Raw genomic sequence first — 72089 nt, forward strand, 5'->3', positions numbered from 1 at the left:
CCTATCATTTCCACCTGTTGTCTATTCCATTTGCACAACAGCATGTGAAATTTATTGTCAATCAGTGTTGCTTCCTAAGTGGACAGTTTGATTTCACAGAAGTGTGATTGACTTGGAGTTACATTGTGTTGTTTAAGTGTTCCCTTTATTTTTTTGAGCAGTATATTTTAACTTTCCCCCTCTCACCTGACTGATAAGTTCTCACTCTCAGTTGTTAATATCAGTGTGGCAGTGCGTGTGAGAGAGTAAAAGCACTGTGCAGCACCATCATTACTTGCCTCACCAGGTAAAGTAATTGTTGCTGGCAACAACAAAGTCAGTTAAAGTAAAAAGTGTATGAATGTGAATAAACTTTGATATGTTAGAATGAACCTGGGTAACTATAAGCTTTCTCCTGGCTAGTAGCTAGTTAGTTTTACATTTACAGTTCAGTCATTTTTAGCTGTGTCAGGTTTTATCTAGCTAGCTAATGCTGGGTAATTCTGGCTGTGTGAAAACTTATAGTGAATGTTTTAAAGTCAGGAATACTTGCTAGCTACAAAATTACTTGCACAATCACTGTCTTAGTGTTCATCGTAGGGTCAGCAAGTTAGCAATGGATGTGTCACCAGTCAAGAAGAGAAAAAAGAGGACATACAGTTATTTGCTCTCCTTTGAAAAAAATGAGTAAGTAAGATTCCTGCAACTGCCTGCACACCACCCCTGGCTAACTAGCCGGCAAATTTGAGTGCTTTCAGCTTAGATGTCCTTAACTTCATCACAGTGATTATGGGTCATGAAGGTTTGTCCCATGTGTCAAGACTTTGTTTGGTGCTATCATCATGATTATGGCAGGAGAGTGACAGCCATTAACAGACAGACAGGCAGAAGGAAGAAGAGAGGCCGCAAACCAATAAGTAAGATAGTGATAAGTGCCTCTCCAAGCCCATAGAACTCATAGACTGATGATCTGTCATAGTGTGAAACAATCAGAATTATTATATATGATCTCTGATGAAATAATAGCATCTTAAGTCTACAGGGTGTATTGCATGTGTTCACTTCATGCAGGAGAGAGGCAGCCATGATGCTTGTGGGGAGTCTGGTTAGAGCCTGGTAGACCCCACCTTATGTCAAGTGAGTTATATTATCAGGAATGCCTGCATAGGCCAAGTCCTTTTTAATTTGAACCTTTTCAGTGTTGACAGTCTTTTAGTACATGTTTTGTAAATATTAAAGTTACAATGCAGCTGTTTTTTTTTTATCTCATTCTCAAATTATTTCTGGGTAACAATTAAGTACCTTACTGTGATTGTTTTCTATTAAAATGCTCAAAGATAAGCAAAAATAGCATCTTAGCAAAATGCAATTTTGGCAGAGAGGAGGGCAAACTCTCTTTGTTATTTGTCTACTAAGTTAGAAGCAGAGAAAAAAATGTATCTGATAAAAAAAAACACCCAGCCAAACAAGCTCTTACACTAAAAGTGCATTATCATAATTTCACAGTATTAGTCCAACCTCATAGTGTGGAAATATATATAACACACAGGAAAATCAAGTTGTTGACTGCACTGCCCTTTGAATTTTGTAGTCCGGGAACAAGATGGACAAGTCTGCCAAAAGTCGAGTTCGCTGGAAGGATGTCGTTTGTGGCCTATCCTCCATATGGGGCAATGGGCCCACTTATTTTTGTAGCACCAGTTATTTTGTACCTTTTAACTTTGCCTCCGGCTGAAACGTGCCCATGAGACACGTTATCGTTTTCACAAAGAGACCAGGTAAATAGAGATACACCATTTGAATTTTCTGTGAATCTTATTGTATGTCATATCGATTGTGCTCTATATTGGGAGTTACAAATCTCAGATAAAACATTGTCCGGGAATTTTCCTTCATTCAGCTCCAATGACATACAAACTGTTTCATTTGAATTTCTAGTTGCCTGGATCACTTATTGCATAACTTGAAGTCGAATGACATAAAAATCTGATCCTTGCTCAACTGTCTTGCTGCAGTAGGCAATCTTTCATCCATTTGGGGGCAGTATATCCCAATTTAATCGCATCTCCTTTTGCATTTCTTTTCAACAACACCCTTCAGTGACCCAATCATGTCTAGTTTGGTAGCAGTGAAAACTGACACGCGAGGCTATAAAAGACCATCTCATTGACATTCATTCAAACAATATGTCTCTAGACGATATTTCCCTGAATAACATCCAAATATTTTGTAAACAAATCGGCATAGTAGCACGACCGAAGTGATTCATGTCCCAATAGAAAACTGGGCATAGGCTGTGAGGAGGCCCTCTGCAACACGTTTCCAGGAAAATCTGTTCCAAGCAATCTATTCCCTTTTCAATTGGAAATTGGATGGTGGTAGGCCTACACCTTGAGATTGCCAACTTAATTTTATAAACGAACTGCAAGATTTAAGGTGCTGGCAAGTGAAGGAATTTTCCACCGTTTGTGAAATACAGAGTCCAGTGTTTTGCAATCAAAATAATGTGGGTGCGGCTTTTGCACGTAATGTCTGCCTGCAGAAATGTTACCTTTGTTTAACTAGGCAAGCCAGCTAAGAACAAGTTCTTATTTACAATGACAGCTTAGGAACAGTGGGTTAACTACCTTGCTCAGTTTGAGAATGACCGATTTTTACTTTGTCAGCTCAGGGATTTGGTCTAGGAACCTTTCGATTACTGGCCCAACACGCTAACCACTAGGCTACATGCCATATTGAACTACTCACCCTGGTAACTAACCCCACCTACAGGTTACTGCCAAAATAATGGAAACACTTCAGTAAATGAGGTATACAAAGTATATTGTATGCTTCGACACAGGTTTGGTTCCTGAGTTAATTAAACAATTAACATCCCATCATGCTTAGAGTCATCCATAAAAATGCTGGGCAGGCCAATTTGGCTACCATGGCTATGCCCCCATAGGATGACAATGCTCCCATACACAGGGTACGAGTGGTCACTGAATGCTTGATGAGCATGAAAACAATCTAAACAATATGCATCCCACTGGGCACAGATGTCAGTTCAAAATGTCACCATGTCATTGGATTTAGGTAAAAAATGTGTCCAAAAAAATATGAAATTCCCTAACGTTAATTACTTTTTTCAAATCCAATCATTTTTCCACTTTGTTTCGACATCATCAAATTTGACTTTTTTGGTCGAAATAACGCGGAAACAACTTTAATTCAAACAGTTTTTGCCCACTGGGATGGCCATCTCCAGATTTCAACCCAATTGAAAACTTCAACCCAATTGACAGCATTTTCAACCACAATAAAAACCACAAAATTATGGAATTTCTCGTGGAAGAATTGTAGGCCCAAGTGGGGGAAAATTTTTGGGAAATGGTGCCGCACTGTTTCCAGAAAACAGTCGCTTTCAAACTAGGGATTTCTTGGCTGATTGGGGTAAAACAGTCATTCTGCTCATAGATTAGGCATGTATGAACTACACATTGACACATCCAGCCCGAGCGGTAGGTTTAAAAAATACTTACTTGTCACCAAAGTTACAGAGCATGTCTTTTAAGACACTTTATGTTGGTGTTTCCTTTATTTTGGCAGTTACCTGTACCCTGGCAAGAACTGTTCACAAAAACTAGTCGAGTCTCCAGACTTGTTGCAACTGAAAGCCACAACAAAGAGGTTGCCGTGGCAGCTGCTTTATGGTCTCTAGACAAATGTTTATCGTTTGGCATCAAATTACTCTATGTATAATCAGTAATGTTCCTGCTGCTGGTGAAATGCTATTATCATCATTCTCAAATATCATTGAATCATTTTTCAGTATTTTCAAGGTAGTCACATACTGTATGTGCACTGTAATCAGTTGATGCTGCCAATGTGCAATGTCTAGATAATCCTGAAACAGTGGACCCATAGAAAATTTTTTGCAATGATGTCATTATGAGATTAGTCATTTTACTGATCTCTTACTCTTTGAAATATAGTTTGTGAGGGAAAAGCACAATTCATTATGAGCGCAGCTTTGATTGACTGCCTTTTGATGTAACTCACATATAAATACACGGTTTCACTACACTCTTAGATAACAAAGGGTTCTACATGGAACCCAAAATAGTTCTACCTGCCACCAAAAAGGGTTCTCCTATGGGGACAGCCGCAGAAGCCTTTTGGAACTCTTTTTTCTAAGAGTGTACTGTACTACTTAATTTGTATGAACTAGGCTACAAATGATTAATATATATATTAAAGGCTTTGGTCTTAACCCTTGCATTATAACTCTAATGCAATATATACTATAAATACAAAAGTATGTGGACACCCTGTCACACTCTGACCTAGGAGAGCTGTGTTTTCTCTATTTAGCTTGGCCAGGGTGTGATAGGTGGGTGGGCATTCTATGTTTTGTGTTCTATGTTTTGGCTGGGTATGGTTTCCAATCAGAGGCAGGTGTCTATCTGCAGGTGTCTATCTGGCTCTGGGAGCAGGCACAGGATTCACCAGGCTGGAGAGACATGCAGGAGACCTGGCTCTGGGTGCAGGCACAGGACGCACCAGGCTGGGGAGACATGCAGAAGGCCTGGCTCTGGGAGCAGGCACAGGATTCACCAGACTGGGGAGACATGCAGGAGGCCTGGCTCTGGGAGCAGGCAAAGGATTCACCAGGCTGGAGAGACATGCAGGAGGCCTGGCTCTGGGCGCAGGCACAGGACTCATCAGACTGGGGAGACTTGCAGGAGGCCTGGCTCTGGGAGCAGGCACAGGACTCACCAGGCTGGGGAGACATGCAGGAGGCCTGGCTCTGGGCGCAGGCACAGGATAGACCGGGTCTTGAAGACGCATTGGATGTCTGAAGCGCACGGCCTGCACAACCCGTCCTGGCTGAGTTGTTACTGTAGCCCGGCACGGGTGGAGTGCTGGCACAGGGCGAACTGGGCTGTGCTGAGGAATGATGGCTGCCGTGCGTAGAGCAGGCGCAGGGTAGCCTGGGCCTAGGAGACACATTGGCGGTCTGGAGCGCACGGCCTGCACAACCCGTCCTGGCTGAGTTGTTACTGTAGCCCGGCACGGGCAGAGTGCTGGCACAGGGCGAACTGGGCTGTGCTGAGGAATGATGGCTGCCGTGCATAGAGCAGGCGCAGGGTAGCCTGGGCCTAGGAGACGCACTGGTGGCCAGATGTGCTGCGCCGGCGCACTTCTCCCTGGCTGGATGCCCACTCTAGCACGGCACTTGCGGGGGGCTGGTATCGACCGCACCGGACTGTGCGTGCGGATGGGCGAGACCGTGCGCACTTCCACATAGTACGGTACTCTCCACACCAAACGCTCCCCATAATAAGCACGAGCAGTTGGCTCAGGTCTATTGCCTGACTTACCCCAACTCCCCAGTGCCCCCCCCCCCCCCAAAAAAAAACATTCTGGGGCTGCCTCTCAGGCTTCCTTGCCAGCCGTGTTCCCTCATAACATTGCCGGTGGGCCTTCCTTCCTGCTGCCTCCACTCTCCTGGCTGCCTCCACCTGTTCCCATGGGAGGCGATCCCTTCCGGCCAGGATATCTTCCCACGTGTAGGATCCCTTGCCATCCAGGATGTCCTCCCAAGTCCAGTCCTCTTTTCCACACTGCTTGGTCTTCTTGTGGTGGGTGGTTCTGTAATGGCCGTCTGAAGGAGTAGACCAAGGCGCAGCGTGGTTAGTGCTCATCATGTATTTATTTTGATCTGAACACTGAAACAAAGAAACCAATAACGGCAGCCAAACAGATCTGTCAGGTAAGTAATACAAAACAGAAATTAACCACCCACAAAACACAATGAGAAAACCCTTACATAAATATGGTCTCTAATCAGAGGCAATGAGATTCAGCTGCCTCCAATTAGAGACCAACCCCAAACAATTCCAACATAGAAACAGAAAAACTAGATATTTACACATAGAAATAGAATAACATAGATCAAACCAAAAACCCCAAAACACACAAAACAAACACCCCCTGCCACGCCCTGACCAAACTATCATAACAAAATGACCCCTTACTGGTCAGGACGTGACACTATCGTTGTCTCTGATTGGAAGCCATACTTAGTCAGCCTGTTTTTCCGTAGTTTTTTGTGGGTAGTTGTTTTCCGTTTAGTTGTAAGTACCTGACGGAACTGTCGGCTGTCATTTTTGTTTAATTTGTAAAGTGTTCATTTTTCATTAAACCACAAGATGAACATATTCCATGCTGCACCTTGGTCTACTCATTTTGACACCTGTGACACACCCCTTCAAATGAGTGGATTCAGCTATTTAACATGGCACTGTCATAGGATGCCACCTTTCCAACAAGACAGTTTGTCAAATTTCTGCACTGCTAGAGCTGCCCCGGTCAACTGTAAGTGCTGTTATTGTGAAGTGGAAATGTCTAGGAGCAACAACGGCTCAGCCATGAGGTGGTAGGCCACACAAGCTCACAGAACGGGACCGCCGATTGCTGAAGCGTGTAGCTCATAAAAATCGTCTGTCCTCAGTTGCAACACTCACTACTGAGTTCCAAACTGCCTCTGAAGCAACGTCAGCACAGGAACTGTTCGTCGGAAGCTTCATGAAATGGGTTTCCATGGCCGCACAGCCGCACAGCCGCACAAGCCTAAAATCACCATGAGCAATGCCAAGCGTCGGCTGGAGTTTTGTAAAGCTCGCCGCCATTGAACTCTGGAGCAGTGGAAACACGTTCTCTGAAGTGATGAATTACGCTTCACCATCTGACAGTCCGACAGACGAATCTGGATTTGGCGGATGCCAGGAGAACGCCACCTGCCCCAATGCATTGCGCCAACTGTAAAGTTTGGTAGAGGAGGAATAATGGTTTGGGGCTGTTTTTCATGGTTCGGGCTAGGCCCCTTAGTTCCAGTAAAGGGAAATCTTAATGCTGCAGCATACAATGACATTCTAGACGATTCTGTGCTTCCAACTTTGTGGCAACAGTTTGGGGAAGACCTTTTCCTATTTCAGCATGACAATGCCCCCGTGCAAAAAGCGAAGTCCACACAGAAAGGATTTGTTGAGATCAGTGTGGAAGAACTTGACTGGCCTGCACAGAGCCCTGACCTCAACCCCATCGAACACTTTTGGGATGAATTGGAACGCCGACTGCGAGCCAAGCCTAGTCACCCAACATCAGTGCTTGACCTCACTAATGCTCTTGTGGCTGAATGGAAGCTGCAGCAATGTTCCAGCATCTAGTGGAAAGCATTCCCAGAAGAATGGAAGCTGTTATAACAGCAAAGGGGGACCAACTCCATATTAATGCCCATGATTATGGAATGAGATGTTCAACGAGCGGACCAGGGGGGGCCAGTGCTCCTGTGACAACAATTTTGGACCCCCTTGTGGCCCCCATAAATGTGGAGTATGAAATCATTTTTACGCAACTAATTTTTGCTATCGTTCTTTTTTTTACATCCGTTATTAGACAGTGGCAAAGATGATGATTATGAACATGGTCTTTTGCCTGCTAATGCCTGCAATGCAGTGAAGAAAACAATATGACAACAATAACATCTAACGTAACTGGCCCCTCTAACAGTACAACTGGCCCCTGCTTGGCCCCCCAGTTGAAATGGTCTAGAACCGCCACTGCTCATGAAATGATCCCACTCCTTTTCCACCAGACATCAAGCCACGTGTGGCATGTTACAGGAAAGACTGGAACCTGTCCTCAATGGCAAAAGGGTTTTCATTTGATTTCAGTGTAAACATAATTTAAAAGATGTTCAATAAGTCAGAGGTTGTCATGGGAAGAGTTTCTGATTTCAGAACATGCAGTTCCATGTTTGTTCTGATGTGTTGTCTGTTATCTGACATCATCACCACTGATTAACATGCATTTGACCTGCAAACAGATGCCTCTATTTTTCTTATCCAACTGAAAATCATAGCAACAGGGATAAATAAGTCAGACCTTGCATATAACCAAAAAAGAAACATAATCGGTCTGTTCTAGTTTCTGAATGGCATGATTACCTACTGTGTGCTTGTTTGTTGTGAATAACACTAATCCAGTCCACATACATTTGAGTCAAGGAGTATACTGCTTTTTGCATATTCAGTCTTGCTTAATTTACAGGTCTAATCAATGGGGGAAATTATAATATCCTTTTTTCCTATCAACAGATTACATTACAGTGACACAGTAACACCTGTAACTCACTGGATTCAATGACCATACAATCTTCTCTAATGACTGGCATGAACTCTCCAGGTACTGTGAAATAATATCCATCCCTTTTAGTTGCCCAGAGTGGCCCTTTATTGGGTGGACTTTTAATCCATCGCAAAACTCACACTTAGAAACATATTTTCTTATTGACATAGACAGACACATACCAACACACCAACAAACCCACAACACATACAGCACACAATCACTCACACACTAACTCTACCACAAATTATCCTACTGCAGGGGCACCCATTTTCCCAGCCTGGCAGATGTCACTGATGGCTGTGGCAGTTAATCCAAGATCCTGGGTCCTGAGTTTGATACAAGCAGGATTTAGCTATGGCCATGATACCAACATTTGTCAGGATGCTGCAGTGATCTTCCAAACACACACAGAGACAACAGCACAGGAATACTGTACATTTCTGTTCTGGTAAAAGAGGGTAAAGACCTACCCAGAATCCAGATTTGTGGTAAGTTCATGCAGAATTGATGGGTTTGGATGTTTTATGGACATGAATAAATACTTTATCTAAGGTTGTTGGTGTCTTACAACAAGAAAGGTTTGTTGCCGTAATGTTTGTCAGGAAAAAAGGTCTGTATGGTTATATTTCATAATCTAGAAAAATATATTATATTTTTTATATAAATTGTGTTCATTTATTGGATGTAGTAGATGGATATTTATTCAATGCATATCATATTATGTTTGATACATGTGTACATGATGATAAACAGTACATGATGTAGACTTTGAAAATGTGTTTTTATCTAAAAAACAAAAACACTGTCTTCAGTGTTTAAAAAAATGTACACTATACAGAGAACATTTCAGTCAGTGCAGCAGTTGGAGGTTTATTTACATTTACATTTTAGTAATTTAGCCGATGCTCTTATAATTCAAAGGAGCATGTGGTTATTATTCACATAGTATATTTTTGCTATATGTTTTGATAATCAGTATACTGTCTTGAACATTTAGGTTGGATAATGTGAAAGTGCACACAGACATGAATAGATTTAGATTAAAATGCAAATTAAAGTTAATCAGATAGCCAGTCTGAATAAAACATTGTACATTTAGCATGCTGGTGTACTCATGTTTGCCAAATGAGGAGTGAACATTTCAAGGCATTTATTATAGATTGTCAAAGACATTTTGCCAGGAGAAAATGTAAATCCAACTAAACAAAGATTGAAACTATGTGAGTTGATTAATAATTATACAATAATAAAAAAAAACATGTTTCTAGAAAGTAGAACACCTACTTTTGCCATCACAAATCAGTAAACTTACAGAAGCATGTCTTGTCAGCGACTCAGTGATTGATGGTTAATAAGACATCACTAAAGCATGAATTCATAGTTTCATAGAATTAATTTAATAGTGGGTACATTACTTTATTAATAATGTTTAATGGCATGGACCTCTATCAAAACACTTTGTAGCTAGAAAGAAAATGCATTCCTTTGTAATCATCCCATCACATGGCTTCTGCATGTGCTCCTTAATGGGCTATTCTTCTCAACAGCATGAATAGGATTATGTGAGATGCTGTGCACATGCCCTGTTCATCATATTTCCTTGTAGGAATAGACCTAAGCCTTTCAGTGAGCAGCGCTCTACTTACTTATATTCAATTGGAATGCAAAGCATGATCTGTGAATGACGTCAGTTAAACAAATAACAGTATCTGAAGTGTTACTTTTAAATCTGAACTTTTGTTCAAATTGTTGAACCCGTTATGTTGTCGATGTTACATCAATATGACATCATATACTGTAACTTGGCTGCTGCCAATCCTGCTTGCACGGTAATTGCGTAAACATTATGTATAACTAAATTATTATAGAGGGGCTCACCAAGACTAAATGATTCCTTTGGATATGAGCTTAGAGGCTCAAGTAGAACATCTGTGAGATAAATTATTGAACACCTTAAAACTACAGACTAAAACACACTGGAGAGGAATACATTTCAAGCAATGCCTGGACAGTATAAGTAGTTAAACCAATATCGGCCATCAACAGGATTTCATGCTGAATTGGAGACAAGTCAATATGCAAAAGGTTTCAACTGTTCAGTGCAGTAGGCTATATGTTTTATTGGCAAGCACAAGATGTACCAAAAGCCCTTTCTTTGCGCATGTAACCTAATCTATTCCAATGTGAATCATCCCATCCCAGCCTGTTGATACTGTATGTGTGTGTTGATATATGAGACAAGCAAGAAGTTACCTTGCCGTTGTACCCTTTTTTGTATATGCTTCATGAACAGGTTCACCTGAAGTGTCATTTTGCTGCCTATCGTTTACAGGATTCAACAAATATTAAAGTACAAAATGTTGCAAGCTTGTTTTGCAACTAATTTAGAAACTCAAACAAACTGTCCATATCCAGTGCTGGAAAACATAGTTTTGTCTCACACACATGACAATAATACCCAATCACCCAATACATGAAGATGTATTATGTAATATGACTCATACCTCAGAGTCATAATGTTGTTGAATTATATGCCTTGGTTTGGTGAGTCCCGAGATCCACTTAAAAATATTAGCTTGAAAATTATGGTGCATCTGGTTAGCACTCAAGCATGTAATTTACCAGTTTTACCTCAGATAAATGTTTTCAATGGCTTCATTAAGAAGACAATCCAAGGCCATAAGAGGAAATTAATGAAAGAAGGGTTGACCTATGGCACCATCATGAAACCTGTGAATTGCATCACTAACAACAGGGGTGTTTATCAACAGTATGTTAGCACCTGGGAGCTGTTCTATGCCGAGACATAAGTTCAGTTCTTTCAGTAAGCTTGGCAGCTTGGAGCAATGTCTGGAGTGACTTTGTCAGCTACAGTATAATTCTAATATTCTCATGGCAGACTGCACATATGCACTCTTCACACTTTCAGAAACAAAGAGGAAGTCTAGATGAGATGTCTTCAGAGGGGTTGGGTAAAAGGCGGAAGACACATTTCAGTTGAATGCATTCAGTTGTACAACTGAGTAGGTATCCCCCTTTCCCTTTCCCTTTCAATGTTCACTTTGATAAGGCCTGCCTTACTATATTTTTTGATGTGTTTATCTATTTTTTTGCATATTTAATCTGCTCTGTTTTCCAATGTTTTTTTTATTGGATGTCTTGAATGATTTATAAAAGTTATCCTCTAAATGTCTTGCCATACACCTACGTTAATGTACTGTACATCCATCATACAGGTGATATAGTGATGTCTTTACTTTATATCTCTCCTTCATAAAAGATCCTGTAGACATCCTTTCATGTTTCTTGCACATGAGTAATGGGGAAGACAGGCAGTAAAGTCCTGAGAGAGATGTCTATGGATGGAGTTCAGCCTCAGCAGGTAATGGCTTATACACAACATTACACACACTCACACATACTTACACTGACATCACTACACACATACTACATACGCCCACACACACACAAAACACGCACACATGCATACTGATGCCACACGCACACGCGCACACGCACACTTTCACACTCACCACATACTGTACTCTACTGCTGCTGTCTTTTATCTATTCTGTTGCCAAGTCACTTAACCCCTACCTACAGTATATGTACATAGCTACTTCAATTGCCTCATACCACTGCACATCGACTCGGTACTGGTACTCCCTGTAAATAGACATGTTTTTTTTACTCGTTATTGTTATTCATTATTCACTCTGTATTATTATTTTTTTTTTTACATCTTTATCTTTAACTGTGCGTTGTTGGAAAGGGACCTGTACGTCTCACTGTTGTTTATGAAGCACGTGACAAATACAATTTGATTTGACTTCCTTAATGGGAGACTGCAAGTCATGTGTGTGTATGCGCTGGAGCTTATCTGATTCTGCGTCGCTTACTCACCACAACTCTGTCCAAATGGGACAGCTGCTTGTTCCACAGCCATCAGCTGGTTATGCAACCAGGATCAACTCCAGCTTACTTTAACATGTTCTTTCTCTCTGTAGCATTAGTCCTATGTATATCAGAATACATTACTGGGCCTCCAATAGTTCACAGCCTTCCACAGCTAAGAGAACAGGCATAATCTAGCTGAATGTAGAAATATAGAATGATTCACTTCAAATGTGATGAAACTTAAGTCCCCTCTATGAAAGAAGTGGTAATCGCTGAGGAAGACACATTTTTGATGTCGGGTATTATATAAGTTCTACCTTTTACTAAACCTTGAGAAATGCTTGAAATCTTTGATTTCTGCTTACTCTCTTAGGAAAGCTCATTCCCTGTTTGATCAAATCAAATCAAAACAATGATATATTTAATTAAAACATCCAGTCCGTTTAAACATTAAAGGAAAGGTTAAACGAATGAAAATACACTTAAATAGATACAACCAGGTAAACATGAATTCCTAATTGATTACAAGCACATTCATTATTTTATTGATTATTGAGCTAAGTCTAATGCAAACACAAAGTCCATTCATTTTCCACCTGTCTCCCCCCAGCAGGCTCAGGCCCACAATTGGCCCACTGACACCTGATACAATAATCTTAGGCCTGAGCCACATGAAGAGATCAATTAATCAATTAATGAATCATAGCCATGGAACACACACTTTATGCAAAGTTGTACTTTAAAGGATGCAGCCCATGTGTACGGTGTGTGTGTTGCGTGACTGTTAGCTATGGGAAAGAGCGAGATAATTGTATTCCTTCCTAGGCTGTCTCAGGCAGTGTCCTCTGTTAACATATTAGTCCACTGGAGCGCTCTAACTTTGTGTGCCCATGTGATTTTCCTTGTCAACTCATGTTTCCGCTAAAGGTGCCTCATAAGGCCAACATGCCCTCCTCCTGTAAGGGTTGAGTAGACGCCATGTTTTTCAGAAGGGACTACTTGGTAGGTCCCAAAAGTGGTGCAAACGGGACTGAAGTGAACTGATTTGTGGGGGATTAGAGATTAAGATTTCCCCTCCCGCTGAGATGGGCTTTAGTGGAGTAAATCTGTGGATTATGATGTCAGAGGCCCGTGGTTGTCGGAGAGGAAATGTTATTGTCAGAGGAGTGCTGATGGCCAGGATTATGGAATGGTCAGTGAGGAGATATAGGAATGGGAAGCCATGTCTGTGCCATACCCCTGTACAGTAAAACCTTCAGGGAAGAACATCAACCACTATTGGAATTTGGGAGTTGTCTCCACGATGCTGAGTGCATTGTTCAGATGCTGATTCAGTGAGAGAAAGATAGTTTTATTATATTTTGCTTGCCTTTTAAAGCATCAAGTGGTAAGTAGTCTTGGTTGTGATTGCTATCTAAATTGTGTATGTAAATTAGCAAGTTAGCTCACAAATGTTATGAAAGTACATTTGCTATATTATCAAACTCTTTGTTTCTCAGCATCTCTTAGCATTCTAAAGGCCCATCCCTAACCGTGCTCGTGCGCGTGTGTGTGTGGGTTTTAGCTTTCCCCGGCTGCTGCTATAGAGGGGCTCACCAAGACCAAGAAGATGAAGGTGAAGTGGACTCAGCTGGGCATGGTGTTCTTCCTGTTGCTCTCTCTGGTCATGACAGGATGCTTCCTCTGGCAGTACCAGATCCCAAAGTTACTGCCAAGTAAGGCTCACTCCCTGCATTCAACCTTGTTCAAGAAAACATAGAACCAAACTAAAAACAATGGCAGGACATGAAGAAATTCAACATATTATACAGTGAACAGCGTTGATTCACTCTAAACACTTCAGCCTGTCAATCTCTTGTGGCTTTGTTACACTGTATCTGAGGTAAATGGGTTAAGATTAATCAGAGATTATAATTATACCAGTAGCTCCTGCTTCCCCTGCATTAACGTTGATTCATACAATAGGAGATTTTGCACACAAAGAAACCTGTAGAAATCAAGAAGGAAGTCCATTGTTTCAGGGAAAAAAGTTCCAACACACATGGCAGTTCTTGCTTCAGAATTGATTTATTTGCCTGGGACCCATATGAGGCTAACCACTAGGCAAAAACTGGTTGAATCAACTTTGTTTCCACGTAATTTCAACCCCAAAAACCAATGTGATGACGTTGAGTCAACGTGAAAAACCCATTATACTTGCAAAAGTCATCATTGTGAGGGCATTTAGTATTTTTTTCACCAAACTTTGAACCTAAATTCAATGACATGGTGAAATGTTTTGCTGATTTCACAATGAATTCACAATAGTTGACAACTCAACCAAATGTAAATCAAAACTAGACGTTGAACTAACGTCTGTGTCCAGTGTCGGAGGTGTGATCTTAAATCCAATTTGCTGTTTTCTGTGGGTGGTGAATAGATTAGAATGTTAAAGACAGACTGTGCTCATCGGGAACCAACCTACTGGAGTGCTGAAGGTGTGATCAGTCAGAGATGCTACTGTACTGCATTTTCCTCCTGTAACAATAGGGGTCCCATTAAGATGACACATCTGTACTTTATCCTTTATTTCTTCTTTGCTAAAAGTTTCTGTTGCAACCATTTGAGAAAGTAATATTTTGGGGACATATAAAATGTAATCAATGGTTCAAATTTAGCGGTCAGCTTTACTCCTAGGCTTTAGTTGCATTCTTTAACTGAAGGGCTGTTTCTTACACATGTATTATTTCAGTAGCACACCATGCCTTTATGATCTGGTACTGGATCAGAACATACTCTAGGCCTAGGGGGCCTGTTTACCATAGTAACTCTATGAACTATAAAGACTAGATCAAATCCTGTGTAGTTAGTTAAATGAAAGTCTTCGTTAACTGCTCATTCAAAATTCATAGTGTGTTCAGAATTAATCACCTTCGTGACACTTAATTTCCCCTTCTTCTGTCTCTCTGCCAGATGAGAGCATGGGAGGCAATGCCAAATCAGAACGGATGTGCCCACGCTTCCCTGAGCCTCTCCCCCTCGAGCACCCTATCCCTACTCTGAAAGAGGCACTGGAAAAGGTAAGAGCTCCCTTGGGCCATTCACAGACTATCCACATTATGCTCTTGTCCAACTAAGAACAGGGAACATGTGTTAGTGATGCTTGACAACAATTGCCTAGACATGAGGGGCTGTATTACCATGCAGAGCAATATAATTGATAAAGAAAGTGTCCTTTTGCATGAAGCCTCTGGCAACAGATGTGGACGTGACCAGTTCCTGGATTGATATTATTCAGACAGTGAAGGGCATTTGACAAACAGTCCTATCAGTCCTATCAGTCCCAGCACATCTCCATACAGATGTAGGATCTTAATTTGATCACCCAGTTGCAGGAGAACTTTCCTGCAATGCAGGACATTTTAAACTTGTAGTGTATTTGATGTTTAAAAAGGGTTTTAATTTCCACTTAGAAATTTCAGACTTGATTTTCCCCCCAAAAAAATTTTCAATCCCTACAAAAATGTCCATGAATTATAATCCACATAATAATTCACATTTCCTACTGCTGCAGGATTGTTTTCCTTCTGTAGCAAACTGTCTCAAATTGAGAATCTGTATAGCAGTCTGCTGTACAGCAGCAGTCTGTTATGGATGAGATTACATTTCCGTTGGACATTAACAATGTCCTCAGAATGATAAAAACACATTAGAACTCCTTATATCTTTTATACAGAACAGAAGATTGACCATGTCAAAACAGAGTATGTTCAGCATCTGCCAAACCTTGACATTGAAATCACTTCCATCACAACAAATCAGTAGGCAGTATTTTTGTCCAGAGTGCCTTCAAATCTTTTATACCCAACTTTTAACTTTTTAACTTCTTGTTTACTGAAACTACTGTAGAACTATGAATATTATTCGATATACAGTAAATACTGATATTATGTTCTCACTCAGGTGGACACACTGCTGCGCCAAATCATCAATCCTACTAGTCTTCCCTCTTTGTCGGCCATTGTGATTTTCAACAACACCGTTCTGTGGACTGGTAACTTTGGCAAGAGGAACAGAAGTGACCCACTCTCAGCTCCTCCCAATGAGTACACCATATACAGGCGAGCAGCATAGATCTCAGGGCTTTTTGGGCCCTAAAGGGGGATGACAAAGCCAGGTCTGTTTATGACCCAAATCACCACATGTTTAAGACTCCTACAAAGTTGAAGCTTGTGGTGTTGGCATGATGGTCATTAATGATAAGCACCCTTAGCCCTTTCTTATACATTTCTTAATTCAGGGGCATGCGTGTAGTTCTGTTGTCCATATGTATGACGTACTACAGTACGTGCTCAGAGTATGTGAATGTCCTATCCGTCGAAGCTGCCTTACTGCTCTTAAAAAAGGCATACATGTAACATGTCAATCAGCCTCTGACACAGTTAGCCACTACACCACTATGGAGCCTTTTAGCACCATGGGCCCTGTAGTTGTGGGTATTCTCGCTTCAGAGTACAGCTGTCATTACTGACCAACAGAAGTCCACATTCGCTGATGCTCAACTTCCAGTTATGTGTATTTTGCTAACTCGAACCATATGTGGTAGACAAATAATGCAGTCTTTTCAGTCGTTTGTGTGGTATTGTACAGGCATGTGCAGGGATTTTTATGTAACTGCACCAATCATTCTATTCTCTTGCTGATAGAGATACTGTCATAGCGTTTATTGTTGAAACACCTACAATCCGAGTGGAAGTGACATTCAGGGGAAGTAACATTAAGAGGAAGAGGGAAAATAACATTGGGAGGAGGAGGGAAAATAACATTGGGAGGAGGAGGGAAAATAACATTGGGAGGAGGAGGGAAAATACCATTGGGAGGAGGAGGGAAAATAACATTGGGAGGAGGAGGGAAAATAACATTGGGAGGAGGAGGGAAAATACCATTGGGAGGAGGAGGGAAAATACCATTGGGAGGAAGAGGGAAAATAACATTGGGAGGAGGAGGGAAAATACCATTGGGAGGAGGAGGGAAAATAACATTGGGAGGAGGAGGGAAAATAACATTGGGAGGAGGAGGGAAAATACCATTGGGAGGAGGAGGGAAAATACCATTGGGAGGAGGAGGGAAAATAACATTGGGAGGAGGAGGGAAAATACCATTGGGAGGAAGAGGGAAAATAACATTGGGAGGAGGAGGGAAAATAACATTGGGAGGAGGAGGGAAAATACCATTGGGAGGAAGAGGGAAAATAACATTGGGAGGAGGAGGGAAAATAACATTGGGAGGAAGAGGGAAAATAACATTGGGAGGAAGAGGGAAAATAACATTGCTGTGTATCAAAGAAAAGGTACAATATCTCACCCTGGTTACACTCATACAATACCGTTCAAAAGTTTGGGGTCACTTAGAAATCCCCTTGTTTTTTAAATATTTTTTTTATTTTTATATCCATTAAAATATCAAATTGATCAGAAATACAGTGTAGACATTGATAATGTTGTAAATGACTATTGTAGCTGGAAACGGCAGATTATTTATGGATTATCTACATTGTGTTAGATAATCCAAGTTGATCATTTTAAAAGGCTAATTGATTATTAGAAAACCCTTTTGCAATTATGTTAGCACAGCTGAAAATGGTTGTTCTGATTAAAGAAGCAATACAACTGGCCTTCTTTAGACTAGTTGAGTATCTGGAGCATCAGCATTTGTGGGTTCGATTACAGGCTCAAAATCTATTCTTGTTCTGAGAAATGAAGGTAATCCATGCGAGAAATTGCCAAGAAACTGAAGATCTCGTACAACGCTGTGTACTATTCCCTTCACAGAACAGCACAAACTGGCTCTAACCAGAATAGAAAGAGGAGTGGGAGGCCTCGGTGCACAACTGAGCAAGAGGACAAGTACATTAGAGAGTCTAGTTGCTCGCCCTTTCTAGGGAGTTTTTCCTAGCCACCGTGCTTCTACACCTGCACTGCTTGCTGTTTGGGGTTTTAGGCTGGGTTTCTGTACAGCACTTTGAGATATCAGCTGATGTAAGAAGGGCTATATAAATACATTTGATTTGATTTCGTTTGAGAAACAGATGCCTCACAAATCCTCAACAGCTTCATTAAATAGTACCCGCAAAACACCAGTCTCAAGGTCAACAGTAAAGATGCAACTCTGGGATGCTGGCCTTCTAGCCAGAGTTCCTCTGTCAAGTGTCTGTGTTCTTTTGCCCATCTTAATATTTTCTTTTTATTGGCCAGTCTGAGATATGGCTTTTTCTTTGCAACTCTGCCTAGAAGGCCAGCATCCCGGAGTCGCCTCTTCACTGTTGATGTTGAGACTGGTGTTTTGTGGGTACTATTTAATGAAGCTGCTAGTTGAGGACTTGTGAGGTGTCTGTTTCTCAAACTAGACACTCAAATGTACTTGTCCTCTTGCTCAGTTGTAAAACTTGGCAGTAAGACAATACCCCCAAGCACACATCAAATTCCACAAAGGAATGGTTACATTTTGCAATGGCCACAGATGAAGGATATCAAAGATTTTCAAAGTTTCTGTATGGAGGAATGGTCTAAAATCCCTCCCAAAGTGTTCTCCAGTCTCATAAAACATTTTAGAAAAAGGCCCAGTGCCGTTATTCTCACAAGGGAAGGGTGCCGGAGTATTGAAACCAGGGGTACCAATAATGTTGACCCCTATCTTGTTGAGAAAAACTAGTTCTCTGAGCAACTAAACTAGTTCTCTGAGCAATTGTATTTGTATAAAATAATATAATTTCCTCCATTTATATACATATTTTATTTAACAGTATTATATTACTTAATTTATACAGTCTTTTTTGCTAATCTTATCAAGGCTGCCAATAATTTTGGTCATGACTGTATCATGAGGCGGCAGAGTCTGAGAATGATAGTGGATGATTTTGCCACTCTTATTTGCCATCTCTTCAATCTAAGCTTACAAAAAAGTGTGTGTCCTCAGGCCTTGAGGGAAGCAAAAGTCATTCTGATACCCAAGAATAGTAAAGCACCCTTACTGGCTCAAATATCCGACCAATCAACCTGTTACCAACCCTTAGTAAACTTTTGGGAAAAAATGTGTTTGACCAGATGCAATGCTATTTTACAGTAAATAAATTAACAGACTTTCAGGGAAGGGCATTCAACCTGCACGGCACTTGCACAAATGACTGATGATTGGCTGAGAGAAATTGATAATAAAAAGATTGTGGGAGCTGCATTGTTAGACTTCATTGCAGCTTTTGACATTATCGATCATGGATAAACGTATGTTATGGCTTTACACCCCCTTCTATATTGTGGATTGAGAGTTACCTGCCTAACATAACACAGAGGGTGTTCTTCAATGGTAGCCTCTCCAACATAATCTAGGTAGAATCAGGCATTCCCCAGGACAGCTGTCTTATGTTTTTCAATCTTTAATAATGACCTGTGTCACGTTGGTATGAAGGGTCGGGAGGCAGGTGCAGGAATGCGTAATCGATTTTTTTATTATACACCAAATTACAAACATAAGTAAATTGCCTTTGAATTCGTCCCAGTGTAAAGGCACAGGGACGAAGACCGAACAAACACTATACAAAACACAGGGTTGAAACCCAAACAAAAGAGCGAGGAGTACCTCGAATAAATAACACAAGCGCACAATGATTAACACACGGGACGAGACCCGTAATCATCTGCGCAATACACAATGGCACGAAAGCCCAAAACACACAGCACAGGTACTCACACGCACCAACAGACATAGTAACAATAATCGACAGGACAATGGTAAACCAAGGACACACTTATACAATTACTGATCACTGGGAATAGGGCCAGGTGTGCGTGATGAAAGTTCTGGAGGGATCATGACAACCTGCCACTGGCTCTGAGTAAAGTCTGTGTGTCTATGTATGCGGATTACTCAACACTATACACGTCAGATACCACAGCAAGTGAAATCACTACAACACTTAACAAAGAGCTGCAGTCAGTTTCAGAATGAGTGCCAAGAAATAAGTTAGTCCTAAATATTTCAGAAACTAAAAGAATTGTACAGTATTTGGGACAAATCATTCACTAAACCCTAAACCTCAACTAAATCGTGTAATTAATAATGTGGAAATTGAGCAAGTTGAGGAGACTAAACTGCTTGGGGTAACCCTGGATTGTAAACTGTTATGGTCAAAACATATTGATACACCAGTAACTAAGATGGGGAGAGGTCTGTCCATAATAAAGTGTTGCTCTGCCTTCTTAACAACGCTATCAACAAGCCAGGTCCTACAGGCCCTAGTTTTGTCGCACCTGGACTATTACCCAGTCATGTGGTCAGGTGCCACGAAGAGGGGCTTGGGAAAATTACAACTGTCCCAGAACATGGCAGCACGGCTGGACCTTAAATGTACACGTAGAGCTAACATTAATAATATGCATTTCAGTCTATCATGGTTCAAAGTAAAGGAGAGATTGACTTCATCACTACTTGTTTTTGTAAGAAATATTGACATGTTGAACGCACCAAGTTGTCTGTTTAAACTACTAGCACACAGCTCGGACACCCATGCATACCCCACAAGACATGCCACCAGAGGTCTCTTCACAGTCCCCAAGTCCAGAACAGACTATGGGAGGCATACAGTACTACATAGAGCCATGGCTACATGGAACTCTATTCCACATCAAGTAACTCACACAAGCAGTAAAATCAGACAAAAAGACACCTTATGGAACAGTGAGGACTGTGGTCACACACACAGGTACAAACGCACAAATATACATAACATACACACTACACACAAGTACAACTGGAGTATGTGTTGTAGTGGCTGGAGGGCACACACTTAATGTATTGTGACATCTGTTGTAAAATGTATTTTGATGTTAAAATGTTTATTATAATATATATTACTGCCTTAATTTTTGCTGGACCCCAGGAAGAGTAGCTGTTGCCTTGGGAGCAGCTAATGCTGATCCATAATAAATACAAATACAAAGATATGACAAATGTTTGACATAATAATTCATATTTCTTATTGCTTGCATCCTCTATTCACAAATCAAAGCTGAGAAGTCTGCTTCCTGATGGAGTCCTGTGATTTAGGGGGTATACACTATCTTTATAAATCTATGGAGGGTTGGAGGTGTTGCTATGGAATACTAATAAGAGTGAAGGCCCCACTTACGGCCCTGCTACATTACAGCCATCGGGCATCTGGCGTTGCCGTCACACATCAGCTGTTCATTTGAAATCATTGAAAGCTGTTACTGTATACTGCGTATGTTGCGCTCTCGTTGCGTCACTTCCAAAGCAGCGTTAAAGCCCAAGTATCGCAGAGGTTATATTTTTTACGGCTGAGGAGTGCATTCATTCTATCTTGTGAATTGAAATATAGAGAAATAAAATTCATTTTGGTTGCATGTGGCCTCCACTAGACACCACTGGCTATTTTACTAAGATTTATGAAGTCAAGAAGCTACTAGCTAGCAGAAAGTCTAGCTAGCTACATTGACTTTATTCACAATGTAAACAAAAGCAACATGTAAATAGAGGATCACCCACTAGCAACATTTTAAGAGTGCTTGCGAAAAACTGGACCAAAGCTATTGTACTCACACACAATTGATGAATATGGTACAGTACAGTAGGTAAAAACAGAATAAAGATGCTCTTCCCCTTTTCTCCTCCGCTCTCAAAACAATGCACTCTGGCATTGCTTTGCTACTGGCAAAGCAACGCAACGCTTATAGTGGACTTGAAGTGTTATGTGAACACTGCTGTAATTTTTCTGATTTGTGGTATGTTGCCATTTCAGCAATGAGTTTGAGCCTGAAATTGTCTTGAAAATGTGCCGCCGGGATTCAATCAGAACAGTGTTGTTGACAAGCCCATTGCACAATCTACAATTCAAAGGCAATTTACTGATGTTTGTGGAGATCATATTCACGGTAAACTGTGTGTATATCGGTTCAAGGGTAAATTACTTGTAAAAGTCGAGTGCAGTGCTATTGCCAGCCATGCACATTTTGATTGAATACTGATCAATGTCTTTAACTATGTATGAGTCATTCGTCATTATGTTTTCATCTGTCTTGAGTGTTGTCAGCACGGGCCTTAAATAGATATATAGCATGTCAATGTCTGGGGTGTGAGGCAGAAATGTCTGGGCTATGAGGCAGAGAAAACGTTGTGAGGTCAAAAGCCTCAGTGTAGAAAGGTTTGGAGAGTGCATGTGAAAATGAAAGGATGTTAGGGTAAGTACATCCTCTGAAAGGAAGAATAGTACTCTAATCATTAGTGTGTGCTTGTCTTACTGTTTGTTGAAATGATTTAAAAAAAAGTTTTGGCCAGAAATCAGGGTGATACAGTAGTAGTCAATTCCTGTTTGATGCCCTACAGGATTGCCAGCCTTTCCAAGATCTTCCCAACGCTGATGCTGTACAGGCTGTGGGACGATGGGAAGATAACCTCTCTGGATGACCCTCTGGAGAAATATGTGGATAACTTCACCATTAAAAACCCTCTGGGCAAGTCACGGGACTCTGAGCTCAAGTATGTGACAGACGGCCTGATCTTCCTGGATAGTGGAGAGGTTCAGATCCGCTCCTCCTCTGTCACTCTGCGCAGGATGGCTAGCCAGCTCTCAGGTAAGATACAAACCTCATACCCCTCCCCTCCCTCCTGGGATTGGAACTAATGTCATGCCAACCCATTAAAAGACTATCAGCTGGAACCAGTTATGTGCCTAATGTACTCAGCTACAATGTTTAAAAGTATCATGTTATTATGAGCAAAATAGACATTTTAATGTGATGTTCATGGTCCTATTTATTGATTAAATTCAAATGCCACAATACCGCAAACTCTGTCACCTCTAAGCAGGTTGCTGAATTGCCTTCTGAGGTGGTAAACACCTCTGATGTAACAGAAATGGTTTAGATTATCACTGCATCTGCTTATCATCAGAAATAGATCATGTGAAGGGCTAAGGGACAATGAGTCACACTCATTGATGGGCGACACTGAATTGAAAAAAAACCTACAATACCTTGCTTTCAAACAGGTTTGATTTGATTATGTCAATATGAGGTTCACACTTTGATCATTGAGGCATGAAAGTTGAACTCAATAATTCATAGAGGACAGTATTAAATGTTTTAGACCAGACATTGACACTGATTTCTGAGCTGTACATTTAATTAAACGATCAAAGACACTCCAAACAGATGACATGTTAGAATAACAGTTGAGGACCCTGTTTCGGTTCAAATGAATTGCAATTGGCTTGAGCTTCATTTGTCATAGTAGCTAAATTAATGCATTTTATTTTCACATGCAGGTCTACCCAGAAGACTAAGAGCCACTAACCTGCTGTGGAAGGGGAAAACACAGGCTGCAGTGAATCTGCTGCAAGATGATGTCCTTGTTGCAGACCCTGGCACCAAGTAAGGCCTTAGTCATTCCCATCATTCCCAGCATTTTAATCATTCAAATGTTGTGTGTGTCCTTGTGCCATTTAAAACTCACTCGATATTTGCCTTTTGTAATATAATGGAACCTACAGTTGAAGTCGGAAGTTTACATACACCTTAGCCAAATACATTTAAACTCAGTTTTTCACAAATCCTGACATTTAATCCTAGTAAAAATTACCTGTCAGAATGTGAAATGTCAGAATAATAGTAGAGAGAATGATTTATTTCAGCTTTTATTTATTTCATCACATTTCCAGTGGGTCACAAGTTTACATGAACTCAATTAGTATTTGGTAGCATTGCCTTTAAATTGTTTTAAATTGGGTCAAACGCTTCAGGTAGCCTTCCACAAGCTTCCCACAATAAGTTAAGTGAATTTTGGCCCATTCCTCATGACAGAGCTGGTGTAACTGAGTCAGGTTTGTAGGCCTCCTTGCTTGCACATGCTTTTTCAGTTCTAACCACAAATTTTCTATAGGATTATAAGACCTTGACTTTGTTGTCGGTCCAACTCAGCCATCTCAGCCATTTTGCCACAACTTAGGAAGTATGCATGGGGTCATTGTCAATTTGGAAGACCCATTTGCAACCAAGCTTTAACTTCCTGACTGATGTCTTGAGATGTTGCTTCAATATATCCACATAATGGATCCTCATGATTCCATCTATTTTGTGAAGTGCACCAGTCTCTCCTATAGCAAAGCACCCCCATAACATGATGCTGCCACCCCCGTGCTTCACAGTTGGGATGGTGTTTTCTTTGGCTTGCAAGCCTCCCCCTTTTTCCTCCAAACATAACGATAGTCATTATGGCCAAACAGTTCTATTTTTGTTTCATCAGACCAAAGGACATTTCTCCAAAAAGTACGATCTTTGTCCCCATGTGCAGTTGCAAACCATAGTCTGGCTTTTTTATGGCGGTTTTGGAGCAGTGGCTTCTTCCTTGCTGAGTGGCCTTTCAGGTTATGTCGATATAGGACTCGTTTTACTGTGGATATAGACACTTTTGTATCCGTTTCCTCCAGCATCCTCACAAGGTCCTTTGCTGTTCTTCTGGGATTGATTTGCACTTTTCGCACCAAAGTACGTTCATCTCTAAGAGACAGAACGCGTCTCCTTCCTGAGCGGTATGGCGGCTGTGTGGTCCCATGGTGTTTATACTTGCGTACTATTGTTTGTACAGATGAACGTGGTACCTTCAGGTGTTTGAAATTGCTCCCAATGATGAACCAGACTTGTGGAGGTCTACAATTTGTTTTCTGAGGTCTTGGCTGATTTATTTTCATTTTCCAATGATGCCAAGCAAAGAGGCACTGAGTTTGAAGGTAGGCCTTCAAAAACATCCACAGGTACACCTCCAATTGACTCAAATTATGTCAATTAGCTTATCAGAAGCTTCTAAAGCCATAACATAATTTTATGGAATCTTCCAAGCTGTTTAAAGGCACAGTCAACTTAGTTAACTGCTGACCCACTGGAATTGTGATACAGTGAATTAGAAGTGAAATAATCTGTCTGTAAATAATTGTTGGAAAAATTGTCCTAACCGACTTGCCAAAACTATAGTTTGTTAAAAAGAAATTTGTGGAGTGGTTGAAAAATGAGTTTTAATGACTCCAACCTAAGTGTATGTAAACTTCCGACTTCAACTGTATTTGCTTCACTCATTTGGATGTAAATAGATGGCTCAGGTGTTTAATTACGTCACCCCTGTGGGCTGCATTGATGCTTAAGTCAATGCAGGGTCAATGCAGCAACACAGTGACTTCCCACTCTGCTGCTCTGTGTTTTGCAGATGCCACTACAGTAACCTAGCCTTCTCCTTACTGGCCCACGTTATGGCTGAGAAGGTGGTGGGCCTGGACTACCAGCGCTGGATCAATGATAACATCCTGGACCGGCTGGGGATGGAGGACACAGGCTTCGACATCACCCCAGGGATCCAAAGCCAGATGGCTGTGGGCGTCTACTCCAGTGGCCAGCCAGCACCGCTGTATGACCTGGGCTGGTACCGCCCCTCAGGCCAGATGTTCTCCACTGCCGCTGACCTTGCCAAGCTGGCCATGATGCTGCTGGGGGCCTACCACCGCAAGCTCCTGGAGCCCGACACCCTGAAGATCATGCTGACCCCGCTGTACCGCTGTGATAAGGACTACTTTGCCAACCGCACCGGCACGCCTTGGGAGGTGAATGAGCAGCTGGGCTACGAGGTGCTGCGTAAAGACGGAGACCTGGATGGCTACTCAGCCACCTTCTCACTGGTGCCCAGGCTCAAGCTGGGCCTGGTGGTGCTGATGGCTGGCACCAGACCTCAAAACCAGGAGGTGGTGGCCAAGGTTTACAGTCACATCATACCCGCAATGGAGAGGGTGTTCCGGGAGGCCAAAAAGATCCTCATCCCTCCCCCTAATCCAGACCCTTACATAGGCTTCTTCACTTACGGAAACATCACCTTCTATGAGATCAAAGCTGGGGTTGACGGTGTTCTGATCATGCAGCAGTTTGGTCCCCAGATTGAGGACCTGATCCCAGAGAGATATCGGACAATCAAGCTGAACTACCTGGTAGACAGGGTGTTCAGGGTGGTGTTTGAGAAGGAGTACCCCTGTGTTTTGCGGGTCAGCACCGCCTCAGTCTCCCTTGAGGCCCAAGATGGGCAGCTCTTTAACTTTTATGTGTTTGACAAGCGTGGTCTGTCCCCTGGCTTCGATGCACCAGGACTGAATACATACAATGTGATCCGGATAGCCCGTAGGCCGACTTTCTCAAACTAACTGAACTCATACAACGGAAAGGCACATGTACATGCTGGATGAAGGTCCTTTTTGGGTCTGTAGCCAATATTTAATAGGGATACTCTGAAATGAAAGAAAACATTGCTGTCAGACAGTGAGTAGACTGTATCATGATGAATTGCAAAAGAAGGCACACAGACAGAATGTTTTATTCCATTTACCCATTGACGTCAACGTTTTTGATTTCTGTGTCAAATAATGGCATTGTAAATATTCATCCTTTTTATACAGTTGATAACCTGACCTTAAACATACACTACATGACCAAAAGTATGTGGACACCTGCTTGTCGAAGATCTCATTCCAAAATCATGGGCTATAATATGGAGTTGGTTCCCTCTTTGCTACTATAACAGCCTCCACTCTTCTGAGAAGGCTTTCCAATAGATGTTGGAACATTGCTGCAGGGACTTGCTTTCATTCAGCCACAAGAGCATTAGTGAGGTTGAGCACTGATGTTTGGCAATTAGGCCTGGCTCACATTGGGCATTCCAATTCATCCCAAAGGCGTTCGATAAATTTGAGGTCAGGGCTCTGTGCAGGCCAGTCAAGTTCTTCCACACCGATCTCGAAATACCATTTCTGTACGGACCTTGCTTTGTGCACGGCGGCATTGGCATGCTGAAACAGGAAAGGACCTTCCTCAAAGTTATACAGTACCAGTCAGAAGTTTGGAGACACGTACTCACTCAAGGGTTTTTCTTTATTTTTACCATTTTCTACATTGTAGAATAATAGTGAAGACATCAAAACTATGATATAACACATATGGAATCATGTAGTAACCAAAACAGTGTTAAACAAATCAAAATATATTTTATATTTTAGATTCTTCAAAGTAGCCACCTTTTGCCTTGATGACAGCCTTGCACACTCTTGGCATTCTCTCAACCAGCTTCATGAGATAGTCACCTGGAATGCTTTCCCAACAGTCTTGAAGGAGTTCTCACATATGCTGAGCAGTTGTTGGCTGCTTTTCCTTTACTCTACGGTCCAACTCATCCCAAACCATCTCAATTAGGTTGAGGTTGGGTGATTGTGGAAGCCAGGTCATCTGATGCAGCGCTCATCACTCTCCTTCTTGATCAAATAGCCCTTACACAGCCTGGAGGTGTGTTTTGGATCATTGTCCTGTTGAAAAACAAATGATAGTCCCACTAAGCGTAAAGCAGATGGGATGGCGTATCGCTGCAGAATGCTGTGGTAGCCATGCTGGTTAAGTGTGCCTTGAATTCTAAATAAGTCATAGACAGTGTCACCAACAAAGCACCATCACACCTCCTCCTTCATGCTTCACGGTGGGAACCACACATGCAGAGATCATCCGTTCACCTTCTTTGCGTCTCGCAAAGACACGGCGGTTGGAACCAAAAATCTCAAATTTTGACTCATCAGACCAAAGGACAGATTTCCACCGGTCTAATGTCCATTGCTCATGTTTCTTGGTCCAAGCAAGTCACTTCTTCTTATTGGTGTCCTTTAGTAGTGTTGTCTTTGCAGCAATTCGACCATGAAGGCCTGATTTACGCAGTCTACTCTGAACAGTTGATGTTGAGATGTGTCTGTTACTTGAACTCTGTGAAGCATTTATTTGGGCTGCAATCTGAGGTGCAGTTAATTGCCAATTTCTGATTCTGGTAACTCTAATGAACTTATCCTCTGCAGCAGAGGTAACTCTAGGTCATCTTTTCCTGTGGCAGTCCTCATGAGAGCGAGTTTCAGCATAGCGCTTGATGGTTTTTGTGACTGCATTTGAAGAAACTTTCAGTTCTTGACATTTTCCACATTGACTGACCTTCATGTTTTAAAGTAATGATGGACTGTCGTTTCTCTTTGCTTATTTGAGCTGTTCTTGCCATAATATGGACTTGGTCTTTTTCTTCCGTACACCACCCCTACCTTGTCACAACACAACTGATTGGCTCAAATGCACTAAGAAGGAAAGAAATTCCACAAATTAACTTTTAAAAAGGCACACCTGTTAATTGAAATGCATTCCAGTTGAGAGAATGTCAAGAGTGTGCAAAGATGTCATCAAGGCGAAGAGTGGCTACTTTAAAGAATCTCAAATATAAAATATATTTTGATTTGTTTAACACTTGTTTGGTTACTACATGATTCCATGTGTGTTATTTCATAGTTTTGATGTCTTCACTATTATTCTACAATGTAGAAAATAGTAAAAAATAAAGAAAAATCCTTGAGTGAGTAGGTGTGTCCAAACTTTTGACTAGTACTGTATAGTGTATGATACTGTACAGATGTAGTATTTTAATTTGAGCCAGTTTGCTACAGCAGGAAAATAATTTCATGTAATTATTATGTGGATTATAATTAATGGAGTTTTTGGGGAGAGGTTGATACATTTTTCATTAGGGCAAATCAAGTCTGACATTTTAAAGTGTAAGTTACAAACTTCTACTTTTTAAACCATAACAAGTTTCTTATCAACAAAAGAGTGATCAAATTAAGATCCTACATAATTTACTGTTTTTTTTTACCTTTATTTAACTGGACAAGTCAGTTATGAACAAATTCTGATTTTCAATGATGGCCTAGGAACAGTGGGTTAACTGCTATGTTCAGGGGCAGAACAACAGATTTTTGCCTTGTCAGCTCGGGGATCCGATCCTGCAACCTTTCGGTTACTAGTCTGACGCTCTAACCAGTAGGCTACCCTGCCACCCTACACTGTATTGTGGCACAGTATTTCCTGTCTTTCCTGTACTATGCACATTGTTACCGTACTCTTATATTTGTCAGCTTGTTCTATCCTTACATTGCATTTGTAACAAAACAACAGTATGTAAATATAGTATGCTGGCACTTCAATTGTAACACTCATTTGCATGTGGATGTTCATGTTTTTTTGCCCTATGAATCTCAAAGATGTCAAATGCACGTTTCTACTGCAGCAAAGATGGATTTATTTTTGTTTGTTATCAAATTATCTCCTGATCATTTTTGACCTACGAAAAATCCATAAGATGTGTTCATACCAAACAAAAATAAACTCCAATTTTTAAATAGAGATCATGTTGGGTTTTGGCATGGATACCTTATACAGTGTCTGTAGCCATACTGTAGAGTATACTGTATGTGAGAACAGACCAAAAAGTATGGGCTTAAAAGGGGGCTTTGAGATATAGTGGTATAGTTCCAGGAATGACTGTGTACTTCATCATACCAATTCTGACTCATTTAAATCCTCCATATGAATAGATTCATGACAAATATCAGTAGCTCATAAACTGACTCCAAATTAATAACCTAATGTGGCCCTCTGGTTTGGCAGCTAGATTTTCTAATGTAATACTACATAGGAGAGAAAACAGATCTTTATCAAATGGGTCTAGCCAAACACTATTGAAATTGAAACCCGAAATGAAGATGAAAGGTAATTCTCCAGGCCTCAGGTGCAGTGTGGTGGCAAGGATTGCATTTGGAATAAGAGTTGGTTCCTACACTCTTAGATCAAAAGGGTTCTGCGGCTGTCCCCATAACAGAACCCTTTTTGGTTCCAGGTAGAACCCTTTTTGGTTCCGGGTAGAACTCTTTTGGGTTCCGTGTAGAACACTGTAAGGGGTTCTACATGGAACCCAAAAGGGTTCTACCTGGAACCAAAAGGGTTCTGCCTGGAATCAAAAGGGGTTCTTCAAAGGGTTCTCCTATGAGGACAGCCAAAGAACCCTTTTTTGTTATAGATAGCACCTTTTTTTCTAAGAGTGTCGAGTTCAATATCCAGTTGGAGAACACAATGTTAGCACACACAAGGGATGGAGCTATTCAATATGTTGTCGTATACACAAGAAAGAAAATGGCATTCATTACCCTCCAGTGAATGTTATGTGGCAGGCAAAGCTAATTTGTTTTGTACAGAATAACAATTCATCCATAGAGGCTACCAGGAGGCTTCTAGGAATCTTTAATCAAACGTTCTAAGATCCGTAATTATCTCTTATGATGGATTCTCTGCATTATTGACACTCTACAAGAACACAGTCTTGGCCCAGATGTGGGGCAGCAGGGAAATCAGGATCAACTTGCTGTGAAATCAGGATCAACTTTGGTAGAAGCCTCATCATGGTTCCCATTATACTACTGCCACTTACACATTGATGATCGAACAGACTACCTGTTGTTGTTGTTGTTGTTAGGGTCTCCAAGAGTCTCATATGATACATTCTCATTGTAATACATATTCTGTTGCTGACATTTTAAACAATTCATGAAATACTCATCAAGCAATTCATTCATGTTTGCTGTTTTCACAGAAAGGCAATAATTATGAATTGATTTACAGTATATTTACATAAAATGTCTAGGTCAAAGGACAGCAGTGCTACATGCGTACATTCAATGTCTTTGACAAGGAGAAATGGGGAAGTTTTGACATACACTCAATAAATTACGGTTTGGAATAGGTGGTTATGAAACACAAGGACGATAAATACTGTAACTGCAGTTCACATAGTCCATATATCACACAGGTCAATATGAGAAGACCAATCATATGGGATAATCAATCATTAGAGAGTGAATTATCAAGTGCAACCAAGTCTCTCATTTGCATACCCCTAAATCAGTTGTTTTCGGATACATTTGTCTGCTATGAGGATGTATGTTGCTTTAATAACAGATCACAATTGAGTCCACAGATCACCTCATTAAATAATGATCATCCAGCTGTGCACAATGCATCATCTGCTCATTAGTCAAATCCACTGCCTGACAGAGGGCATCATATGTACTACCACATTAAATATTAAATATGATTAAAAAGCAGTAGCAGTGAAGTCAGAGTCTACCACACAAGAATGTTCACATGTCAGTGTTGTGATCTCTGTGCTCCCAGTCCCAATTGGAGATAACAGGGGAGTGAGGGAGTTGTGGTCCCTGGGACTGGCCTGGGATTTAGGAACTGGGCCAGAGGGAACCAGCAAGATTTTGGCGAAGGGTGGGCAGTCTTTTCTAGAGGAGGTGCCTCTCGTATGTGTGCAGATAAGATCCCAGAAGCATTCCCGAAAGCGTGTGGAGAGCATGTTGTAGATAACGGGGTTGACTGCAGAGCTGAGGTAGAAGAGGATGCCGGAAAGGAGGTGCACACACTGGTACACAGTTTGGTTGAGATCTGTCCAGACAGACCACTGCATGATGCAGCTCCACAAGAGTCGGTCGATATGGAAAGGCGCCCAGCAGATGGAAAATACCAGCACGACCACAGCTACATAACAGACAGACACAAGAGGAGTAGGACAGTAAAGAGGAGAGGGAGACCGAGAGGGAGGATGAATTAAGTGATGCGGAGAGAGGGAGGAAGGAGGAGAACAACAGGGTATCCTGTTCCTGCAAGACCTGGTCCTCATGAAACTGAGACATTCTACTCATATAACTACTGACAGAAACTGGCCCACATTCACCATTTCACCATGAGATCATGTAGAGGGAGTTAAGGGCCTCTTGACAGCCAATTTGCTTGAAAGCAGAACGAGGAAAAAAGGAATTGCCTCCTCAATTCTCCAAGGAATATAAATCAATTATCTTTAGATAACTACTGGAGAGAAAATTAAAGTATTGGATGAACACTGCTACTCAAAACAAAGCTCTGCCATAGCTAAGAGATCAACATTCAGTGCAGAGACACTCCCCAAAATAGCAATGTCCTATGTAAGAAGTGTCAAATGGGTACATAGAATCATGCCTGGGCTTTCAGAACGTTTTGTTTTTCGACCATGCCATGGCATTGTCGCAGATTAGATAATCTGGCCTAGTCTCAAATAAACAAACACTGCCAAGACGTACAGGTAACTTCCAAAATAAAGGAAACACCAACATAAAGTGTCTTAAATGGGCGTTGGGCCACCGCGAGCCAGAAGATCTGTGTCTGGAACTCTATTGGAGGGAGGTAACACCATTCTTCGACAAGAAATTCCATCATTTGGTATTTTGTTGTTGGATGTGGAAAATGCTGTCTCAGGTGCCGCTCCAGACTCTTCCATAAGTGTTTAAATGGTGTAAGATTTGGTGACTGATATGGCCATGGCATATGGTTAACATCATTATCATGCTCATCAAATAATGGCTAACATAATGACCTGCCCAGCATATTTATACTTGACCCTAAGCATGATGGGATGTTAACTGCTTAATTAACTCAGGACCCACACATGTGGAAGCACCTGCTTTCAATATACTTTGTATACCTCATTTACTCAAGTGTTTCCATTAGTTTGGTAGTTACCTGTACATCGACCTGGAAAATGTAGGAATATAATTACTGGTATTAGAACCTATCAGATGCTCTTTATTATCAACATGAGAGCATTTTCTAAATTACAATATTATTATCAATAAAACAGACTGCGTAATATAAAATGTACAAGGGATGAACTTATCATTCAAAACCTTTATGGATATTTACTAGCAGAAAAACTACAGTTTAAATGTCAAAATTGTGTTGACCATGGAAGACAGGCTTGTGACTGTGACAACAGAAATGGGCATGGAAATGAAAATGGGATGCAGAACTTACCAAGCATCTTGGTGGCTTGTCTCCTACGTCCTCGCTCTACGTGGATTCTCCAGTTGGTGTTGGTGCTGCAGTTCTTCCTCATCGTTCCCTGGGAAAGATGTCGCTCCCTGCCCAGCTGGATGCCCATCACCAGGTACAGACCGCTCATCACCGTCATGGGCACAACGTAGAAGCACGCAGTGGTGATCAGGATCACCAGGTTATAGATCCACGGGGCCCCTATCAAACTGCATATGGCTGACTCTGCCACCTTCTCCGGGAGATTCAAGTAGTAGATGCCATGCAGGGAGGTGTTGGGGATGGCACAGACCAGGGACACCACCCATACGGCACTGATGATATGCTTGGCATGCTTGTTGGTGGAGACATAGCGTATTTTTAGTGGATGGACCACGGCGATGTACCTCTCCGCACTCAGCACTGTCACATTTAGGATGGAAGCGAAGCAGACGGTTTCAAGGAGGAAGATCTTGAAGTAGCAGACTCCCTCGCCGAAAGGGAAGGGGTAGTTCTGCCACATGTCGTAGATCTCCAGGGGCATCCCAAAGAGGAGCACCAGGAGGTCCGACACAGCCAGGTTGAACAGGAACAGGTTGGTGGTGGTACGCATCTTCTTGTGTTTGGATATTACTGCGCATGTGAGCAGGTTGCCAGACACGCCAAGAAAGAAGATGAGCAGGTAAACCAGGGTGATAGGGAGGAAGACGGGAGAACGCTTCGGCCCTAGAAATTCCAGTAGGAGGTCCTCGATGGATTTGGTCCCAGAGTCATTTCCTGTGACGTTTAGCAACGTGATGTTACAGAACGTGCCGTGCTGTTCTGAGATGTTGGAAAGAGAGTCCAGGCAGTACTTCTCCATTTCACAGTAGGGGCTGTGTAGGGGTAAGTGGGAGTAGAGAGGAACAGGTTCACTGGAGATGTCTGCACATCATTGCTCTGAGAGACATTCCATACAGAGAGAAATACAACACCGAAAGAGTACCACAGCAATAACACATCATTTTATATTACAGCATCCTGATTCTACATAAGATGATGTAAAAGCTCTCATATGGTGACTGACACAGCTCAGTAAAGTCTCACAAGAGATATATGTTTTGCACGATTAAGTCTTGACTAAAGGGCTGATCAGATTCCACTAGTTGTAACTGGGAATTATGAATTTACAGTACATCACAAATGCACACTTTGCCTCTTACAGTGATAGTATGGTGGTAGTTTCACCAATGTGTATAACATGAATACTGTAATATATCTTGTGTATCCACAGTTGTCATGTTTGTGCAACTATTTACCACATATTATGATTCCCATTTTTCAGTCATCTGTTCTGTGCAAAGACAATTATTTGAATAATGTTAGCTAATTCAAATAAAAAATTATTCCTTCAATAACCAAGTCTTCAGCAGCACTTAGCACTGTGTGATAAACACATTCAAAATGCTTGGCAAAATCAAGTCTAATGTAAAAATGAAATAATTTTGTATTGCAGCAAAATGATGTGCTGTTGCTGCAGTAATAGATGTCTCTATCACTTCATACATTTCAGAGCTGAGACATGAATATGTTTCATTAGGCCTGTTAGTTTCTCTGCAGTGGGTGTCTCATCTTACTCTATAGGAGCAGAAGGCAGGGATACAGAGCTAGAGGGTGTGAAAATGAGCTTTGGAGTTTACCTGTGTTCCAATATGTTAATTATGTTATTGGCACCAAAGATTATCTATGCCCACTGATGAAACTGAACAGACTGTGGAATAAACTGGAAAGGCATTTTCATATGACTGCTACCCAGCACTCTCCTAAACAACAGTTCAGCCTATTTTATAGACTGCAATTAGCAGCAGGATCCTGATTTAAGCTCATCAAATCAATTCATAAAGAATACATCCAAACCCAACATACTGTACCCCACATAGGCTGCCTGCCTGTTCAAGAAATTAAACTTCAACTCCAAACTAACAGAAAATCTGAACTGAGCATAAAAGAAACACATGGGATAAAACAACATTCAGTCAATTTCATGAAATTTAAATGTTTAGAACTAAAGCACGTGGACATACAAAAATATACGTGTGGCTGAAGAACTCAATGTATCCTTTATCGCTTAATTCTTGCACTTAATTAGAATTAACGCTTCTTAATTGTATGCTCAGCAAAAGCAACCAACTTTGTTTTAGACTACCATTGTATAATGTCATTTGAGACATTTGTGTAGCTCAGTAGAATTTGAACACACCTTCGATTCCTGTTCACAGCTGCTTGAGATTGCGCTTGCTCATCATTTTAACACGTCGAAGGACAAAAGAAAATGTGCTCCTTCTTCAAAAAGTCTGGACATGCTTTTAAAGAATAGCAGAAGGTGGTGAAAGGAGATGAGAGGAGTTATCCGCTGCAAGAAACTGCGCATCTGAGGACTGCTCCTTAGGTACCTGAAGCAGAGGGCTGACGCATGTAGCGCATGCTCTAGAGAGTGTGTTTATTCATTTACTTATGGAACCATTTTATGTGCCTCCTACCGGGCAGGTCAATTGAAAACATTGTAATTTATGAATATGCTAATGACGCCTGCTAACAACATTTGCACCAGTGGTGTGTATTCATGGATACCAAGGGAAGCCAGGCCCCCCAAAATGTCATAGATTTCCTTCAATTCACAAGAAGCTGAATGTATCTCACCGAGAAAGCATCTTAGTGAATGAAACAGCGGCGCTCTGTCTCAGTATATGTAGCGTATCTATCTGATGCTGTCTGGTCAAAAAGAGTGTGACATTGTTGCCGCCCGTAGTATTGAATGCAAGGGAAGCCAGTGAGCATTTGGCCTCCCTTGATAAAAAATACATAAAATAATACCCAATCAGCCTTGAGCTAAACTGAGTGAGCTCAGCTGTGAATGACCCTGGCGCACCAAAAAAAAGTGTTAAGGGAAGCCAGTTTGGATTTGGATTCGGACCAATCACATCACATCAGAAGCCAAACGTTATTGACGTATATATATATTTTTATTGTTGCATCTCGTTGTGTCGTTGTCCTCCGGTGGCTAGCTAGCTAGCTAGCTAGCTAAAATCAGCCACAATCACGCTGTCTGTATCTCTATGGGGAGAGTTTTTTAGGGTGTACAAAGCCACCATGTACACTGCATGTAGTATCTGCATATACATTCATGACCCTGATTTTTGGCACCCTTGATAAAGATGAGCAAAAAAGACTGTACACTCTTATAAAAAAAGGGTTCCAAAAGGGTTCTGTGGCTGTCTCTATGGGAGAACCCGTTTTGGTTCCAGGTAGAACCCTTTTTGGTGCCAGGTAGAATCCTCTGTGAAAAGAGTTCTACATGGAATCCAAAAGGCTTTGTTTTTCAAATAGCCCTTACACAGCCTGGAGGTGTGTTGAGTCATTGTCCTGTTGAAAAACAAATGATAGTCCCACAACGCTCAAACCAGATGGGATGGCGTATCGCTACAGAATGCTGTGGTAGTCATGCTGGTTCAAAAGAATGGTGCCGGAGGGGATGGCTGCTGTTTTACGGGCTCCTAACCAACTGTGCTATTTTGTTTGTTTTTTCACATAGTTTGTAACTTATGTTGTAACTTATTTTGTACATAATGTTACTGCTACCATCTCTTATGACCGAAAATAACTTCTGGACATCAGAACAGTGATTACTCACCTCGAACTGGATATCAGAACAGTGATTACTCACCTCGAACTGGATAAAAACTGTAATATCTTATGTTTTACAGAGTCGTGGCTGAACGACAAGACGGATAATATAGAGCTGGTGTGATTTTCCATGCATCGGCAGGACAGAGAAGCTATGTCTGGTAAGACATGCAAACTTAAATCCGTTTTACCTAATTTCTACCAGCATGTCACATGTGCAACCAGAGGAAAAAAACTCTAGACCACCTTTACTCCACACACAAAGATGAACAGAAAGCTCTCCCTCGCCCTCCATTTGGCAAATCTGACCATAATTCTATCCTCCTGATTCCTGCTTACAAGCAAAAACTTAAGCAGGAAGTACCAGTGACTTGCTCAATACAGAAGTGGTCAGATGATGCGGATGCTAAACTACAGGACTGTGCTGCTAGCACAGACTGGAATAGGATCAGTTTATAATTTAATGGTAGGTTTATTTGAACAGTGACAGACAGAATAACAACAAAAATATCCAGAAAAACACATGTCAAAAATGTTATGAATTGATTTGCGTTTTAATGAGGGAAATAAGTATTTGACCCCCTCTCAATCAGTTAGATTTCTGGCTCCCAGGTGTCTTTTATACAGGTAACGAGCTGAGATTAGGAGCACACTCTTAAAGGGAGGGTTCCTAACCGTAGCTTGTTACCCGTAAAAAAGACACCTGTCCACAGAACAATCAATCAATCAGATTCCAAACTCTCCACCATGGCCAAGACCAAAGAGCTCTCCAAGGATGTCAGGGACAAGATTGTAGACCTACACAAGGCTGGAATGGGCTACAAGACCATTGCCAAGCAGCTTGGTGAGAAGGTGACAACATTTGGTGTGATTATTCGCAAATGGAAGAAACACAAAATAACTGCCAATATCCCTTGGCCTGGGGCTCCATGCAAGATGTCACCTCGGGGAGTTGCAATGATCATGAGAACGGTGAGGAATCAGCCCAGAACTACACGGGAGGATCTTGTCAATGATCTCAAGGCAGCTGGGACCATAGTCACCAAGAAAACAATTGGTAACACACTACGCCGTGAAGGACTGAAATCCTGCAGCGACCGCAAGGTCCCCCTGCTCAAGAAAGCACATATACATGCCCGTCTGAAGTTTGCCAATGAACATCTGAATGACTCAGAGAACAACTGGTGAAAGTGTTGTGGTCAGATGAGACCAAAATGGAGCTCTTTGACATCAACTCAACTCGCCGTGTTTGGAGGAGGAGGAATGCTGCCTATGACCCCAAGAACACCATCTCCACCGGCAAACATGGAGGTGGAAACATTATGCTTTGGGGGTGTTTTTCTGCTAAGGGGACAGGACAACTTCACCGCATCAAAGGGACGATGGATGAGGCCATGTACCGTCAAATCTTTGGTGAGAACCTCCTTCCCTCAGCCAGGGCATTGAAAATGGGTCGTGGATGGGTATTCCAGCATGACAATGACCCAAAACACACGGCCAAGGCAACAAAGGAGTGGCTCAAGAAGAAGCACATTAAGGTCATGGAGTGGCTTAGCCAGTCTCCAGACCTTAATCCCATAGAAAATCTGTGGAGGGAGCTGAAGGTTTGAGTTGCCAAACGTCAGCCTCGAAACCTTAATGACTTGGAGAAGATCTGCAAAGAGGAGTGGGACAAAATCCCTCCTGAGATGTGTGCAAACTTGGTGGCCAACTTCAAGAAACGTCTGACCTCTGTGATTGCCAACAAGGGTTTTGCCACCAAGTACTAAGTCATGTTTGCAGAGGGGTCAAATACTTATTTCCCTCATTAAAATGCAAATCATTTTATAACATTTTTGACATGCGTTTTTCTGGATTTTTTGTTGTTATTCTGTCTCTCACTGTTCAAATAAACCTACTATTAAAATTATAGACTGATCATTTCTTTGTAAGTGGGCAAACGTACAAGATCAGCAGGGGATCAAATAAAATTGGTTGAATAGAATTCAACCATCTAGTGTTCCACAGAATAACAACAAATACAAATATCCCAATGCCACTTGGGTACACTTCAGCATCCACCGAGAGGCTCTTTCTGCCAAGGGAATGCCTGACAGCTTGAAAGACGTTTTGGACACAACAGTGAAAATGGTTAACTTTGTTAAAGCAAGGCCCCTGAACTCTCATGTATTTTCTGCACCATGCAATGATACGGGCAGCGACCATGTAACGCTTTTACAAAATACAGAAGTGCGCTGGTTATCAAGGGGCAAAGTATTGACACGTTTTTTTCCACGTCTTTACTGACATAATTTTGACTGACCGCTTACATGATGACGAGTTTCTCACACGACTGGCCTATCTGGGTGATGTTTTTTCTCGCCTGATTGATCTGAATCTAGGATTACAGGGACTCTCCGCAACTATATTCAATGTGCGGGACAAAATTGCGGCTATGATTAAGAAGTTGGAGCTCTTCTCTGTCTGCATTAACAAGGACAACGCACAGGTCTTTCCATCATTGTATGATTTTTTGTGTGCAAAGGAAATCAAGCTTACCGTCAATGTCGAATGTGATATAGTAAAGCACCTGAGTGAGCAATTACGCAGATACTTTCCCGAAACGGATGACACAACAACTGTATTCATTATCCCTTTCATGCCCTGCCTCCAGTCCACTTACAGATATCTGAACAAGAGAGCTTCATCAAAATTGCAACAAGTGGTTCTGTGAAAATTGAATTTAATCAGATGCCACTGCCAGATTTCTGGATTGGGCTGCGCTCAGAGTATCCTGCCTTGGCAAATCGCGCTGTTAAGACACTGATGCCCTTTGCAACCACGTTGTAATGGCTGTCTGAAGAGAGAGTAGACCAAGGTGCAGCAGAGTTAGTGTTCATCTTGAAATTTAATTTGAACAAAGAGAACACTACAAAAATGAACAAAACACGACAGCAAAACAGTCCTGTTAGGAAACACTCTAAACAGAAACAATCCCCCACAAAAACCCAAAGGAAAAACAGGCTCCTTATGTGTGACTCCCAATCAGCAACAACAAACTACAGCTGTGCCTTATTGGGAGCCACACACGGCCCAAAACAAAGAAATACAAAAACATAGAAAAATGAACATAGAACGCCCACCCAATGTAACACCCCGGCCTAACCAAAATAAAGAACAAAAACCCCTCTATGGCCAGGGCGTTACAGTACCCCCCCAAAGATGTGGACTCCGGCCGCAAAACCTGACTCTGAAGGGGAGGGTCCGGGTGGGCCTTCTTACGGCGGCGGCTCAGGTGCGGGACGTGGCCTCCGCCCCACCCTCGTGGTTGCCCCTGGCCGCGCATGGAGGACTGGTGGGCGACCCTGGCGGCGCCCCGCTGGCGGGCGACTCTGGCGGCGACCGGCTGGCGGGCGGCTCTGGCGGCTCCGGACTGGCGAGACCCACTGGAGGCCTGGTCCTAGGAGGAGGCACAGGACGGACCAGGATGGGGAGACCCACTGGAGGCCTGGTCCTAGGAGGAGGCACAGGACGGACCAGGATGGGGAGACCCACTGGGAGGCCTGGTCCTAGGAGGAGGCACAGGATGGACCAGGATGGGGAGACCCACTGGAGGCCTGGACCGAGGAGGAGGCACAGGATAAACCGGGCTGTGGGGGAGCACTGGAGTTCTGGTACTTAGGCCATTTACCCACACTCCAGGATGAATGCCCACTTTGGCCCGGCACAGGCGGAGCGCAGGCATTGGGCGAACTGGACCCTCCCAGCGCCCTGGAGACACAGTGCGCTCAGCCGGTGCAGGATAACCTGGACCGAAAAGGCGCACTGGAGACCAGACGCGCTGAGCTGGCACAATCCGTCCTGGCTCGATGCCTGCACTCGCATGGCACTTACGGGGGGGCTGGCCTATAGCGCACCGGGCTATGCACGCGCACTGGAGACACCGTGCGCTTCACAGCATAACACGGTGCCTTACCAGTACCACGCTGCCTGCCGTAAGCACGGGGAGTTGGCCCAGAATTCCTTCCTGGTTCCGCCACACTCCCCCCCCCCAATTTTTTGGGGGGGCTGCCTCTCGTGCCTGTTGCGCTCCCTCGCTTCGTACCAGCGCCTCTCAGCTATCGCCGCCTCGATCTCCCACTGCCGGCAGCGATACTCCCCCGCCTGAGCCCACGGTCCACCTCCGTCGAGCAATTCCTCCCATCTCCAGAAATCCTGAATGCACCTCTCCATCTCCTCAAAAGTCCATGAGTCCATATTTCCCCTCTCCTGGTGCTTTTCCTTCCTCCGCTGCTTGGTCCGTTTTTGGTGGGAGATTCTGTAACGGCTGTCTGAAGAGAGAGTAGACCAAGGTGCAGCGGAGTTAGTGTTCATCTTGAAATTTAATTCGAACAAAGAGAACACTACAAAAATGAACAAAACACGACAGCAAAACAGTCCTGTTAGGAAACACTCTAAACAGAAACAATCCCCCACAAAAACCCAAAGGAAAAACAGGCTCCTTATGTGTGACTCCCAATCAGCAACAACGAACTACAGCTGTGCTTGATTGGGAGCCACACACGGCCCAAAACAAAGAAATACAAAAACATAGAAAAATTAACATAGAACGCCCACCCAATGTAACACCCTGGCCTAACCAAAATAAAGAACAAAAACCCCTCTATGGCCAGGGCGTTACACACGTACCTATCTGAGTGTGGATTTTCGGCCATTACTAGCATAAAAACTAAATACAGGCACAGACTGTGTGTGGAAAATGATTTAAGTATGATACTCTCTCCAATACAACCCAACATTGCAGAGGTGTGTGCATCTTTTCAAGCACACCCTTCTCATTAACCTGTGGTGAGTTATTCACAATTTTTGATGAACAAATAAGGTTTTATATGTAAGATGGTTAAATAAAGAGCAAAATTATTGATAATTATTGTATTATTATTTGTGCCCTGGTCCTATAAGAACTCTCCACGAGCTGGGTTGTGACAAAAACTCACACTCATTCTTATGTTTAATAAATGTATCTGTGTGTGGCAGGCTTACAATGATGGCAAAAAACAACATTTGAGAGTGCGCTGACCCTGGTACTAGAGGGGGTACGTAGCTGGAGGTTGAATGTTTGAAGGGTGTATGGGACTATAAAAAGTTTGGGAACCACTGCACGTGAGGTACAGCTGTAGCTATGTGTCAGGTGAATCAATATGATCTGAAATAATTTGGCAGCAGTAATTTCGTGACCCACGTAACATCCCACTGGGGAAAAACTGATTGAATCAATGCTTCTCCCACGCCATTTCAACAAACGTAAGGGAATTTCATATTTCTTTCACACAACTTTCAAGTAAATCAAATGACATGGTGACATTCTTTATTGATTTCATGTTGAATTCATGTTAGTTGACAACTCAACCAAATGTAAATAAACATTGGATGTTGAAATTACGTCTGTGCCCAGTGGGATAAATGGTATCTCATAGACCCCCCCCCCCCCCCCTCACTTGAGTGGGTTGAGTCACTGACATGGTCTTCCTGTCTGGGTTGGCTGTGCCGTGGCGGAGATCTTTGTGGGCTATACTCGGCCTTGTCCCGGGATGGTATGTTGGTGGTTGGAGATATCTCTCCAGTGGTGTGGAGGCTGTGCTTTGGCAAAGTGGGTGGGGTTATATCCTACCTGTTTGGCCCTGTCCGGGGGTTTCATCGGATGGGGCTACAGTGTCTCCTGACCCCTCCTGTCTCAGCCTCCAGTATTTATGCTGCAGTAGTTTATGTGTCGGGGGGCTAGGGTCAGTCTGTCACATCTGGAGTATTTCTCTTGTCTTTTCCGGTGTCCTGTGTGAATTTAAATATGCTCTCTCTAATTCTCTCTTTCTCTTTCTTTCTTTCTCTCTCTCGGAGGACCTGAGCCCTAGGATCATGCCTCAGGACTACCTGGCTTGATGACTCCTTGCTGTCCCCAGTTCACCTGGCCGTGCTGATGCTCCAGTTCCAACTGTTCTGCCTGCAGCTATGGAACCCTGACCTGTTCACCGGACGTTCTACCTGTCCCAGACCTGCTGTCCCAGACCTGCTGGAACCCTGACCTATTCACCGGACGTGCTACCTGTCCCAGACCTGCTGTTTTCAACTCTCTAGAGACAGCAGGAGCGGTAGCGATACTCTCAAAGATCGGCTATGAAAAAGCCAACTGACACTTACTCTTGTGTTACTGACTTGTTGCACCCTCGACAACTACTATGATTATTATTATTTGACCATGCTGGTCATTTATGAACATTTGAACATCTTGGCCATGTGCTGTTATAATCTCCACCCGGCACAGCCAGAAGAGGACTGGCCACCCCTCATAGCCTGGTTCCTCTCTAGGTTTCTTCCTAGGTTTTGGCCTTTGTAGGGAGTTTTTCCTAGCCACCGTGCTTCTACACCTGCATTGCTTGCTGTTTGGGGTTTTAGGCTGGGTTTCTGTACAGCACTTTGAGATATCAGCTGATGTAAGAAGGGCTATATAAATACATTTGATTTGAATTTGGATCCCACCGTGGTTATCTGGTTTTCTGAGAACACAAGGCTGTCACAGACCTGATGAAACCAGCCACCTGTCAGAAGATGCTTACACTCGTTCACCTTGTTATGAACCTATACCTGTGATGAAAGGTCAAGTTTCAGTCAAACCCACTTCTGAGTTTTTACTTGCTGATAAGATGGTTCCTGCTGTCAGGGGGAGGTTAGATTTATTAAAATGTTGTTGACAGGGATACTGTCAAGTTAGTTATGCAAGGAGGACTGGGAGAGGTTATATGAGTTACAGGATGTCTTAGACATTTTGCAGAACTTGGGGAGAACTATCATGTACTGCTATACTGTACTCTGCACCAACTTCTGCCTACAATTGTATTACTAAAGGAGTATTTTAATACTAAAACAAAGATACTGTGTTTCCTTTCAATTAGTAATGTATTTTTGATTATTATATAGACCTGATCATTTGTTGAAGAAATTGACCAACATTTTGGCGAGCTTGCCAGGAGCGAGTGACCACTTCGCTGGACTGACCATTGATCCACGTGCAAGCGCTACAAAATTATAAGGTAAGCAGACGTCTGTTATATCTAAAGTCTGTCATTTACTATAGCATGTGGTGGTTAATGAGTCATTCTGGCAAGTAAGTGGTGCCTCGCTGTTAAATTTATATGAACCTACAGTAAATTTCTTTGTAATAGTGGAATAATTGAAAGTGTGAAATTATTGTTACACAACCCGTGGGAGGAAGCACAGACCAGCTAGGTGGAAATAGGTTATAAATTCCAGGGTTAAATGTTTATTATTGTGAGACTTGCTGAGACTTGTTTTTTGCGAAATTCAAAGTATAAACGCCGATTGTTATGATTATTGTGAGACTTGGTTTAGGGCAAAATTCCAAGTATAAACGCCGATTGTTATGATTATTGTGAGACTTGGTGATAGTTTTAGGGCAAAATTCCAAGTATAAACGCCGATTGTTATGATTATTGTGAGACTTGGTGATAGTTTTAGGGCGAAATTCCAAGTATAAACACCGATTGTTATGATTATTGTGAGACTTGGTGATAGGTTTAGGGTGAAATTCCAAGTATAAACGTCGATTGTTGTGATAAAGTTAAGGGTTTGAAAAATTTTCTGGTAAGGTATTCTGTAATTGTTCAATGTATTTTGTAATTGTCATATGCATCATGTCTTCTGTGTGGTGTGACTGGATGGTGGGACATTAAATCAGGAGTTAGTTAGAAACAATATAATGCCCATGTATTTGAATTAACTGAGTGGACATTCGGATCAGATGCTCGAAGAGTTTCCTGTGGGGGTATAAACTTTAAAGCATACACCATTGCTGTATTATTGTAACAGAAGTTGTCATGGAGAGAAGACCAAGGCGCAGCAGGTATGTGAATACTCATATTTAATTTCCAAAAAGGAGTAAAGCATCCACTTAACAAAACAATAAAGGTGACAACAGCAACAGTTCTGCAGGCTATGAAACGCAGTGCAAAAACAACCACCCACAACCCCAAAGAAAAACACACACACCTATATAGGACTTCCAATCAAAGGCAACTCAACACACCTGCCTTCAATTGGAAGTCCCAATCAACAACACAATCATTCACATACACAAAAACTGCCACGTCCTGACCCCAAAACGAATACAATAGCTCCATCTGCTGGTCAGGACGTGACAGTACCCCCCCCCCCCCCCCCCCCCTCAAGGTGCAAACCCCGGAATGCACCTACCAACAGAAAAAAGCAACAAAAAACCCATAAACAATAACCCCTAAACAATAAGGGAGGGAAGGGAGGATGGCTGCCGTCACCGACGGCACTGTGCTACACCCTCCCTCCCCAACCCACCTTTCCTGGAGGCGGCTCCGGGCAGTCTGGCCACTCTGGCGGCTCCGGGCAGTCTGGCCACTCTGGCAGCTCCGGGCAGTCTGGCCACTCTGGCAGCTCCGGGCAGTCTGGCCACTCTGGCAGCTCCGGGCAGTCTGGCCACTCTGGCAGCTCCGGGCAGTCTGGCCACTCTGGCAGCTCCGGGCAGTCTGGCCACTCTGGCGTCTCCGGGCAGTCTGGCCACTCTGGCGTCTCCGGGCAGTCTGGCCACTCTGGCGTCTCCGGGCAGTCTGGCCACTCTGGCGTCTCCGGGCAGTCTGGCCACTCTGGCGGCTCCGGGCAGTCTGGCCACTCTGGCGGCTCCTGACTAGCGGGCGGCTCTGGCGGCTCCTGACTAATGGGCGGCTCTGGCGGCTCCTGACTGGCGGGCGGCTCTGGCGGCTCCTGACTGGCGGGCGGCTCCTGACTGGCGGGCGGCTCTGGCGGCTCCTGACTGGCGGGCGGCTCTGGCGGCTCCTGACTGGCGGGCGGCTCTGGCGGCTCCTGACTGGCGGGCGGCTCTGGCGGCTCCTGACTGGCGGGCGGCTCTGGCGGCTCCTGACTGGCGGGCGGCTCTGGCGACTTACGACTGGCGGGCGGCTCTGGCAACTTACGACTGGCGGGCAGCTCTGGCGACTTACGACTGGCGGGCAGCTCTGGCGACTTACGACTGGCGGGCAGCTCTGGCGACTTACGACTGGCGGGCAGCTCTGGTGACTTACGACTGGCGGGCAGCTCTGGCGACTTACGACTGGCGGGCAGCTCTGGTGACTGTTGACTGGCGGGCAGCTCTGGTGACTGTTGACTGGCGGGCAGCTCTGGTGACTGTTGACTGGCGGGCAGCTCTGGTGACTGTTGACTGGCGGGCAGCTCTGGTGACTGTTGACTGGCGGGCAGCTCTGGTGACTTGACTGGCGGGCAGCTCTGGTGACTTGACTGGCGGGCAGCTCTGGTGACTGTTGACTGGCGGGCAGCTCTGGTGACTGTTGACTGGCGGGCAGCTCTGGTGACTGTTGACTGGCGGGCAGCTCTGGTGACTGTTGACTGGCGGGCAGCTCTGGTGACTGTTGACTGGCGGGCAGCTCTGGTGACTGTTGACTGGCGAGGCTGGGCTGACGCACTAGACTCCTGATGCGTGGGGCTGGTACTGGATGTGCCTGCCTGGAGACACGCACCTCCATACTAGTGCGTCTAGCGGGAAACACCGGACCGAAAGGGCGCACTGGCGGTCTTGAGTGCAGGGTTGGCATCACCCCTTCCGGCTCGATGCTCACCTTGCCCTGGCACCTGCGGGGCGCTGGTACTGGGCGGACTGGGCTGTGCGTCCGTATAGGCGAGATGGTGCGTATCTCAGCGTAACATGGCGCCCTCCACCTCATACACACCTCCCTGTAGTCACGAGTAGCTGGCTTACGGCTCTTCCCTGGCCTGGCCAAGCTACCCGTGTGCCCCCCCCCAAAAAAATCTTGGGGCTGCCTCTCCGGTTCCCTTAGCTCCCTTAACTTGTCCTCCCAGAATTGTCTTTCGTCCTGCCAGGTCCATTCCTCCATTTTTTTCTCCCGTGGCTTCCTCCTCTTCTGCTGCTTGGTCCTTTGGTGGGTGGTTCTGTAACAGAAGTTGTCATGGAGAGAAGACCAAGGCGCAGCAGGTATGTGAATACTCATATTTAATTTCCAAAAAGGAGTAAAGCATCCACTTAACAAAACAATAAAGGTGACAACAGCAACAGTTTTGCAGGCTATGAAACGCAGTGCAAAAACAACCACCCACAACCCCAAAGAAAAACACACACACCTATATAGGACTTCCAATCAAAGGCAACTCAACACACCTGTCTTCAATTGGAAGTCCCAATCAACAACACAATCATTCACATACACAAAAACTGCCACGTCCTGACCCCAAAACTAATACAATAGCTCCATCTGCTGGTCAGGACGTGACAATTATGGAATACACCTGCCCGTGTGTTACTGACCCATTTTAAAAATAAATAGTTTTGAAGTAATTGTTTCTCCATTGGAAGGAGAAGATTATCATAGAGATACCAGGATTGTTGTGGAGGTTACGCCAAAGTTTATACCAGTTCTAAATCATCTTGAACCCTTTACTATTTTGTCGTTGCTCCATAGAGAACGATTATTTATTACATGGTATTCAGTTATCATTTACTTATCACCCTGCTTTAAATAAACTTATGCGAGTTAAGGGATAGACTATACATATACAGGGTTATTTTGCATTCATTTATCTGTATTCACATTATACGTAGAGAGCCTAATCAGTAAAAAAAAAATTATAATAATGTTTTTGAGATATGGCAGATGGGAGCTCAGAGTTGTCTGAGGGGCCGGTAGCAATAAAAACCGCCACTCCTCTACAGTTTTTAATTGGGAAATACCCCACTATGGAAAAAGACTTAACCTGGGTTTTCATGAAAAGGCATGATTGGACTACGGACACCACTGAATATAGATGGCCTACGGACAGGTCATTTAATAAAACCAAATATCAACATGTGCAGGACACTGTGAAAAGAGGACAGGAAAATAAGACCAAGAAAAAAAGAAAGAAAAAAAATCCACCCTGTTTTCTGTGACTGCTTTGTCAATGTTAAAAACTGAGGGTAACCTATTCTGGACTCAACAGAAAGCTACCTGTTTGAAAAAGGAATTGACAAAGATTATAGACCCTGCCTCTGTCAAAACAGAGAAGTTTCCTCTAGAATTCAACGCTCCACCATATGCTCCACCACCCCCTCCCTACTGCGGAGATAGGGTTAAAGTAATTTACCCACTACTCCTAAACGAACTAGTAGCTCCAGGCGATAACTCTCTCCACCACCGGGAAGAATGTATCAATAACTTGGAGAAATATGGAATGATGCCAAGACACAATCAGCACCTCTATACCCTAGAGTTACCATGGCAAAGTACCTCATGGCAGCTCAAGAAAACAAGGTGCAGAGAGAAATGGATAAAGCCCACCACCAGAGACGTTGCTAGGCTGGGTGAACTTATTTTCACTGAAGATGATGATATCCTCGACTGGATGGATAAAATGAAGGCAGAATGCTGTTCTATGATAGAAGCTGTTCTATGATAGACTCTGCAGGAATCTGCCTGACTGGGTCCTGATAAACTGATGAATGTTGTGGGATGGGACAGATTTGAAGGCCTTATTAAAGAGGATCACATTAGACACCACTCCAGAGCCTGGAAAAATATGAATACTGAAGAAAAAGACTGGACTTGAGACACAGCTCAAGAAGGCCCAGCAGGCCCAGCTGGACAAAGGGAAGACCAGCAATCTAATGGTGGCTGTAACCCCAGCTGCTCTGCAGCAGCAGCCTCCTCCACCTCCTACTCCACAGTTTACCCAAGCACCTGCTACTCAGTTCCCTCCTCAACCATATGGGAACCCACAACCATACCTACCTACACTAAGACAACCTCTGGTGTGCTGGTACTGCAGTGTGGCAGGTCATATGAGAAACATGTGCCCACAACAACCACAGCAGCAACCTTGGCAGCAGAGGGGAAGAGGTAAATGGCGAGGGAACGCTGGCAGAGGGAACTTCCAAGGAGGACGAGGCGGGAGATCGGCCTTTACAGGACAGCCTCAACCTGGCTTTTCTCAGACTCAACCAATGAATGGTCGACAATATGGATGGCCCCAACAGCCTCCTGTGACAAACCAGGCGTGGTTTCCACCGCAGAATAATCAACAATAGGGATGCCCTGACCCCTTTCTCCAGTGTCACCAGTACATATTTCCAGATGTTTGTTAACACTTCTGGTACCCCTATTAAACACTGTTTACAGATAGAAGCCCTGCTTGAAGCTATGCTGCTTCCTGCCAAGTTTGCTATTCTTAGGGTCCGTGCCCACACAGGCAACACTGACAGCGTTAGTTTAGGTAATGCAGCTGCTGATGCTGCTGCTAAGAATGCTGCTTCCCGCTGCCATACTCATGCTGTTCTGCTTGTACGTCTGAAATCACTGATCTGGACCAACACCAGGCTGAGGATGCACTTAATCACCCTGTGTGGGAGTCTAGAGGCTGCTCCAGAGGTCCTGATGGCCTGTGGAGGCAATCCCTTTCTGGCAAACCAGTTTTGCTTCTGCCTCTTGTCTCCTCTGTGTGTCACCTGGCCCACGGGGTGGGCCACGTGCCAAGGGGGGAGATGGTAAGACTAATATCTGACACCTCGTTTTGTCCAAATCTGATTGAAATGTGCAAAACACACGTGTAAAAATGTACTACAGGCATGCAATACAACATTGGTAAGGGTACCCCCCTGAAACCAGGGAAAATGTCCGGCGCCTACTCCATGCAGGCCCATATGAATTTGACTATTGCTGGTTTTGCTCTTCTTTCCTCTGACAATATGACAGAGATTCTCACGGATTTGACTCAGTTGGCTGACACCTACACCCCTACAGGAGATGACTCCTGGTTCCCTTTTGGGTGGTTGAAACATAAATTAGGAAATGTAAGATGTTTTCCATTGTAGTTCCATTATTGGCCTCCGTGCGTGTTCTGCTGATTTGCATGTGTGCATTCTATGCAGCTGTCAAATGTGTACTTCGTAAGGCTATGCCAGGCATGTTTATGCTTCATGTTCCTCATCCCCCAGACCCTTGTTTCTATCCACAATCTCCTGAGGACAGAAAGCTTAACACCAGACTGGTATTGTGGTTGTTCATTAGGTGATGGGAAATATGCAATATGTATACAAAATAATATACAGTTGAAGTCGGAAGTTTACATACACTTAGGTCAATAAAACTCGTTTTTAAACCACTCCACAAATTTCTTGTTAACAAACTATAGTTTTGGCAAGTCGGTTAGGCCATCTACTTTGTGCAGGACACAAGTAATTTTTCCAACAATTGTTTATAGACAGATTTCACTTATAATTCACTGTATCACAATTCCAGTGGGTCAGAAGTTTACATAAACTAAGTTGACTGTGCCTTTAAACATCTTGGAAAATTCCAGAAAATGATGTCATGGCTTTAGAAGCTTCTGATAGGCTAATCAACATCATTTGAGTCAATTGGAGGTGTACCTGTGGATGTATTTTAAGGCCTACCTTCAAACTCAGTGCCTCTTTGCTTGACATCATGGGAAAATCAAAAGAAATTAGCCAAGACCTCAGAAAACAAATTGTAGACCTCCACAAGTCTGGTTCATCCTTGGGAGCAATTTCCAAACGCCTGAAGGTACCACGTTCATCTGTACAAACAATAGTATGCAAGTATAAACACCATGGGATCAGCAACCGTCATACCACTCAGGAAGGAGACGCGTTCTGTCTCTTAGAGATTAACGTACTTTGGTGCGAAAAGTGCAAATCAATCTCAGAACAACAGCAAAGGACCTTGTGAAGATGCTGGAGGATACAGGTACAAAAGTATCTATATCCACAGTAAAACGAGTCCTATATCAACATAACGTGAAAGGCCGCTCAGCAAGGAAGAAGCCACTGCTCCAAAACCGCCAGTAAAAAAGCCAGACTATGATTTACAACTGCACATGGGGACAAAGATTGTACTTTTTGGAGAAATGTCCTCTGGTCTGATGAAACAAAAATATAACTGTTTGGCCATAATGACCATCGTTATGTTTGGGGGAAAAATGGGGAGGCTTGTAAGCCGAATAACACTATCCCAACCGTGAAGCACGGGGGTGGCAGCATCATGTTGTGGGGGTGCTTTGCTGCAGGAGGAACTGGTGCACTTCACAAAATAGATGGCATCATGAGGGAGGAAAAATATGTGGATATATTGAAGCAACATCTCAAGACGTCAGTCAGAAGTTAAAGCTTGGTCGCAAATGGGTCTTCCAAATGGAAAATGATCCCAAGCATACTTCCAAAGTTGTGGCAAAATGGCTTAAGGACAACAAAGTAAAGGTTTTGGAGTGGCCATCACAAAGCCCTAACCTCAATCCTATTGAAAATGTGTGGTTAGAACTGAAAAAGCGTGTGCGAGCAAGGAGGCCTAGAAACCTGACTCTAGTTACACCAACTCTGTCAGGAGGAATGGGACAAAATGTCACGTCCTGACCAGTAAAAGGGGTCATTGTCGTTGTAGTATGGTCAGGGCGTGGCAGGGGGTGTTGTTTTGGTGTGTTTTGGGGTTGGTTTGTTTCATGGGGATTTGTTCTAGTTTTCATTTTCTTTGTTCATTTTCTATGTGTGCCCGAGTATGGTTTCCAATCAGAGGCAGGTGTCTTTCGTTGTCTCTGATTGGAAGCCATACTTAGGCAGCCTGTTTTTTCCTTTGGGTTTGTGGGTGGATGTTTTCGTATAGTAAATGTTACCTTACGGAACTGTCGTGTGTCATTTTGTTAAATTTTGTTTAAGTGTTCACTTTACTTTAATAAAAAGAAGATGAGCACTCAACACGCTGCGCTTTGGTCCAATCCTTCCGACAGGTGTGACAGAACCACCCACCAACGAAGGATCAAGCAGCGTGGAAGGGAGCAACAGGAGAGGTATCTGGAGTCCTGGACCTGGGAGAAAATCCTGGACCAAAAGCATGCTCATGCCGCAGAGTCGATAGAGCGCGTCCTCGCGGTAGCTTGCTACTCAATGTAATAAAATAATGACTTTTCAAATAAGTTACCTTACATGTTATGTTGGCTGACAATTTCTTACCTACGCTGTCCTTACAAACCACATAGCATATCATTACAGTAGTATGTATCGGTATGTTAGCTATCTATCTTACATTAGTAGTTATACATCAAACTTGACAGTATATTAACTATAGGCTATCTAACTACCCAACGTTTATTGACTTGATTATTCCCATCATTCTTAGCTTAGCTAAATGGTATAGTCAGAGTGCGTTCTCAATGGACATTTGGGTGCTTCGGAAATTCGCTCTGGCTATCTACTCCGATTTCAGAGTATTCTTGTCTGAGTGTACCAGAGCACAGAATAATGAATTTACGAGCGCTCAACACCTGTTGAATATGGCTGGTGTCAGTAAACATTGGCAAAAAAGCGTAATTAAATTGTTTCCAGCAGCACAGTTACAGTCACCAACGCTCTGGTTAACACAAAATCTGCCTAACCAGCTCTGCTAGGGCGAGTAAAATGGTCAGAGTGGTCTCATTTTTGTCTGGAAGTAGCTAGCAAGCTAGCCAACATTAGCTTGGGTGCTTGACTGCCTCGGCCTGAACATCCAGTGTACACTCCGAGAGCGAAACGGTCTGAATTTATCCAGAGGGTTTTGCATTTTTCATGGTATAGAAACAAAATAATATTAATCTAATTAATTAAGCAAGCACCAGTCAAAAGTTTGCACACACCTACTCATTCCAGGATGTTTCTATATTTTTAATATTTTCTACATTGTAGAATAATAGTAAAGACATCAAAACTATGAAATAACACATATGGAATCAGTTAAAAACAAATTCTTATTTACAAGGACAGCCTACTCCTTCCTCACCATTGGGGGATTGAACCCCGGTCTCCCGCGAGTCTGCAACATGAAAGACTATCAAATGCTTCTCAAAAATGCCCTCTGGTGGTCAAACTAGCAATAACTTGCAGTAACAGAAAAAATAGCTGAGAATTAAATGACGTGCCACAGAATGCTGCGGCAGCACGAAAGGTGTGCCGCAGTATGACACAACTTTTAAAGGAGGAACAACTGTAGCTAGATAGCTAAACAATGAACCATAATCCAAACTGATAACATTGCTACCCTACACAAATCTGCTGGTAGCTTAAGCTAACCAACTAGCTAGCTAGCTAGGTTAAATGTAGCTAACATTAGGCTATAACTAGAAATGCAAATGGCTCTGAGATATGAATATACTGCTCAAAAAAATAAAGGGAACACTTAAACAACACATCCTACATCTGAATGAAAGAAATAATCTTATTAAATACTTTTTTTCTTTACATAGTTGAATGTGCTGACAACAAAATCACACAAAAATAATCAATGGAAATCCAATTTATCAACCCATGGAGGTCTGGATTTGTAGTCACACTCAAAATTAAAGTGGAAAACCACACTACAGGCTGATCCAACTTTGATGTTATGTCCTTAAAACAAGTCAAAATGAGGCTCAGTAGTGTGTGTGGCCTCCACGTGCCTGTATGACCTCCCTACAACGCCTGGGCATGCTCCTGATGAGGTGGCGGATGGTCTCCTGAAGGATCTCCTCCCAGACCTGGACTAAAGCATCCGCCAACTCCTGGACAGTCTGTGGTGCAACGTGGCGTTGGTGGATGGAGCGAGACATGATGACCCAGATGTGCTCAATTGGATTCAGGTCTGGCGAACGGGCGGGCCAGTCCATAGCATCAATGCCTTCCTCTTGCAGGAACTGCTGACACACTCCAGCCACATGAGGTCTAGCATTGTCTTGCATTAGGAGGAATCCAGGGACAACCGCACCAGCATATGGTCTCACAAGGGGTCTGAGGATCTCATCTCGGTACCTAATGGCAGTCAGGCTACCTCTGGCGAGCACATGGAGGGCTGTGCGGCACCCCAAAGAAATGCCACCCCACACCATGACTGACCCACCGCCAAACCGGTCATGCTGGAGGATGTTGCAGGCAGCAGAACGTTTTCCACGGCGTCTCCAGACTCTGTCACGTCTGTCACGTGCTCAATGTGAACCTGCTTTCATCTGTGAAGAGCACAGGGCGCCAGTGGCGAATTTGCCAATCTTGGTGTTCTCTGGCAAATGCCAAACGTCTTGCACGGTGTTGGGCTGTAAGCACAACCCCCACCTGTGGACGTCGGGCCCTCATACCACCCTCATGGAGTCTGTTTCTGACCATTTGAGCAGACACATGCACATTTGTGGCCTGCTGGAGGTCATTTTGCAGGGCTCTGGCAGTGCTCCTCTTGCTCCTCCTTGCACAAAGGCGGAGGTAGCGGTCCTGCTGCTGGGTTGAGGCCCTCCTACGGCCTCCTCCATGTCTCCTGATGTACTGGCCTGTCTCCTGGTAGCGCCTCCATGCTCTGGACACTACGCTGACAGACACAGCAAACCTTCTTGCCACAGCTCGCATTGATGTGCCATCCTGGATGAGCTGCACTACCTGAGCCACTTGTGTGGGTTGTAGACTCCGTCTCATGCTACCACTAGAGTGAAAGCACCGCCAGCATTCAAAAGTGACCAAAACATCAGCCAGGAAGCATAGGAACTGAGAAGTGGTCTGTGGTCCCCACCTACAGAACCACTCCTTTATTGGGGGTGTCTTGCTAATTGCCTATAATTTCCACCTGTTGTCTATTCCATTTGCACAACAGCATGTGAAATTTATTGTCAATCAGTGTTGCTTCCTAAGTGGACAGTTTGATTTCACAGAAGTGTGATTGACTTGGAGTTACATTGTGTTGTTTAAGTGTTCCCTTTATTTTTTTGAGCAGTGTAATATTACTACACAGATCATACACGTAATGTTAGCTAGCAAGCCAGCCAGCCAGCTAACGTTAGCTAGCTGACAAAATTTGACATCATAATATTTGAAAATGTAGCTAGCTAGACTCTCTTACATGGATGAACGGTTTTCTCTCTCTCTGTCATGGATGTCATGGTTGCCCTTAGTTTGAAGATGTAATCCTGAAACAGGTCTTTTATACAACAGCCTTTTTCTGTGTGATCTCCTTAGCTATCATACTCTATTTCCACCGGGCATTTCACTAATTTCAAAACTCAGTCCTCCAGAAAGTGGAGAGCATTAGCAACACTTATGCAGTTCTTTGTGATATCTATCATAATAACCACGTTAGTAATATTCCCTACACATAATGAGCAGCTCATGTTATAGACAGAAGCAGGCTACGTGGCAGACCAATACAAACTCATCTCTCGACATGTCCAGCCCATCCATTATCTCAGCCAATCATCGCAAGCGTGAAGGTTTTTCCATGGCTTAACCAACTAGGCTCGTAATTTAACAATTTTATTTGTATTTACAGACGGCATACAAGTTTGTTATCAAGGCACATGAAAGTTCAAGTTCCAGAAGGCATTTCTGCCAAAAAATGCATTTTGATAAAAAATTCATTTTTAAGTTCAAATGCCTCTCCTGTAATGTAGTAACGCGCGACATACACCTTGTTTCCTGAAATGAGTCACAATTTCTAAACCATAGAGTTTGCTGACAACAAAATAACACATAAACATGATATAATTAGGTAACCTAGTGGTTAGAGTGGTAGGCCAGTGACCAAAAGGTTGCTGGATGGAATCCCTGAGCTGACAAGGAAAAAATCTCTCGTCCTGCCCCTGAGCAAGGCAGTTAACCCATTGTTCTCTGGGTGCTATGGATGTTGATTAAGGTAGCCCCACGCATCTCTCTGATTCAGTTGAAGGCATTCAGTTGTACAACTGACTAGGTATCCTGTTTTCCAAGAGAATGCTTGTTCATATGAGACCCATATCTTAAGCAACTGCACGGTCACTAGTATGTAGTGGTCTGTGGAAGTGTCTTTATGGAAAACTCTGCATCATTTACTGTTTGTTGGGATAAGGTTCCTCTTTACCCATTTATGTGTGTATATAAAGTCTTAAATCATCCTTCTCCTGCGTAACAAGAGCTCACAAATTCGCAAAGGCTACCTTACACACATACACACAGGCACGCACGCACACACACACACACACGCAAACACACACACACACACACACACACACACACACACACACACACACACACACACACACACACACACCACACACGCACACACGCACACACACACACACACACACACACTTCCTCTGTACCTTAGCACTATTTCACCATGTCTGAACGTGCGGTGCCAGTGAGCTCTGCCAACAGGAGCGAGTTGGAGAACACAATACAGTTGGATAATGAGTTACTCCACCAGGATAGATAAAGAGTGGTATGATTATTTGGTACAAGGCAGACACCGGCACAACTAATTTTATTTTCCTAGAGACTAGATAAGAATTTGCATTGACTGTATGGTATGGACACAGTCACTAAATCCACTGGCAGATGTACACAGTGAATCTGTGTCAACTTTCCCTTCACATCTTAATCAAAATTAAATTAAATCAAAGTGAATTGGTCACGATACACAGATTTGCAGATGTTATCGCAGGTGCAGCGAAATGTTTCTAGCTATCAGCAGTCCAGTAATATCTAACAATAAAAATATACTATTATTATTATTATTATTATTATTATATTTTTTTCTTCTTGGAGGGGGGACTGTGGGAGTGGTCTTGAATGGTTGAGGGACAGCTATTGGGGAACTGTGGGGGGGATCTTGGAGGGTTCGGGTTCACGTTTTTTGGCCTGTCAACGTACCCTTGAGCAGGACAATGACCCTGGATGCTTCTGTGTGTCACTATGAATGGGAGTCGGTTGGATGGCTGGTATGATGTAGTTGTTGAGCGGCTTCACTGCAAGTATTTTGTATGTTTCGGATATTCAATTAAAACATAAAAAAATATAAATAAATTACAAATATTACAAAAAAAGAAGTACAGAGCTGGCAGTGGAATAATGAGATGTACAAAATGGGTTGTTTAGATCCGGGCTGCTGATTGATTGATATAAAATACGATGATGTGTTAATGTCGTAATTCCGCTGTCCCGTAACGCATGCAGGAAATTCATCAACTTAATCTCCCTCGGGAAAAAAGTATCTTCACATTCTTTTCCCGTGCTACTATTTGTTTTGAAACAGTTGGGGGTTGTATAAACCTACAGTGCCTTCAGAAAGTATTCATACCCCTTGACATTTTGTTGTGTTACAGACTGAATTCAAAATGTATAAAAAAAATATATAAATTCCAACCATCTACACACAATGCCCATAACAACAAAGCGAAAACATGTTTTTAGAAATGTTTGCAAATGTATTGAAAATGAAATACATAAATATCTAATTTACTTAAGTATTCACACACCTGAGTCTATACTTTGTAGGAGCACCTTTGTCAGTGATTACAGCTGTGAGTCTTTCTGGGTTAGTCTCTAACTTACACCTGGAATGTCCAACATTTGCCCATTATTCTTTACAATATTCTTCAAGCTCATTCATATTGGTTGTTAATCATTGCTAGACAACCATTTTCAGGTCTGGCCAAGTCAAAACGAACATTTATTGTCTTCTTGGTAAGCAACTCCAGTGTAGATTTAGCCTTTTTAGGTTATTGTCCTGCTGAAAGATGAATTCATTTCCCAGTGTCTGGTGGAAAGCAGACTGAACCAAGTTTTCCTCTCGGATTTTGTATTTATATTTATTAAGGATCCCCATTAGCTGCTGCTAAGGCAGCACATACTCTTCTTGGGGTCCAGAAACATTAAGGCAATTATATATACAATTTAAAAGATTACATGACATTACATTTCTTAACACTTTACCCAATACATTTGGTGTGTTACCTCAGGCCACTACTCCACTATCACATATCTACAATACAACATCTATGTGTACGAGTGTGTAGAGTGTGTGTCTTATCATATGTATGAGTGTCTGTGCCTGTGTGTGTCTCTTCACAGTCCCTGCTGTTCCATAGGGTGTATTTTTATCTGTTGTTTTACATCTGATTCTACTGCTTGCATCGGTTACCTGATGTGGAATAGAGTTCCATGTAGTCATGGCTTTATGAAATACTGTGCGCCTCCCACAGTCTGTTCTTGACTTTGGGATTGTGAAGAGACCTTTGGTGACATGTATTGTGGGGTAAGCACGGGTGTTCGAGCTGTGTGTTAATAGTTTCAAATCAAATCAAAATGTATTGGTCACATACACATGTTTAGCAGATTGAAGGTGTAGCAAAATGCCTGTGTTTCTAGCTCCAACAGTGTAGTAATATCTAACAAGTAATATCTAACAATTTCACAACAATACACACAATACATCCAAATCTGTAAACATTATTAAAGTGACTAGTGTTCCATTTAAACAGACACCACGGTGCATTTCGCATGTCAATACTTCTTACAAAAACAAGTAGCGATGAAGTCAATCTCTCCTCCACTTTGAGCCATGAGAGATTTACATGCATATTATTCATGTTTGTTCTCCGTGTACATTTAAGGGCAAGCTGTGCTTCCCTGTTTTGAGCCCGACTGAATACGACTGAACAGTGGTGCAGGTGCGACAAAACTAGAGCCTGTAGGACCTGCCTTGTCGATAGTGTTGTTAAAAAGGCAGAGCAGTGCTTTATTATGGACAGACTTCTCCCCATCTTAGTTACTGTTGTATCAAAATGTTTTGACCATGACAGTTTACAATCCAGGGTTAATCCAAGTAGTTTAGTCACCTCAAACTGATCAATCTCCACATTATTATTTATTACACGATTTAGTTGAGGGCCGAGGGTATGCTGACTTCTTGCTCTTGCTCAGGGAAGAGCGGGGGCTAATATCCCATGGAACACTCGAAAGGCAAGAGACCAGTGGCCAAGCTGGGAAGGGTGTTGCAGGTGTATTCCACCCACAGAAGTTTCTGGCTCCAAGTGGTGGGGTTGGCAGAGATGAGGCAACAAAGAGCCATCTCCAGGTCCTGATTGGCTCGCTCCGACTGGCCGTTGGACTGGGGGTGAAAACAGGAGGACAGGCTGGCCAACGACCCAATGATGGTGCAGAACGCCTTACAGAACCATGACAAGAACTGAGGACCGCGATCAGAGACCATGTCCACTGGAAGTCCATGGATCCGAAGACATGCTGCACCATGAGCTGTGCCGTTTCCTTTGCTTGATGGTTACTTGGGAAGGGGAATGAAATGGGCGGATTTGGAAAACCTATCCACCACCGTAAGGATAGTGGTGTTTCCATCTGATGGAGGAAGACCAGTGACGGAGTTCAGGGATATATGGAAACAGAGGTGGTGACGAACAGGGAGTGGTTGAAGGAGGCCAGCCGGAGCTTGCTGCGGGGTTCTGAGCACACACAGTGCAGCCGGCGATGTCAGGAACCATGGTGGGCCACCAAAAGCATTGATGTACAAAGGCCAGGGTCCGATAGGAGCCAAGATGGCAGGCAAGCCTGGGGGAATGAGCCCATTCCAGGACCGGGGAACGGGCAGAATCCGGGACAAACATCCGGGTAGCCGGGCCCCCTCCGGGGTGGGGCCTCATGGACCTGGTTCTCTATACCCCAGATGAGTGTAGCCGCTAGACAAGAGGCAGGGAGGATGGTCTCGGGGTTCGACGGTGTAGCAGCGGGGCTATAGAGGCGTGAGAGCACATCAGGCTTCACATTCTTGGACCCTGGGCGGTAGGAGATGGTAAAGTTGAACTGAGTGAATAGCAGGACAGCCCCCACTCCGATGTCCGAGGTATCAACCTCCACCACAAACTGACGGGATCCACCACGAACTGACGGGACGTTTGAGGCTTTTTCCAAGCCCACAGGAAGTCATCACGGGGCAGGCTGAGCCGACTTCAGGCAATGAGCGTGGCAGAACAGGTTCCAACCCTTGATAGAACCAACAGTTCAGTCGATAAGGGGATTGTGTCTCTGGAGTCATCAAAACCACGTGTTCCTAAAGAGATTCGATGAGCAGAAATTGCATATACTCACTGTGGTTACCTGACACTTGCAGGTTGATAGGAACCTTATTGTGGGTGACTCTGCCAATAGAGCGTCCATCCAGCACTCTGACATCCATGGGAATGGAGAGGGGTTGAGTGGGGATTCCCAGCTCTGACACCAGGGTAGTATTCATAAGATTCTTGTCTGCCCCAGAGTCAATGAGTACCGGAGAGATTTTGACTGGTCACCACACAGCATGATGGCATTGAGAGGGATACTAGTACTGGAAGATTGGACATTCTCCGTACGGCCCACCAGCAAACTCGTACCTACTGATCAGCTTGTCTTTTAATGGACAGGTAGAAATTAACCTCCCTGGGCAAGGTGGGACGTTTGCATCCCATCTAGTCAACAGCCAGTGGAATCGCGTGGCGCGAAATACAAATACCTCAAAAATGCTATAACTTCAATTTCTCAAACATATGACTATTTTACACCATTTTAAAAGACAAGACTCTCGTTAATCTAACCACATTGTCCGATTTCAAAAAGGCTTTACAGCGAAAGCAAAACATTAGATTATGTCAGGAGAGTACCCTGCCAAAAATAATCACACAGCCATTTTCAAAGCAAGCATATATGTCACAAAAACCAAAACCACAGCTAAATGCAGCATTAACATTTGATGATCTTCATCAGATGACAGTCCTAGGACATTATGTTATACAATACATGCATGTTTTGTTCAATCAAGTTCATATTTATATCAAAAACCAGCTTTTTACATTAGCATGTGATGTTCAGAACTTGCATACCCACCGCAAACTTCCGGTGAATTTACTAAATTACTCACGATAAACGTTCACAAAATACATAACAATTATTTTAGGAATTATAGATACAGAACTCCTTTATGCAATCGCGGTATCAGATTTTAAAATAGCTTTTCGGCAAAGCACATTTTGCAATATTCTGAGTACATAGCCCGGCCATCACGGTTAGCTAATTTGACACCCACCAAGTTTGGCCTCACCAAACTCAGATTTACTATAAGAAAAATTGGATTACCTTTGCTGTTCTTCGTCAGAATGCACTCCCAGGACTTCTACTTCAACAACAAATGTTGTTTTGGTTCCAAATAATCCATAGTTATATTGAAATAGCTCCGTTTTGTTTGTGCGTTCAGGTCAGTATCCGAAGGGTGACGTGCCAGCGCATTTCGTGACAACAAATTTCAAAATATCCATTCCCATACTTCGAAGCATGTCAAACGCTGTTTAAAATCAATTTTTATGCTATTTTTCTCGTAAAAAATAGCGATAATATTCCAACCGGGCGACGTTGTATTCATTCAAAGGCTGAAAGAAAAAAAATGGAGAATTCACATGAACGCGCATCTCCAGTGTCACTGTTCTCAGCCTGACCACTCACAAAATCTCCTGCTGTTTTTCGCCCAGAGACTGGAGAGACGTCATTCCACTTTCTGTCGCCTTCTGAGAACCAATGAAAGCCTTAGAAAATGTCATGTTACAGCAGAGATGCTGTATTTTTGATAGAGATGCCACAGAAGGAGAACAAATTGTCAGACAGGGCACTTCCTGTATTGAATCTTCTCAGGTTTTGGCCTGCCATATGAGTTCTGTTATACTCACAGACACCATTCAAACAGTTTTAGAAACTTTAGAGTGGTTTCTATTCAAATCTACTAATTATATGCATATTCTAGTTTCTGGGCAAGAGTAGTAACCAGTTTAAATCGGATACGTTTTTTTATCCGGCCGTGCAAATACTGCCCCCTAGCCCCAACAGGTTAAATGACTGGTAGAACCACAATACAGACAGCTCTTGTTGTTCAGTCTGCGTAAACGTTCGGCAGGAGACAATCTAACTCTGTCAAGTGGCATAGGCTCCGGAGGAGGCGAGTCAACAGACCTCGGTGATTCCCGGGGGAACTCGGGTAACCACGGATTCTCTCAGTATTGTAGATGCCGGTGACTTCCCGGATTCCTCGAGGCGAGGTGGGATCCTTGGATGAGCGAGTGTGACTGGGAACAGACATCCTCTCCCTCCTACGTTCCCGTTGCCGCCCATCGATCCGTACAGTCAAGGCGATGAGAGAGTCGAGATCCATGGGCAGCTTCCGGGCTGTGATTTCGTCTTTAACCTCCTCCGATAATCCATGAAGGAACATGTCCAACAGGGATTCCAGGTTCCAGACACTCTCAGTGGCCAACGTGCGGAAATCAACCACATAGTCTGGTACACTACGGGAGTCTTGACGTAGTAAGATTAGCTTCCAAGTTGCCTCTCTCCCGGACAACGGAGAATCTAACATATTTTTTACCTCCGCCATGAACTTCTCAAGATTGAAGCACACAGTGGATTGTTGCTCCCACACTGCAGTAGCCCAGGAGAGAGCCCTCCCAGACATCAGCGTTATAAGGTACGCTATCTTCGAGCGGTCCGATGGAAAAGAAGAGGGCTGCAGCTCAAAGATGAGGGAGCACTGCGGGAGAAACGCCCGACAGGTTCCTGAATCTCCAGCATAGCACGCCAGAGGAGGTAAGCAGGGTTCTCGGGAAGCCGGGGTGGGCTGGGGAGACGCGCTGCTGACAGCATGGTTACTGAGAGGCTGGGAGGTTACTGTTGTGGCCGGCTGCCTAATAGACAATCCATGGAATTGCACCAGCAATGTATTGAATGTGCAGTCATGGCGTTCCGCCAAGGCCTGGAATCCTTCCATAAGATTTTGAAGTAACTCCTTGTGTCTTCGAATGGTGGCTCCTTGGGAGGAGACAACGTTGCGGAACTGGTCCTTGTCTCCTGGGTCAGTCATGGCCAGTCCACACTAACATGACTCAGAATAAGACCCAGATGCAGACACAGGAGGCAGACAGTTCGAATCATAGATGTTTATTACAAAACAGGGGGCAGGCAAATGGCAGGGCCATGGCAGGCAGAGGTCGGTAATCCAAGACAGCTTTAAACAGGGACAGAATGGCAGGCAGGCTCAGGGCATTTAGAATGGTTAGAACCAGGAGGACTAGAAAACAGAAACTAGAGATACTAGAAAATGGGAGAACACGCTGGTAAGACTTGACAAGATAAGATGAACTGGCAACAGACCAACAGAAAACACAGGTAGGTACACAGGGGATAATGGGGGGAAATGGGAGACACCTGGTGGGGGGTGGAGACAAGCACAAGACAGGTGAAACAGATCAGGGTGTGACAAAATCCAAAGTATATTAAGTACCTTCACCATACTACGAGGGATATTCAATGTCTGCTTTTTTTATTAACCATCTTTGTCACTTATCCCTCCAGAACTTTCATTATGCACAACTGGCCCCTATTCCCAGTGATTAGTAATTGTATAAGTGTGTCCTTGGTTTCTCATTGTCCGGTCGATTATTGTTACAATGTCCATTGGTGCGTGTGAGTACCTGTGCTGTGTGTTTTGGCTTTTGTGCCATTGTGGATTGCGCAGATGATTATGGGTCTCATCCCGTGTGATAATCATTGTGCGCTTGTGTTATTTATTCAAGGTACTCCTCACTCTTTTGTTTTGGGTTTCTACCCTATGTTTTGTATAGTGTTTGTTTGGTCTTCGTCCCCTTGCCTTTATACAGCACACCATCATTTGGGTGTAATTAAAAAATATATATATTGCGAATTCCTGCGCCTGTCTCCTGAATCATTTATGCCCACGTGACAATCTACCAATAAGTGCCTTCTATGCAAGGCATTAGACAACCTCCCTGGTCTATGTGATTGAATCTGTGTTTGAAATTCACTGCTAGACTTAGGGGCCTTACAGGTAATTGTATTAGTGGGGTACATTGATGAGGTAGTCATTCAAAAATCATCTTAAACACTATTGTTCCACACAAAATGAGTCCATGCAACTTATTATGTGACTTGTTAAGCAACTTTTTACTCCGGAACTTATTTAGGCTTGCCATAACAAAGAGGTTGACAAAAAGTAAAGGCGTGTGAATACTTTCTGAAGACACTGTACCTGTCTGCCTCTATGACCTGTGAATAACTAATGACCAGCGGCTTAGGCACGAGAAATAATGGCTGTGAGTGGCCACCGGTGTGAGAGCTCACTCAAGAGTTATTGGCAGCCCCTAAACAGAAAGCTCTGGGATGAAATTTTAGCTGGCAACAATATGAGTGGGACGTCCAATTCTCCGCCAAAGAAGAGGCAAGCACTGGCTGTCACCAACCAGTGCCAGGACCATAGACAGTTCTTCCACTTGTGTGCCATCAACGGAAATGTCACTATTAACATCACCAACTAGCTTGGTTAGCTTGGACTCCAACCGTAATAGTTGTTGTCTACTGTAATGGTTTCTTATGAGAAGTAGCAGAGTCAGGCACAGGACACAGGGATAAGTGTAAACAAAACGTGTTTACTCAAATTTTCAATAAACTTTTCACAGAAAAATAACATGGTTGGGAGAAACACCTCCAACAACCACAAAACAGGAAACATCGATCGGGGGTAACTAGTAAGCCGGTGACGTCGACCGCCGAACGCCGCCCGAACAAGGAGAGTCGTGACACCTACGTAGGCTTATTGGATATTTATTAAATCATTACTTATTGAGGTTCTTGACTCTCATCATCATTGAATCTCTGCATAGCAACGTTGAATGAATAGAATAATTAGAACTAACGATTGGGTCAAAACATGTGAAAAGAACTAAGGCCCAGCCCTCTTGGGTAGCAACTTCAGAATACAAAATCAAATTTACTTGTTAAAACCGCTTTATAAAATCAATAATGCCCTTAATATCGTGTGACAACTCCCTCCAAGGGCTGTATGCTCAGAACAGCCCTTGTCGGGAGTTGTCCCACAATAACTCCTGGGTTTAACTTCAGGATTGGTGGGTCCCCTGCGGGACGGTTGAGCTAATGTAGGCTAATGCGATTAGCATGAGGTTGAAAGTAACAAGTTTATTTCCCAGGGTAGACATATCTGATGTTGTCAGAAAACTTAAATTATTGTTAATCTAACTGCATTGTTCCATTTACAGTAGCTATTACAGTGAAATAATACTATGCTATTGTTTGAGGAGAGTGCAACTTGAAAAAAATAGGTTATATTGAAAAAAAATAGGTTATATTGAAAAAAATAGGTTTTAAGGGCATTATTGCTTAATTGTTCTTCGCTTTTAAATGAGAAGATAAAATCACTCTCTGAAAGATGATCTACTTTAAAATTGGTCCTCAGGTCATGCAGGGCCATAAGAGTTGTAATGAAGAAACTTTCAGGTGGATGCTGTGTCATGACCTGTGTCATTTAGACCCACTATCTCCTCCTCCTCCACACCTACAGTATAAAGAGTCTGTCTACCTTCCATGGGCTGACTTACCTTTAAGCCTATGAGTGAACAGACATCCCATTATATTGCACACTATCAGACCTTACAGATGCAAACATACGTATTCTTTCACTGTAAAGGAGCATGCTCAGTAATGTTACATAATACGTAATTGTGTGAAATATTTGTGAATGTATTTCTATGTGGAATATCATGGGATAACTGTAAGGTAAATTGGTGGTAAACATAGTAAGTACTGACAGAACAATTTCAGAGGTGTTATAGGCAGCTGACGATGATAACCACCAACTTCCCTTTATTGGCTAGCCTATGACATAAGGCTGTTAGATAGAGATCATTTGTTCAGTTTACAGCCCAGACATGACGATATAGTCTGCTCATCTGACCATCGGCTGCTATAAGAGATAAGGTTGCATACGCAAGAAGTCTGACACCAGAAAAACTGGCTGTACATCATGTATGGATGCTGGATTTGATACCCACTACGCACACACTGGTTGAATCAACATTCTTTCCACGTAATTTCAATGGAATTACGTTGAACCAACGTGGAATAGACGTTGAATTGACGTCTGTGCCCTGTGGGTACTTATTTGATGATTTTGAAAATATAAATGTGGTATTATTTTATATAAATTAGTAAAGATTTCCTGTCCTGCTTTGTAGGATCACTTTTTGACAGACAGTCAACGATATTTGTTCTGAAGATTTGCAGCTTTGCCTAAGTTGTTGTTAAGGCACATACAGCCTTTAGAAAATGTTGAAAGTGATCGCTATCTACCCTTTACGAGGATTGCTTGTTAGGACACATGCAGTCACCTTAGTATAGCAGCGCTGCTAAATATAGCTCAAAACAGGGATTTACAGGAATAGTGTAGTGTAGTGATTAATACACAGCTAATAGAATACAGCTGAACACACATGTTAATTTATTCATAACAACACATCAACAGTCCCCTTTATCACTCCCTCCTCTCAGATTCTCTAGAATTAGAGCTATCTGGTAGTTGTGTAGACTATCTACTCCACTCACTCTGTGGTGGGAAATGCTCTAGTCATTTTGATTAGTCACACTGTAGGGCCATTATTCAACTTCCTGTGCAGCAACTTCATCACTAGAAATTGGAGCCAGGAATCCAAAATGGAGCTGGCAATCTCAGTTTGGAGAGTTTGGCATGCTTGCAATTTAATTATAATTTGTACCATTTATTATAATTCTTAGGATGTTGAAATCATGTAATAAGAATTTCACTTGTGGTATTCCAGTGAAGTAAGTGCCAATTGTGTAGCTGTTTTCAAAGCTGATGATTAACTTTACTCAAGGCTAAATGAGTGTTATTAGTTTTGCTTGTTTCAGCCATTGCCCTTTCCCAGACTTTAGCCTATTTCTGAGTCTTTCACCAGATAGACCACCTGTCCAATTATATCCATTACCCAAACAAATTGTTATGAACAATGAACATGGGGCAATAAATATCTTGATTTAGTTATGTGATTGCACTTGTCATCCTCAACATCACTTGGTTGACATCACTGTGATAAAAAATGCCTGTGTATGAAACCTCTTGAAACCCTGTCTTGGAGCACCAAAGGGATTTGCTGAGGCAGTGGTATTCAAAGTCGGGGTCAACTGCAGTGTTGTCGCCCAAAAAAAGATACAAAAAGAATTAGGAAAACAATTAAGAGTACGGATTATTGTATGGAACAATATAGAAATGTTTTGGAGAAAGATAGGTTTAAAAAATGCATTGAGTAAATGTATTTAGTGGTTTATTTAGCTTTTGATAAGAGATGAAAATGCAATGAACTGAAGGTTATTTGTTGCAGTAAAATCTACATTTTAAGGTTGTGTCATTAGATTTGGGGTGTATAATGGGGTTCCCGCTGAAAAAGTTTGAATACCACTGTGCTAATGTTTTAGTGCTTGGCTGAGATGAAAGCTGCAGTAGGTGTCCTGCCTCATATGACACCTAGTGCAGTCTCACGTGTTCACAGCTAATAGAGATCGTGATCAGACTTTGACAGAATGTTCATCAGATACAGTACCTTGCAAAAGTATTTATCCCCTTTGGCGTTTTTCCTATTTTGTTGCATTACAACCTGTAATTTAAATGGATTTTTATTTGGATGTCATGTAATGGACATACACAAAATAGTCCAAATTGGTGAAGTGAAATAAAAAAATGACTTGTTTAAAAAAAAAAAAAAAAGATTTAAAATGGAAAAGTGGTGCGTGCATATTTATTCACCCCCTTTGCTATGAAGCCCCTAAATAAGATCTGGTGCAACCAATTACCTTCAGAAGTCACATAATTAGTTAAATAATGTCCACCTGTGTGCAATCTAAGTGTAACATGATCTGTCACATGATCTCAGTATATTTGCACCTGTTCTGAAAGGCCCCAGAGTCTGCAACACCAATAAGCAAGGGTTACCACCAAGCAAGCGGCACCATGAAGACCAAGGAGCTCTCCAAACAGGTCAGGGACAGAGTTGTGGAGAAGTACAGATCAGGGTTGGGTTATAAAAAAATATCAGAAACTTTGAACATCCCACGGAGCACCATTAAATCCATTATTAAAAAATGCAAAAAATATGGCACCACAACAAACCTGCCAAGAGAGGGACACCCACCAAAACTCATGGACCAGGCAAAGAGGGCATTAATCAGAGAGGCAACAAAGAGACCATAGGTAACCCTGAAGGAGCTGCAAAGCCCCTGTCACGTCCTGATCCTAGTAAGATGTCATTTTCTATAATAGTGTAGGGCAGGGCGTGACAGGGGGTGTTTTTGGGCTGATCTATGTTTTCTAGTTCTATGTTTAAATTCTAGTTTTCTATTTCTATGTTGGATTGTTTGGGGTTGATCTCTAATTGGAGGCAGCTGATCCTCATTTGCCTCTGAATATAGATCATATTTAAGTAGGGGTTTTTCTCATTGGTTTGTGGGTTATTGTCTTTTGAGTAGTGTGTTGTCCTCTCTGCGTCACGGTTTGTTGTTTTGTATTTTCATGTTAGTAGTGTATTGCATTCAGTTTCACTTTTAATAAATATGCGGAACTACGAAAACGATGCATCTTGGTCCGCTCCTTCGAACAGCCGTGACAGCCCCACAGCAGAGATTGGAGTATTTGTCCAAAGGACCACTAAGCCGTACATTCCACAGAGCTGGGCTTTACGGAAGAGTGGCCAGATAAAGCCATTGCTTAAAGAAAAAAATAAGCAAACACGTTTTGTGTTTGCCAAAAGGCATGTGGGAGACTCCCCAAACATATGGAAGAAGGTACTCTGGTCAGATAAGACTAAAATTTAGCTTTTTGGCCATCAAATAAAACGCTATGTTTGGTGCAAACCCAACACCTCTCATCACAGTGAAGCATGGTGGTGGCAGCATCATGCTGTGGGGATGTTTTTCAGGGACTGGAAAACTGGTCAGAATTGAATGAATGAAAGATGGTGCTAAATACAGGGAAATTCTTGAGGTAAACCTGTTTCAGTCTTCCAGAGATTTGAGACTTTGATGGAGGTTCACTTTCCAGCAGGACAATGGCCCTAAGCATACTGCTAAACCAACACAGATTCTCAATTGGGTTGACTCAAGAGTGGTTTAAGGGGAAACATTTAAATGTCTTGGAATGGCCTGGTCAAAGCCCAGGTCTCAATCCAATTGAGAATCTGTGGTATGACTTAAAGATTGCTGCACACCAGCGGAACTCATCCACCTTGAAGGAGCTGGAGCAGTTTTGCCTTGAAGAATGGGCAAAAATCCCAGTGGCTAGATGTGGCTAGATGTGCCAAGCTTATAGAGACATACCCCAAGAGACTTGCAGCTGTAACTGCTGCAAAAGGTGGCTCTACAAAGTATTGACTTTGGGGGGGTGAATAGTTATTTTAGTTTCAGTTTTTTTGTATTATTTCTTGTTTGTTTCACCCCCCAAAAAAGATTTTGCATCTTCAAAGTGGTAGGCATGTTGTGTAAGTCAAATGATACAAACCCCCCCCAAAATACATTTTGATTCCAGGTTGTAAGGCAACAAAATAGGAAAAATGCCAAGGGGGTGAATTCTTTGGCAAGCCACTATACATGGGCATCTTTGCTGTACCTCAGTGGCGGCTAGTGCCATTTAAAAGGAGGAAGGATGATTTTCTTTTTAATGATCATGGCCTTATTACTATTATGGCATATTGGATGACTGTCATTCATATTCCATTCACCCAGTTCAATGTAACATCGATAGGTTTAGGCTATTACATGATACTCAAATTTCCCTGTACCCATCATGAGGTTGCTACAACCTAGCCTATGAATGAAAGTTTACAACGTAGGTGCACAGGTCGAGAGAATTTTGAGTAATAAAGGTAACAGACAGTGACACATTCAATACCACCTTGCCTGCATCTAGCTGATCTAGGGTGTAATCATTAGTCCAACAGTTGCAAACGAGAGTTTCTATTGGACAAATTCAGGTATGTTTATCCCCGTTCGTTCCGTTTGCTTCCATTTAAGAAACGTTTTTCAACAGAATCGGCGCAATGAATACACCCCTGATCACACACAAACACAGTTCACTTTCATACCAGACATATACAAACAGCTCGCTGTATATATAATTATTTCTGTCTTCTATCTACAGCTCGGCTTTTAGACAATTCTTTAGTAAAGGTTGAATAGTTTATTCAGCTAATAGCCCATACTGCTATGCTTATGAAAAACTAATAATACTTTTTCCCCTTTCCATGTTAAAGATTCCAATTGATAGTGTTTTTAGCCACAATCGGCCCCAACCCCAATTAATACGTTTGGGCACAGTCGATAGCGTGCTGGACTTCGGGCTAGAATGTTGAGGGTTCGAAACCTGCTCCTTGCTTGTTTCATTACAATATTATGCCGGTCTCAGAGCAAAAAGCCAGGAGCAGGAGTGGTAAACACTGCTGAAGTGTATAATGTATGAGTTTGATACACCGGGTATTGGATATGGCTGAAAAAAACTTGCTAAATAGCGATTTTCGTAAATTAACTTTATGACAAAAAAATATGCACAATCGTTAATCTCTACATTAACTAACATATTTCTGTCAATTGTACATTTTTTTTAGCTTGACTCGCTATGACGTTATAACTACTTACATTTGCTTCCCCGTAATGTTTTGTCTGCCATCTTTGCTGAAGTCATCAGGGACGGGTGGCCCGCGTCAAATTTGTCATTGGAACCACTCGATATGGTTGGTCATATAAAAACCTTGGGACCCAAATACATAATGAGTTCTCTAACTCCCCCTTGTGGTGATCTGGGGCAATGAAGCTCTGACACTGGGTACCAATAAGCCCCGCAGTGTAAGCTCGCAACTTTTAAAGGAGGAACCACTCTATGCGCTCTCCTCGTCTCACCTTTTCCCTTCGCTTGTGAACTTCAGTGCAGAACACATCAGCTGTCTGTGACCAGGCAAAAAAAACTTTCCAAGCCAAACCTTCATATCATGACTGCTACACACAGCCTACATCGTTGTCATGTCAGTCAACATAGGCATAGGTACTAAAACTGAGGCGTTCGTAAACCCGCTACAATCATGCAGAACAGTGTGGTCAGCAGCAATCAGTTAAGCAATTACACCGGCGGGCACCGGTGGCAATAAATTAATGAAGCCAAAATCTTACCTTGACTTGGAAGAGTTCCAGTGTTGGATAGCCAGCTAGCTAACATAGCATCCCTCTCTGTTAGAGCCGGGTGTTTGAGTAGACTAACCTAGCTAGCTGCATTTCACACTAGCTAAGTAAGTTCTCTCTCCCTCCCGCTCTTGCTCTCTTGTTAAAAACTGTTCAACTATTGTCTTTCTCTCTGAGTCGACTACTCACCACATGTAATGCACTGCAGTGCTTGCAAGCTGCAGCTTTCAGTACTAGAGTCATTCTCTGATCCTTTGATTGGGTGGACAACATGTCAGTTCACGATGCAAGAGCTCTGATAGGTTGGAGGACATCCTTCGGAAGTTGTCATAATTACCGTGTAAGTCTATGGAAGGGGGTGAGAACCATGAGCCTCCTAGGTTTTGTATTAAAGTCAATGTACCCAGAGGAGGTGAGAAGGTAGCTGTCCTCCAGCTACACAATGCTGCTACCCGACAGAGTGCTGCTGAGGCAACTGTAGACCTTCATTGCAAAGCAGTGTGTTTTAATCAATTATTTGGTCACATGTGAATATATTTAGTATAGTTTATTAATCTAAAAAATAATAATTTTTTTAATGTTTCACTATTTTGTTTTTCTGAAATTCACTGAGGAGGATGGTCCTCCCCTTCCTCCTCTAAGGAGCCTCCACTGCTGCACCTCATTGTATCCACTAATATTATAATAGGATAGAATGCTGTGGGGCCTCTTGTAAATTATTACATGGCCCAATATTTCTAATTAAAATATTATATGACAACGTGGATTGGCTTCTAGCAAACATTCTGCATGACCCAATGTACCCAAAGGTCCTCCGAAGACGATATATCACAATCTGTCCCAGAAAGCATCCACACCTGTCCACTATTGTCCCAGCAGGCAAAACTGGTTGAAATGAATCATTGCAACTAGATTAAGTTCTGTGCATTTTGTTTATAAACTGTTTTTAATGACATTTCCAGACTACCCTCTGCCTTCACAGCCACAGAGAAACTGTTAAGATTTCATTCCTTCCCTACATATTCTCTCGTACATTTAATAACACTAGCCTTGGTCTTGATTTACCAGCCATTAGAAATTTGCCCTTGCGTTTCTGTAATGCACAGTAATCAGAACATGCTAAGTTTCCTGAATGATTGAATTGTGTGTCTGAAAGCAGGTATTATTTCGTTAGACTGTCAAAAATAACATGCAATCGGTACTTGTTTCAATATGTACTATCCTGTGGCGACAAAGGTATGTGCATATTCAGAGAAAAAATGACTTTTGAAAGATATTCTGAACACACATTCACTCAGATTCGTAGATCAATTCATAAAATGTAATTCTGGCAGCCTCCAATGCCTTGCCAGCTGGTAATATTTAGTTTCAGTCTATGTCATGATTCAATCTATAATATCAATGTTATACAGAATGTGAGGTGAATAGCTACATTGATATTGTCATCCACTCACATCCGGTTCACCTTCATTGAAACTAACCTGTTGGCCTCCTTCCATAGCTATTAGGCAAGGCCCACTCCTTCTGATGCAAAGGGCACAATTTATGGCACACTTTGAGAGCTGTAAAAAGAAGAGTGATTTAAAGCAAGGGAGCCACTCCTAACTGTCCCACTATGATGCAGAGTTATCAACAGTGTCCGGAGACAAACAGTGTGGAGTTTTTTTATGGCCAGCATCAACACTTAT

The 72089-nt window shown here is 42.9% G+C and overlaps 1 protein-coding gene across 1 annotated transcript; it reads left to right on the forward strand.

The window, feature by feature from the left end:
• Positions 1-8428: 8428 nt before the first annotated feature.
• LOC123723819 (beta-lactamase-like protein 1) lies at positions 8429-27027 on the forward strand. The gene is made up of 8 exons (XM_045691731.2): positions 8429-8645; positions 11438-11539; positions 13619-13769; positions 15007-15113; positions 15997-16154; positions 22432-22679; positions 23372-23477; positions 25303-27027. The coding sequence occupies exons 2-8, from the start codon at positions 11477-11479 to the stop codon at positions 26279-26281; spliced, it is 1812 nt and encodes a 603-aa protein (XP_045547687.2). The 5' UTR covers positions 8429-8645; positions 11438-11476; the 3' UTR covers positions 26282-27027.
• Positions 27028-72089: the final 45062 nt, after the last annotated feature.

This window comes from Salmo salar, chromosome 12 (genome assembly GCF_965601325.2).
Source record: "Salmo salar chromosome 12, fSalSal1, whole genome shotgun sequence".
Lineage (NCBI taxonomy): Eukaryota > Metazoa > Chordata > Actinopteri > Salmoniformes > Salmonidae > Salmo > Salmo salar.

Excerpts from the sequence above, each read along its gene's own strand:
- LOC123723819 (XM_045691731.2), top strand. The coding sequence starts at position 11,477 with ATGGGGAAGACAGGCAGTAAAGTCCTGAGAGAGATGTCTATGGATGGA. Across the intron at positions 15,114-15,996 it reads TGAAAGAGGCACTGGAAAAG|GTGGACACACTGCTGCGCCA; the intron begins GTAAGAGCTCCC and ends GTTCTCACTCAG. Across the intron at positions 16,155-22,431 it reads AATGAGTACACCATATACAG|GATTGCCAGCCTTTCCAAGA; the intron begins GCGAGCAGCATA and ends GATGCCCTACAG.